Source organism: Heloderma suspectum, chromosome 5 (genome assembly GCF_057233095.1).
Source record: "Heloderma suspectum isolate Gila_16-S chromosome 5, 16-S_ref, whole genome shotgun sequence".
NCBI classification, from domain to species: domain Eukaryota; kingdom Metazoa; phylum Chordata; class Lepidosauria; order Squamata; family Helodermatidae; genus Heloderma; species Heloderma suspectum.
Window position 1 is genome coordinate 68,622,827 of NC_139462.1, and position 72,089 is coordinate 68,694,915.

Genomic DNA, 72,089 nt, shown 5'->3' on the forward strand with positions numbered 1-72,089 from the left:
AGATCATTGTATAAAGCTGAAAAAGAAGCTTTGACTCAAAAAGGTGACAGAAAGGGTGGGAGTTAAAGGGCAACTGTAAGTTTAAAGTAAAGGGAATTCTCTCTTGTTTTAAGTTGTATACTGTAGTTGGCAAAGCATTACAGGATTTGTCTATCAGCCAAAAGCTTGAAGTTCAAGACCTATGAATGAGCTAATTCATTTCACTCAATATACTACTGTATGCATTTTTTTTTCAGCTCTGAGGATTTTTTTTTTTCAGGTTAAGTGGTTCTTTGAATACTTATGGAGACATAATTTACAATGTTTACCAATGAGTCATTTCTTTCTCTGTATGCTCACTGAATTTACATATTCCTATTAAGTTTAAGGTATTAATTTTTAACAATATTGTTCACATTCTATAAATCCCTTTCAGAGCTTTTATTATCTTACTGAAAAAAAGAGGACATTGTGTTTAAGAAGTCAAAAGTATAAGTAGGAAGAACCCTGAGTAATACCAGGGTAAATATAAATATAACAGAAAGTGTTCCATTGCTCTTTCATTCAGGTTTCAGTGAAATGAGTAGAGCTTCCACAGCAGGACAAATGTAACACGAAAGCATGATCCAGTAGTTCCTTGGAGGTGTATGGGTCACATAGTACTCTCTTGATCACATGGTACTGTCTTGATTACAAGGGCTTCTGCTTTCACTTCATCAGAGGGACTAGATCTTTATTATGCTTTTTATAACATCATTATTTTAGGCAGTGGCTATATTTTAATATAACTAAGCAGTGTCGGGGTTTAAAGATAGTTCATGATATTGGGCTGGTTTTCCATTTATTAACACTGATTGCAATGGTAGAGAATAATAAGTGTGCTCTCAGTTAATGGAATAAAATGAAAGTAAAACATGGCTCTTTTAAGAGCATAATTTAACACAACCTTGTTGGGAAAGAATGCTAGCACACCAAAGTGAGGCACTATAGGATTATATATAGTCAAGTTGACCCCAGAACTAATGTAAATAATGTTGTGCTAGCATAAGTGTCCTCTTGCCTAATGCCAATACAGGCGCAACAGGTTTTCCAAGTGTTGGCTAATAGCATGCTAGCTAATACTACTGGTGGTGTTACACTAGAGGTCCCTTCTGCTAGTGCAGTGTAATTTACTTTAACGCCCGTGCTGACTTGGATACTGCCCTTATATTTATGAATGGGTTGCATTCATCAAGAGGATCAATCTAACAATTATTTTCAGGGTTGAAAAAAAAAATAATGAGCAAAAAATGTCAGAATTTTACATTACTTCTGCCACAAAGAAGTTTAGACGCTGAACAGATTGGCCATTTGAAACAGTCATTGTAAAAGCCAATGAAATACGACTGGGACATGACAAATTGTAATAATTTTTTTCGGATACTGTTGCATAGATACAACTCTATCTTCAGCCATATCATGTGAGGTTAATAAGCACACCTCAGAAATATCCTCCATTGTAAGGTATATCCTAAGGTTGTTTTAAAAAATTAAATTTAGATTTCACTTTTTGGCATTCTGTGAACACTGAAGAATCACCCTGGCTCTGGCATATTTACACACTCAAACTACAACCTACACTCCAACAGTGATACTTTGTTCTCCTACCTTCTGCACTGGCAGGATTTCCCCCATCAACCTTTTCAGCCCTGATGACCACATGCAGCGCTGACTCAGAGGTCAGGGGCCACAGGTGCATTGGTGCGCACAGAGAGTAACACACACATACAGATATACACATATACAGATCCTAGAGATCCAGAAACAGATCACTCTTTCCTCAGTGCTAGCAGTAATGGGAAAAGAGCGATCTGTATGAGGATCTTTAGAGAAGGGAGTGGAGACTACAGGCAGTGGGGAAACTGGAGGAATAAATGCAGTAGAGGAGGGGAAAACCAGAACATCTTTTGGAGGCGGGTGCAGAAAAGGCCTTGGAGTGTTGCATATGGCCCTGGACCTCAGGTTCTGCATTCCTAGTGTAGATATACCTGGCTGGGGGCCCAAGGTGGTGGAAGCATGGCAGGCATGGCTAAGAGTAGAGACAAGAACAGCCTACATGCAGATTCAGGGTTGTTCTGGTAGTGGTCTGTGGTAAAATCATTGCATTTCACCAGATATTTGAAGCCCCATCCATATACTAACAATATTCATTATATTATTGTGTGATGTTAATTTTTGTAAGCTGCGTAAGGTGTAATGTAAAAAGGCAGGGTATAATATTTTAAAATAAAATAAGTAAATTATATATGCCTGAAATAGTTTTTTTTAAAAAAAAAATCATAGTTGTTTAGAGTAGCATAGTGATTTCTTCTCTCAGTCTGGTCAAAGAAGCTAGGGAATGGCTGATAAAATCCCCTCAGAGAGTAAAGCTAATATCGAAAAATGGTAACTTAGAATTTATGAAGCTAGCAGTATCGTCTGATCACTGACAGATTTATAGTACTACGGAAATAGAGCAGAAGATTGCCCTGAAAGTGACTCCGCTAAAGCAAACTTACTACCCATTCTTATGCCTGTTTACCCAAAAGAAAGCCTCTGTGAGTTCAATAGTGCTTCCTCTCAATTAAATCTGCATAGGGGTGCAGCTTGAATTATAATTTCTGCCTCATACGTGATAGAATTGCCCATCAAAACATTTTAGGTTATCCACATTCTCCATAGTTGAGTATCTCCAAAGTTAAATAAAATTGCATAGCTATGTTGAGACAAGGGTGCTGTGCCACAAAAATCAGACTCTGTAAATGTTTATTAAATAAAATTTGGCTGAGATTTTGCCTGCTGTGCTGAATTCTAGGAACACCAATCTATGCCAAGACTTGTCACTAACCATACTTCTGAGCCAATCTTTATCAGGAGTAACCCTGTTCAAAATTCTGCAAGTAAGGCCTTGCCTTCTCCCTATTTCTAGAGAGATCAAGTCCTTTTATAAGTCTTTCTCATGGAAATCTGCCTCTACTCACTCAGAGAGAGAGAGAGAGAGAGAGAGGACGGACAGATTCATTACAATCATCATCCTATATTTCAGGATAGTCAAGTTCCAGAGGTGTTGATTTGATATTGGCCATAAAGGGTTACGCTAGCGGAAAACTTACAAGAGTTGGCATTGTTCCACTAGCAATTGTACAACTGTTAGCAGCACTAGCACAATTAGTGCAAGCAACATCTAGCCGAATGAAGTCATAATGAGTTGTGCAATGCCTTGTGGAACAGCTTGCCCAAGTTTGTGAAACACCTTGTGCAATGGCTTGCCCAAGCAAAAGCAAAATATTGGATTTGACACATGCACCAGGGTGAAACAGGGGTTTTCACAAATGGTAGAAGCTTTGTGCGAGCAGAATGACACCTTTGGATGAGCAACCCAGAGACGTGATATTACATAAAAGAGCCAGTGTAGGGTATAGGGCCAGCCTTACAGTGCAGCAGGGTAAAGTGACTTGCTTCAGATGACACCATGAGTGTGGGGATAGATGAAGCCAGGAACTGGTGTCTGTAGTATTGCCCCTAGTGGAGGGGGGTACCATTTGTGGCAAAATGTTTTGGGCCAGCCCTGGTGGAGTAGTAGACAGAAGGACCAGAGGAATTCAGGTTCACATCCCAACTTAGCTGTGAAGCCTACTGGGTGACTTTGGAGCAGGCACACTTTCAGCCTAACTTCTGCAAAGAGTTGTCAGGATAAAATAGTGGTGGAAGTGGAACAATATTTACTGCTCAGAGCATCTCAGAACATGGGCAGGATAAAAAATGTGATCAATCAATATTAAATAATTAATCCAGTGTGTAAACCAACCCAACTAAGAAGGATATGGGAAAAGAGGGTGTGAGATGATGGATTTGATTCTCCTTATCTACATTTAGTACTTTTTAAATTAATCTTGTCATTCAGACTTAACCTTTGGAAATCAACGCAGAGAGAGAAGGGTGGCATCGATTCACTTACAGTGAAATATATCTTCGTTTCCAAGAACAAAGCTGTAATAAAATACAAGATGATTGTGAAGAACTTACATACATTCTCATGGAAGGCTTTTGTTCCCCACCACCTCCTTTTCAGCAATTCTCCTGCAATACATGTTGCACAAAACAGAAATATTTATGACACAACCATGCTGTGATTAAAAATGATTAAAGTTGCAAACCTACGTACAGTTGCTTGCAAGAATATCCTGCACCCTGCAGTCCTAGAGAAGAGAGACATGTAAGAGCCTCATAATCAGGGTGACAGCTAGACAACAAGAACTATAGATTATCAGGCAGGGCAAAGGAACTGGATTTATCAAGCATATTTTTAAAACACATGCTGCTGTGCATTTGCTGCAGGATTCTCCTTTTCTTTGGATAGGTCTGTGCATAGCCATCTTCTCTCCTTCCCTACATGCAGTGCCCCAAACCTCCATGCATTCAGTGGAAGGTGAGAACGGGCCTTATACAGGCCCTGATTGTGCTGGAAGGGTCGGCAGGCAGTAACCAGTGCTGGCTGCACACCAGTGCTCATCCTGTTGAGCTAGCACGGGGGTGGGTAACTTGTGGCCCTGCAGATCTTTTGCTCAATGATTCCCTTCATCATTGGCTATACTACCTGGGGCTGATGGGAGTTGAAGTCCAACATCTGGAGAGCCACAAGTTGCCCAGCCCAGTGCTAGCAGGAATTATCTCTAGCACAATGGGAAGCTAGTACTTGCTTCAACAACCCCCGAAACTAGCTCAGACATTCCAGAATGGGTCAGGTCAGTGGAGCTCCCTTCCACTAGCACAGTGGCACCACTGGATAACCCCCCATGATGGCACAGCTGCATGTGCATAGAAGTCTGATTCTCACCTTCCTCAGAATGCACAGTGAGTCCAGCAGCTCTGATCCCGCTAGACTATGTGTTCACTCAGCACGTAGCAAAAGTAAGAAGAGGGCTATAGAGTAATGAGGCAGAATACTCCTCCCATTGAATATACAGTCACCTAAAACTCCTAGAATAGGATGAGAAAGATTGCAAGGCTATATATGTGTTTATTCTGTATATTAATTGCTTATTCCCTGGAAGTGGGAATAAGTGCTTTGGCTGTTATGGAAGTGCGAAACTGTTCTTAACCTTATTTAATAGTGCATCCACTTGGAGATAATTTTTTATTTTGTCCATGGAAGTTTAGAGCAGGGGTGCACAACCTACAGCCCGGGGTGCACAACCTACAGCCCGGGGTGCACAACCTACAGCCCTCCAAGACCTTTACTGTGCCCCCCCCGAACACGCACCTTGCCTTCCCCCTCCAATTTCCCCACTGCCTATACTATGTACTCCCTCCCCCAGAAATCCTCATACAGGTCACTCTTTTCCTGTCACTACTAGCACGGAGGAAAGAGCAATCTGTATCAGAATTTCTAGTGTGTGTGCGCATGTGCATGTGCGTGCATGCATGTGTTTATGTATGTACGTGCACATGCAGACATGCCTTTATATAATTGTGTCTCTGTGTGTGCATGCATGTGCAACCCCTCCCCTCTCAAGCTAGCATCACATGTAACCCTCAGGGCTGAAAAGGTTGTACACCCCTGCTTTAGAGTGACAGATGTGGGAGAGACAATGCAGCCACTTTACTGCTTTAAGCCATAGAACAGTGTTTGCTTTTAAAGTAAACAATGCTTAGTTTCACTTGTCTGTTGGTGCACATCTATGTGGGTCTCTCACTCCACATAGATTTTTCTTCCTGTGAGATGCTTTTTTGTTGTTGTTGCTTTTCTTTAGTATGGTACTCCACAGCCTTCCCCAACCTGGCCTCCTCTAGATGTTGTTGTTCAGCCGTTCAGTCATGTCCGACTCTTCATGACCCCATGGACCATAGCACGCCAGGCCTTGCTGTCCTGTGCTCTCTCCCAGAGTGTGCTCAAGTTCATATTCATTGCATTGGTGATGCTATCTAGCCATCTCATCCTCTGCCGTCCCCTTCTCCTTTTGCCTTCAGTCTTTCCCAGCATCAGGGTCTTTTCCAGAGAGTTTTCTCTTCGCATTAGGTGGCCAAAATATTTGAGCTTCAGCTTCAGTATCTGTCCTTCCAATGAGCACTCAGGGTTGATTTCCTTTAGGATTGACTGATTGGACCTCCTTGCAGTGCAGGGGACTCGTAAGAGTCTTCTCCAGCACCACAGTTCGAAAGCATCAATTCTTCGGCGCTCAGCCTTCCTTATAGTCCAGCTCTCACAGCCATACATTACTACTGGGAAAACCATAGCTTTGATTAGATGGACCTTTGTCGGCAAGGTGATGTCTCTGCTTCTTACTATGCCGTCTAGGTTTGCCATAGCTTTCCTCCCAAGGAGCAAGCGTCTTTTAATTTCATGGCTACAGTCACCGTCTGCGGTGATCTTGGAGCCCAAGAAAGTAAAATCTGTCACTGCTTCCATTTCTTCCCCTTCTATATGCCAGGAAGTGATGGGGCCAGATGCCATGATCTTCGTTTTTTTAATGTTGAGTTTCAAACCAGCTTTTGCACTCTCCTCTTTCACCCTCAACAAGAGGCTCTTTAGATCCTCTTCGCTTTCTGCCATTAGGGTGGTATCGTCTGCATATCGGAGGTTGTTGATAATTCTCCCAGCAATCTTAATTCTGACCTCTGATTCATCCAACCCGGCATTTCTCATGATATACTCTGCATATAAGTTAAATAAGCAGGGCGACAATATGCAGCCTTGTCGTACTCCTTTCCCAATTTTGAACCATTCGGTTGTTCCATGTCTGGTTCTTACTGTTGCTTCTTGACCCTCGTGCAGGTTTCTCAGGAGACAGGTAAGGTGGTCTGGTACGCCCATCACTTTCAGAATTTGCCACAGTTTGTTGTGATCCACACAATCAAGGGCTTTAGCGTACTCAATGAAGCAGAAATAGACATTTTTCTGGAATTCTCTTGCTTTCTCCATGATGCAGCGAATGTTGGCGATTTGATCTCTAGTTCCTCTGCCTCTTCGAAACCCAGCTTGTACTTCCGGTAGTTCTTGGTTCGCATAGTGCTGAAGCCTAGCTTGTAGGATTTTGAGCATAACCTTGCTGGCATGTGAAATGAGCGCAATTGTATGGTAGTTTGAACACTCTTTGGCGTTGCCCTTCTTTGGAATTGGAATGTAAACTGACCTTTTCCAGTCTTGCGGCCATTGTTGAGTGTTCCAAATTTGTTGGCATATTGAGTGCAGCACTTTAACAGCATCATCTTTTAGGATCTTAAATAGCTCAGCTGGAATACTGTCATCTCCGCTAGCTTTGTTGTTACTAATGCTTCCTAAGGCCCACTTGACTTCACTCTCGAGGATGTCCGGCTCAAGTTCAGTGACCGCACTATCATGGCTATCAGGGACATTCAGATATTTCCTGTATAGTTCTTCTGTGTATTCTTGCCACCTCTTCTTAATCTCATCTGCATCTGTTAGGTCCCTGCCTTCTTTGTCCTTTATCATGCCCGTCTTTGCACAAAACGTTCCCTTGAGATCTCCGATTTTCTTGAAGAGATCTCTAGTCTTTCCCATTCTGTTGTTTTCCTCGATTTCTTTGCATTGTTCATTTAAGAAGGCCTTCTTGTCTCTCCTTGCTATTCTCTGGAACTCTGCATTCAGTTGGATATATCTTCCCCTTTCTCCTATGCTTTTCGCTTCCCTTCTTTCCTCAGCTACTTGTAAAGCCTCATCAGACAGCCACTTGGCTTTCTTGCATTTCTTTCTCGTTGGGATGGATTTCATTGCTGCCTCCTGAACAATGTTACAGACCTCCGTCCATAGTTCCTCAGGCACTCTGTCTATCAGGTCTAATCCCTTCAATCTATTCCTCACCTCCACTGTATATTCATAAGGGATATGATTTAGGTCATACCTGAATGGTTTAGTGGTTTTCCCTACGTTCTTCAATTTAAGCTGAAATTTTGCAACAAGAAGCTCATGATCTGAGCCACAGTCAGCTCCAGGTCTTGTTTTGACTGTCTGTATAGAGCTTCTCCATCTTTGGCTGCAAAGGACATAATCAATCTGATTTCGATATTGACCATCTGGTGATGTCCATGTGTAGAGTCATCTCTTGTGCTGTTGGAAAAGAGAGTTTGCTATGATCAGCGTGTTCTCTTGGCAAAACTCTATTAGCTTTTGTCCTGCTTCATTTTGAACACCAAGGCCATACCTGCCTGTTATCCCGGTGATTTCTTGACTTCCTACTTTAGCATTCCAATCCCCTATGATGAAGAGGACATCTTTTTTTGGTGTTAGTTCTAGAAGGTGTTGTAGGTCTTCATAGAACCCATCAACATCAGCTTCTTCGGCATCAGTGGTTGGAGCAAAAGACTTGAATTACTGTGATGTTGAATGGTTTGCCTTGGATTCGTACTGAGATCATTCTATCATTTTTGAGACTGTACTCCAGTACTGCTTTTCCCACCCTTTTGTTGACTATGAGTGCTACTCCATTTCTTCTAAGGGATTCTTGCCCACAATAGTAGATATGATGGTCACCTGAATTAAATTCGCCCATGCTTGTCCATTTTAGTTCACTGATTCCCAAGATGTCGATGTTCAATCTTGCCATCTCATGTTTGACCACCTCCAGCTTACCTTGATTCATTGATCTGACATTCCAGGTTCCTAAACAATATTGTTCTTTACAGCATCGGATTTTCTTTTCACCACCAGACACATCCACAGCTGAGTGTCCTTTCGGCTTTGGCTCAGCTGCTTCACTCTTTCTGGCGCTACTTGGAAATACCCTCTGCTCTTCCCCAGTAGTATATTGGACACCTTCCGACCTGAGGGGCTCGTCTTCCGGCATCATCTCTTTTAGCCTTGTGATACATTCCATGGGGTTTTCTTGGCAAGAATACTGGAGTAGGTTGCCATTTCCTTCTCCAGTGGACCACATTTTGTCAGAACTCTCTGCCATGACCTGTCCGTCTTGGGTGACCCTTCACGGCATAGCTTATGGCTTCACTGAGTTACGCAAGCCCCTTCGCCACAACAAGGCAGTGATCCATGAAGGGGCCTCTAGATGTATTGGACTACAACTCCCTGAACCCCCCAGCCTGCCATCTGTGCTCGCTGGGGGATTCTGGGAATTGTAGCCCAACACATCTGGAAGGTGCAAGACTGGGGAAAACTGTAGCAGAACAAGCAGAAATGTTTGTTTCCTTTTGGTAAGTATAGTGGTGGGGTGGGGAGATTCCCATGTGATTAAAAAAGGAAAAGATAATCAAGCTGAGTCCATTTTAAAACTATGTGGAGATACTGGACCCTTTGGAATTTTAGAAGACATTTGCAGCTGATTAATAGATAAGAGGAATTTTCTCTGAAATTTCTCAGAACAGTTTCATACATCTCTAAATATGTATTGGGGGTTTGCTTGTTTTTAATTAGTGGCAATAAGAAAAGAAAGAAATATATGGGAGACCAACTAAAGAAACAGTAGTGCTGTTAATTGACCTCGCCACTGGGTGTCATCCTAAGAATACATTTTGGACAGCTGAGGCATTGCTATGGCAACAAAAGTGCTATTTTTGAGAGGGCAAATGAACACAGCCTTGTTTTAACAACTATACGTTTTGCTCCAGGAGCACCTCCAGCATGGTTTCCTTTTATACTTGTTCTATCAGTTTGTGGCATACAATAAACTGAACGATGCAGACTAATTTGATAGAACTCCCTGGCATATGACCAACCCTAGGATTGCACAGAGCTCTAGGAAAGAGGGGGACAGACGAAGGAAAGGAAAAGAAAGGAAGGGAAGGGAAAGGATAGAGGTGAGCTCTTTAAAATAATTCAAAAGTGCATTTAATGAATGGGTGCACCATGAATGGTAACATCGTGGCAGCAGGATCCACCCGCAACCAATGTGCTTCCATTAGAATGCCTGAACAAATCAGAGTCCCCATCTGTATAACTGTACTCTACCCACATGACTGGGAACCCTGCAAAATGCTATCTGTGGGAGTTCTATTTAGGCATTGTTAGGAGTGGGAGGGGCCTGCCACTCACCCCACGCCAGGACTGGCCCTACCTTTAGGCAGACTGAGGTGACTGCCTCAGATGACAGATTCCGGGGGTGGAGAGAGCAATATGTGTACGTCTGGTTGGTTTCTGTACATGGAATGGGGGTGGTGGTGGTCACCATCTGGTCCTTTGCCCCAGTCAGCAAAACATCTTGGGATGGCCCGGCCTCATGCACATTCATTCTGTAAGTAGAATGAATGACTGAAAAGAGTCAGTGACACTCAGGAGCAAAGTAGCACACACAGGTCACCTAGACCAGGGGTGGGCAGAAGGTAGATCAAGATGTTTGAGACTTCATCTCCCAGAAGCCCCTGCCAGCATGGCCAATGGGTCAGGAACGCTGGAAGATGAAGTCCAAAACATCCAAATATCTACTTTTTGCCCACCGTTGACTCAGACTGACGTTTGCCAGCATCTCCACTCCCAGACTGGCAGCTGGCCCAAGTACTAAAAACCTAGATGGGTTGGCAGCAACCCTATCAGACACTTGGGTTGCAAATGTGCTTTCCAGTGCTATTATTTACAAATATTGAGCTGGCAAGGAACTTCAGCTTAAAAATCTAAATACCTATGCCTAGTTGGTTTAGTGATTGATTGCACGATGATAGGAGCATTTCTTTTGCTAAGCAAGTTTATGACCAGCTGTGCATTACATCTTGTATCTGGTAACTGTGATTCTGTATGTCCATTGGATGATGCCTAGAATGGCAGACTGTTACCACATGGCTGGAAATGGTCCATTAATTGCAGTTTGTGCTCAAGGGAACATGGCCAGATAACAAAGATGTTGTCCTCTCTCTTAATCGAGTGATTTTCGACTTCTCTAATATTGTTTTGAATACATTAAGGGTTTGCTGCAGGTATGGGCAACGTGTGGTCCTCCAGATGTGCTGGCCTACAACTCCCATCAGCCCTCACTATTGGCTATACTGGCTATGGCTAATGGAAGCTGTAGGCCAAAACATGTATTATTTATTTTGTTTAAAGCATTTCTATACTCCATTTCTGTAAGAGCCAATCCAGGCGGTAAACAAAAATAAATAAATCAGAGAACAAAAAATTGCAATCAAAGACACAGGAAAACTTTTAAAAGACAAGAACCTTAAAAACCCATAACAATTCTAAAAGCCAAATTTAAAATACGTGTTTTGATCCCCTTCTTGAATGCGGAGAGAGTGGGGATCAGCTGTAATTCCAGTGGGAGTGCTTTCCAGAGTCTGGAAGCAACACCGGGGAAAACCCTTTCCCAAATGCCTGACAAAGACAAACACACAGGGGAAAACATGCCTGACAAGCACACAGGGAAACACACGGGAAAGCTTTTCTCACATGCCTGCCAGACGGGTCTCTCAGTAGGGATGTACGAAAATCACTTACCTGTTCGTGGATAATGCTGATAGTGGGGGGGGAGGCATTCCGTCCCTCCCCCCGGAATCCTGGATGGGGGGGAGGTGCTCCGTTCCTCCCCCCCAAGAATCCTCCATGGCTGGCTGTGCTCCGCGGAGCAGCCAGCCAGGCCCAGCCAGGCCAGAGCTGTCCGCATCCGGATTTCCAGCCACGGAGGGCTCGGGGGGGGGGGAACCACGTACGCAAATGGCTGCGGCTACAGCCGCCGCCATTTGTGTTCGTTATTTTTGACGTCTTAATCTACGTAAATATTTACGTAGACTAAGACGGTGAAAATAAGGGGAAAGCAAATAGCGTAGTGGACGCTATTTGCATTCCCCTTATTTTCGCCGTCTTAGTCTATGTAATTATTTACGTAGACTAAGATGGCCCAAAATAAGGAACGCAAATGGCGGCGGCCGTAGCCGCCGCCATTTGCGTACGCCTTTTGTTTTTTACCCAGTCATTTTAGGCTACATAAGTTTTTACATAGCCTAAAATGTCTGGGTTAAAAAAAAAAAAAAGGTGTACGCAAATGGCGGCGGCTGTAGCCGCCACCATTTGTGTACGCCTTTTTTTTTTTTTACCCAGACGTTTTAGTCTACGTAAAAACTTATGTAGCTTATCACATGGGTGTAAAACAACAACAACAAACTAACCTGTAAATGGCGGCGGCGGCAGCTGGTCGGAAGACCAGCCGCTGCAGCTGCTGCCGCCACAGCCGCTGCCGCCCGGAAGATCCGCCTCAGGTAAGTCTCATCCCGGGGTGATCCGCAGGAGGGGCAGGGGGTGGCAGGCTATTCCGCCACAGATTTCGGGGGGCTGAATGCACTGGCATTCGGCCTCCCCGAGATCCATGGCGGAATTCTCTGCCATCCCTACGTCTCTGTAAGCGGGAGTGAAAGAGCCTCTCCTGCTGACCTTGGTAACTAAGTGAGCAGGTTCACAGTGACTGGGTTGTATTAGGGCTGTGCACAGACCCCCGGCATCACTTCAGATGCTGCTTCAGACCCTCCAAATCAGCCTTGCTTTGACTTGGATCAATACAGACCCCCTCCATTTCAACTCAGTTCCGGATCTAAATGAGATTCGGATATCCGGATCACTCGGTTTGGGTGTTTTCCCATTGACTTACATGGGAAACCACAAATGGCAATAACTTTTTCAGTTTTCAAGATAAATATACGAAACGCGGGGGCCTCTCTGCCAACATGGAGAAGATCCCACCTACCACATTTCACACAGTTTGGCCTGGTATGTTCTGCACTATGTGCAGCTGAAAGTTGATTTTTTTCCACAACAACTCCCAAAGCAAAATGCTTTACCTCTCAACCCCGCACCGCCGCCTCCTTGGCTGTCAAGGACTGCAAACCGTCTCCTGCTCATGAGGAGGAGACAGCTAGCATGCAGTAAGGGCATGTGATGCGCTGCTGGTCTGCTGTCCTTGACAGCTGACCAGGTAGGAGGAGGAGGTGCGGTTCACGCCCCCTCCAGCTAGCCGTCACCTGCTCATGAGGAGGAGACAGCGAGTGAGCAGCGGGGGATGCACCACTCCTCTTCCTCCTCCTGCCTGGGCAATTCACAGTACTTTTGGTGTATAAGTCTATATGCACACATAGACTTAAATGCAAAAAGTGTTGTGAATCACCCATATACTCAAGATTCACAGCACTTTTTGAATGTAAGTCTATGTGCATGTAAACTTCCAATCACCATGTTTTTTTAAAAAAACATGGCGATCACAGTGGAGGCAGAGGGACTGGTGAGTGAAGCAGGGGCTGGGGGTGCATCCGGAGAACCCGGATGGGGGTGGGTTTTCACGTCCCTAAGTAACACCACCAGAATGATCTTTGTCTCTGAAATGCAGCCAGTTATTCAGTCTTCCCCCCTCCTCCACCACTGTTACTGACTGGAGATTGCTGGGTTATATTCAGCCCTGATTTGGCAACTAGGGCTTCCATTCACTAAAGCTCCCTCCTCCTCCTCCTCTCTCCCCTCTCTCCTCCTCAACCCCTCACTGAACTTTGTCAAGTTGATACTTTTGGCGCCAGGCTGTCTGAGTTGCTCAGAACAAATCACCGCGTTGGACAAGGTGCTTTCTATACAGCCTGCTTCACTTTGGGGTGCCTCTTTGCTATTCTGCTGTGCCTTGTTTCATGTAGGGGCACCTCCGAAGCAGCCCACTTTGACTTGTTATTTGGGCTTCAGACCAAAGTGGTGCACAGCCCTAGTTTGTATGACATGAGGGTGGTTAATAAGCCACAGTGGCTTGTTAACCACCCCTGCATGTGCCAGTTGCATGCTGCCCAATTTATCTAATTGCCCTCACCAGGAGCAGCTCATCATGACATCTGAACCTGGTGAGGGTGGGTGGCTGGGGTGGTTAAATCACCCCAAAGCCACAGTTTGTTGTAGGGTTGCTGGATGGTATGTAAACCAGGCTCCACATGCGGGGGCGGTTAACAAGCCACTGTGGCTTGTTAGCCACCCTCATGTCATGCAAACCACCCCAGTGAGAGAGGCATTTCCTCAGGTAGCTAGGCCCTAAGCCCTTCAGAGCTTTAAAGGTTAAAACCAACACCTTGAATTGAGCCCAGAAAAAGAATGGTCAATTAGTGCATGTCCTACCATGGCTGCATCAGACTCAGTTTGGTCAAACCAAGGGGCAAATCCAATGGCAAGTCAGTAAACAGGCAAAAGGTCAAGCACAGTTGTATCAGTCCATCAAGAAGGCAGCTCAAGGCACGAGCAGTGAGTAAACAGGCAAGGGTCAAAGGCTCAGTATTACCAGGCAAGAAGGAGGGTTCCAAGAGAAATGTCTGAGGTGCAGCCAAGGTCCAAATACAGGTAAACAGTCAAACACAAATGCAGTCCAAGAAGCAGACCCAAGCAAGAATCCAAATGTCAGCAGCACAGAGGTTCATTCACAGAGCAAAGGCAGAGAAACAAGGGTTCAAGTCACTGAAGCTTGTAGTAAGGGATTATTCCAGCAATGATCAAGTTCCAGCTAAAAGCTGATATAGCCAAAGCTTCCAGAGCCCCACCCAAGGCTCAGCTGCAAGTCCTCTGCACTTTGGCAGGGGTCTTACTCATGAGTAGACCTTTAATCATGTGGAGTCTGGTTACTATGGCTCTTGAGGCACATGCTTCATCTCTGCATGGCAGCCTGTGCCTCAGCCTCCTGGATCCAGCATGCTCAAGGGCTGAGTGAGCACTCGGTTTCCTCCTCTGCCACGATGAGTGAGGAACAGTCCTCAGGGATCCCATCTGGGGGTTAGTCAGCATCCTCTGTTGTTAAAGGGCCTGGTGTGTCTTCTCCACCGATGCCAGAGGTGCCTGGGGTCTTGCGAAAGTCAAGGGGCTCCACAGGAAGCATATGCTCTGTCAGGTTGGGCTTGTCATCTGATGAATCATCCCAGCTGATGTCAGGGTCAGACATGACAGTGCAGGTCTTTCAGTATTGGGTGATATGATCATGATACCACACACTGGTTAGCAGCCTAGCTGCTGCGATGGAAACTTCCACATGCTCTTCTAGGGTAGCCCACTTAGAGTGCATTGCCATAGTTTAATCATGATGTAACCATGGCATGGATAACTGTTGCCAAATCACATTGACTCTAAATTGGCCACAGCTGGTGCACTAGATGTACTTTTGCAAATGCACTTCCCATCGCCACTGCCACCTGAAGATTCAGGGACAGTGTAGGATCCAGGAGCGCTCCAAGCTATGAACCTGATTGTTCAGGGGGAGTGCAACCCCATCCAGAACAATCTGAATTCCAGTCTCCGAGTCATGCTTTCTATTGACCAAGGGTACCGCTGTCTTTTTTGGATTTAATCTCAGTTTGTTCATTCGATAATCTCAACCTATTATCGAACTCAGGTAACATTCAAGGGTGTTCACTGCTTCCTTCCAATACAGTGACTCCAAGGTCCAGCCCCACCAGATGGTCCAGAAGGATACTATTGTCAGTGGTACTGAAAGTAGGGGTGTATGAAACCCCGCTTACCTGGCTCCGCCGGGTTCTGCTGGGGGGGGGAGGTGCTCCGTCCCTCCCCCCAGGAATCCTCGCCGGCCGGCTCTGCTCCGCGGGGATTCCACAGAGCCGCCGGCTGGCTCTGCCAGCAGCCGGACATCTGGCCGCTGTCTAGCAGGGATGCAAATGGTGGTTGCCGTAGCTGCCACCATTTGCATCCCTGTAGTCAGCCGTGATAGGCTACATAAAGACTTGCGTAGCCTATCACATCTGGCTTAAAAAACAAAACACGCAAATGCAAATGGCGGCAGCCGTAGCCACTGCCATTTGCTTATGCATTGTTTTTTTAAAAATCCCAGATGTGATAGGCTACATAAGTTTTTACATAGCCTAACACATCTATGTTAAAAAAAAAGAAAAGATGAGACTGCAAATGGCGGTGGCAGCAGCCGGTCGGAAGACCAGCCACTGCTGCCGCCACCACCGAAGCCGCCGCTGGAGCCGCTGCCGTCCAGAACATCTGCCCCAGGTAAGTCTCATCCTGGGGAGGATCCGCAGGGGGTGGGGGGGATGGCAGGTCATTCCGCCATGGATTTCAGGGGGCCGAAAGCACTGGCATTCGGCCTCACCGAGATCCATGGCGGAATTCTCTGACATCCCTAACTGAAAGCCACAAAAAGGTCCAGAATGAGTAGGGCCACACTCTGCCCATCCAGTTCCCAGCATAGGACATCCACCAAGGTGACCAAAGCCATCTCAGTTTCATATCCTAGCTGAAAGTCCAATTGAAAAGCTGCCCACCACCCCTGCTTTGCCCTGCTCGAAACATGCCAGGACACATGGGCATGAGGATGTGGAATGGAGGAATGTGTGGTACCATACCTGACCTTCCTGTTCCTCAAGCAATGGAAGTCATTATGAGCCAGACCTAAATGATGGCTTTGCTCATAGCCATCTTCCAGCCTCGTGACTCAGTAGTGGCACTGATTTTAGACCTGAGCTCTGCAGCACAGGAAATTTGGCTTCAGGGTGACTTTGGATCCCTCATTTCTCATGCCAGTGGAAGATGACAACTACCTTTTAACAGAACCACATCCTAGCAGGACAGCTGTTCTTTGTTCTTTGCAAAGACTGCCGATGACTTGCCCCACCCTCTCCCACTCACCACAGCCGCAGCTGTTTGAACAGATGCAAAAGAATGAAAACAATTTTTAAAAAATACAAGCCACTGATTCTCAGCAATGCTCTATAGAGGATTTTCAGAACCTAGTCAAATTTCACACACATTTAGGGAATATTTGCACATACACACAAACATGCACACACAACAGATTTCAGATTAATCAATGAGAGTGCAAATATTACCCAGGATCACCTTTTCTGCTGACAATATTCATTGTCTTTCATTTTGTTTTAAGGTTTTCTACTTTAATAAACCAGGGTCCCTATTTTAGGGATTTCTTAACACATTTTCCCCATTTCTTTAAAATACATTGTCTGTGTGGATGGAAATCTTGGGAAACTGAATTGGAGGTGGGTCTGACCAAACCCACTAGCCCTGCCTACTAGCCCTGATCACTGAACCTTCATTGGACCTGCTGTAAAAAGTCTATGTGCATACAAGCGAATTTGTTTCCATTCTTCCAGAGGATACCATTTTTTAATTTTTTTAATTTCCTTGGTATCCTCCATCCTCTACAGAGCTCAGGGCAACATGCATGGATTATCCAAGGATTGGTTCATCCCATCTTATCTCACAACAACCCTTACCCTACATGGTATTACTGCTTGACTTAGGTATTACTAAGTGAACTTTGAGGCTCAACAAGTATTTTGAACCCAAGTCTACCTGGATTTGGCTTCAACAGGTATTTCAGAGTCCCACACTCTCTAGCCAGTATACCATGCTGGCTCTCAAGGCATGTTAGGTTGGAGCCATTGGTTGTGTTTGGACATCATGCTAAATTATGGCTTAATGGGACGTGAACAAGCCTAGCCTGCTCCAGGAGCAGGCTAGGCTTATTCACTACCACCACCTTCCTTCCTCCTGCTTTTGTTTCTACTTTTGGTTAACCATGGTTTGTTGTGTCATCCTTTTCAATGAAGTGCGGATAACATTAACTGTGGTTAGTTTAAAACAAGCTATTATCAAATTGTGGCTTCTAAAGTTGGCTTGTTTAAATTTAGTGTGACACCTGAATGCAGCTATTGTTTGTTTGTTTATTTAATTTCTATCCTGTCTTTCCACCAAAATGGTGCTGTGACAGAATTGGAGATACAACCCCTCACATCTGGCACGGAGAGAACTGCATTGGCTGCCTCTCTGAGAAAGCTGATTTCAAAGAGGGGGAAACAAAACAGAACAAGTCCTGCAACAGAGGCTATCCAAAGTCCAAATTTTGCTTTTGCTTTTTAAAATTTAAAATTGCCATTCCCTCCTCCCAGTGTGGGCTTGTTGCAATATTTCAAACATCTACAGAGGCAAGACGAGGAGAGACAGTCATTTTGTATGTGCATGAAGTTACATATATTTATTGTTCCTCAAGAGTGTAGCAAACAGTGCTCTATATGTTCAGATTTATTGGAATGCATAGACTCTCTTTCTAGAGATTTTTCAAAGGGAAATAATGATGCAGCTTGACATTATGAAAACAGTGCCAGGAAACAAATTAAGCGATTTACTCTCTGACTGGGAAATACTTATTGGATACATGCACTAAAGTGTTTGTAAAGGCATGCTGGAGTGCACGCCTGTCTCTTAACCCATCTTAAATGGTATCTCAATGTAATCTCATTTAAGGCTTTTCTGAATTCTTTAGAAGTGCTTCTTAGATTAGCTAATGTTCTTCCCAGAACTGAAAATTCTTTGACTTTCCCTCCTACAACTACAAGACCAAGTCTAAAAAGTTAGTATTAAGTAAAATAAAATGAACATTTAAAAAAGTAATATTCCAGGGTAGTCTTCAGAAACATGATAAAATGTCAGGAGGCAAAGGTTAAATAACTGGTTTGAAACACAGCATAGGACTTGCAAAGGTGCCGAGTATCAGGGGCACAAACCTTCTTACCTCCCTTTATTTAGAAAACAACCTGGGGCCTGATGATCAAATCTGGATGGAAGCAAGACAATTTTTTAAAAGTGGATCTGCTTGTAGGATCAGGCAGCTGGGTAGTATGCAACTCAATCCAAAACTAAGTTAAAACATTTAAGGGCGCAGTCATATCTGGATGCCTGTCAGCCTCCAAACTCAGGAACTGACAAGCATCCTATGCAGGCTGCCTCTGTGCTCCTCTCACTCTGCATTTTCGCTAAACATTTTCACTAAACGAACTTGATTTTGCCCATCTAGCTGGGGCTATGCAAAGCAGGAGGGAAGGAGGCTGGGGCGGCTGGAGGATTCTTCATAAGCTGGCTGCTCCAGTCTCCTCTGCTCCCCACTCACAGAACCAGACCCCCCCCCCTTTGACCTCATGGTTGCAAGCTCATAGAAGCAGCTGGCATGGTTCTCTTTGTGCCAGCTTGCGGGGGGGGGGGGTGCTTGGACTCCTGGGACCAAGGTGGGAGCACTGGCCTCAGATCCAGGAATCTGAAATATCCTATCTCCCCTCCCCCCAGATGCTGACTAGTGGCCATAGGATTGCTCCCCCAGGGAATTTAGTTCTATCTCACACAATGCAAAAGCAACTCATATCCTATATAATTAAGATACATTAGGGTTTGGACTGTCAAACAGAAATCATACCCCACTTCATTCTTTACCAAACTACTCAGCCAATAAAGGGGCTGGGGAATACTTGTTTCCCCAGCCTTTTCCCAACTTTGGGTCCCCAAATATTGTTGGACAATACCTCCCATCATCCCTCATTATTGGGCATGTTGGCTGTGAATGCTAGCAGCTGTAATCCTCCAGCATCTGAGGACCCATGGTTGGGAACCACGGGAGACAATACAGAGCTGAGTGGACCATAAGTTCTGATTCCATGCGAAGTACCTTTCCTGTGAAAAGTCCATTCTTTTTACTCAGGCTTATGGCAGCATAGAATTATGAGGCCTAGAGTGCCCACTTTTAGTGGCTCAGTGGATTTTTTTTAGCATAATGCAAGTCAGTATTTGTGTGAGGAATCGCATTTTACTAATTAGAATTGTGAATCAACATTTGAATTGCTCTTGTGTCATTTTTTGGTCATAGTCACCCCTAACTGAAACAGTGGAGTAATTCCCTGCAGCTCAGTAGTAATAACTCTGGGAATGACCTATATCCACACAAAGCAGTGAAGGATAACCTTGGCTTTAAGTATGTGAATTCAAATCAGTGGTGTTGGCATTATTTAAACGCAGTAAACTCTTCCCACATTCAGGCACGTGACGAGAATATAAAATTTATCTGCATTGAACAATGCCCAGAATAGAAATGGACAAAAATAGATTTTCATTAAGGATGCAGACCTATGCATATTTAGATAGGAAAAGAGTCCTACAACTCCCAGCATGCCCCAGCCAGCATGCATTGCACTCTAAAAGGCAAATTGTGTGTGCATGGGAGGGATGTTAGAAATCATGCCCACAATGAAAAATGACCTGCATATAAATACAGCTGGATGTATTGAATTATGTATGTTGGCATTATTATTTGTTGAGTGCATATAAATTAGGTTTTTTTAAACTGTGTTATAAACACATGTAGAAATTTAAGGAGAAGTATCACTATAACAAAATAGAATCCAATAAATTAAATATAGGTTAACATTTTTACTGAAGTGAGGATGTACAACACAGAACCAAAACAGAAGTATTATTAGGGCTGTGGACCACCTTGGTACAACGCCCAAATAATGAGGTGAAACGGGCTGATTCAGAGGTGCCTCATTGTGATACGAAGCAGATCAGACCAGCACCAAAGTGCCCCAAAGTGAAGTGGCTCTTCCACGAAGCACCTTGTCTGCCTTGTCAATTCGGAGCTCTTCTTCTTATGCCTTCTGAGCAGACCAGACAGGCTGTCTCCAAAATGTATCAACTTCTGAAAGATCACAAGGAGGGTGAGGACACAGAGGTGCCAAGTATATCAATTTGAGAGAGATCTGGCCACCAGGAGGGGCAGAAGATGTGGGGGGGGGAGGGAGAAGAAGGGGAGGAGGGAGTGAGCTTTGCTGTGAATCAGCCTCCATTTGCTCATTGTGGGAGAGGTGGTGTTACTAGAGAGGATAGGACTGTCTGAACATTATTTGGTCAGAGCAGTGGTCTCCAAAGTGGGGTGCGTGCATCGGGGGCAGGGCTCAAGACAATCCATTGGAGTGCGTGAGCCATCTAATAATTGAGCAGCCTCCCGCTGCCCTGATGAGCTGCCATTGTGTGCAATGGTGATGGTGGTGGAAGCAGCAGCAGCAGGATGGGACGGGAGCCGAGAGGGAAGCTCCAAGGCACTTCTCTCTCTGCTCCAGTCCTAGCCACTGGGAGCAACTGCCCCAGTCTCTGCCAGGCATGGCAGAGGATGCCTTAACCCTTCCCACTCTCTTTTGGCAGAATGAAGCCGAGAAGAAAGTGCGTGCTATGGGGACTGGGTAAAACAAAGACCCATAAAATCAAAAAGGAATCCTCAGGATTTCATATGATTTTTAAAGGGCAGACCCACAAAACCACCATCCAATCACAGAGCTCCTCTACCTCCTTGGACTGAACCAGAATCATGGATCCACCATTCATAGGCACAGCCAAGGCACAAAAACACAGATCCTTGGCAGGGATCCTCTTGATTTCATATGATTTTTGCAGAGCAAATCCGCTAAACCACCATCCATTCACAGAGCACATCTGCCTCCACAGACTGAACCAGAAATATCACGGATCTGCCACTCATGGGCACGGCCATGGCTCAAAAACACAGGGTTGCCATGGTCTATAGGAATTCAATCTCCCTCTCTAGGCTTCCTGCTCATTCGAGTGCAGATCTTGAGTGCTTGTACCTTGTGTTGGGTACTGAGGACAGATTAGGGATTCTGTTGGTGTACTGCCTGCCCTGCTGCCCATCAGACTCCTGGCCTGAGCTGATGGAGGTGGTCTCAACTTGGTGTTGAGGACCCCTAGGATGATGGTCCTGGGGGATCTCAACTTCCATGCCGAGGCCGCTGTATCTGGGGCGGCTCAGGACTTCATGGCCACCATGACAACCATGGGTCTGTCCCAATATGTCATTGGCCTAACACATGTAGCGGGGCATACTGTAGACTTGGTTTTGTCAACCGGACAAGGAGATGGTGATCTGAAGGTGGGGGACTTTGCTTCTGTCCCTCTGTCATGATCAGATCACTTCCTGTTGAGGTTTAGACTCTTGGCAGCATTCCGAGTGGAGGACCTATTAAAATGGTCTACCCCCAGAGGCTAATCAATTCCGATAGATTCCAGACAGCTCTGGCGGATTTTCCTGCTGGTATGGCTGGTGCTCCTGTCGAAGCCCAGGTCGCTCTGTGGAATGCAGAGATGACTCGGGTGGTTGACACGATCGCGCCCAAGTGCCCTCTCCCTCTGAGCAGAGCCTGGCCAGCTCCTTGGTATACACCTGAGCTGAGGTCAATGAAGCAAGAGGGGAGATGGCTAGAACTCAGGTGGAGGAAAATTTGTGCTGAGTGTGACCGAACACAGGTAAGAGCTCACTATCGAGCCTACTCTGTGGCAGTGAGGGTGGCAAAGAGACAATTATTTTCCACCAGCATTGCATCTTCTCAGTGTCATCCAGCAGAGATTTTCTGAGTGGTTCGTAGCCTGTTACATTCTGAGCCAGGGAGAGAGACAGTGGAACCCTCGGTGGCACACTGTGATGAATTTGCAAGGCAATTTGAAGATAAAGTCGCTCAGATTCATCATGAATTGGACACAATGATTAATGCAGTTCCATTGGTAGAGGTGTTCAGAGCACCATCTGACCCAGTTTTATTGGATGAGTTTCAGTTATTGAGGCCTGAGGATGCGGACAAGGTGCTTGGCCAAGTCCGATCGGCCACTTGTGTGCTTGACCCTTGCCCTTCATGGCTTAATAAACCAAACAAGGAGAGGATGTTCAGCTGGGTACAGGAGGTTGTAAATTCCTCCTTGAGAGAGGGAGTGGTGCTGGCCTCTTTAAAAGAGGTGGTAATCAGACCACTCCTGAAAAAGCCTAACCTGGACCCAGAAGATGTTAACAATTATAGGCCAGTGGCCAACATCCCCTTCCTGGGCAAGGTGCTTGAGTGGGTGGTTGCAGGACAACTCCAGGCACTGTTGAATGAAACAGATTATCTAGATCCATTTCAATCGGGCTTCAGGCCTGGTTTTGGAACAGAAACTGCCTTGGTCGCCCCATGGGATGACCTGTGCTGGGAGAGGGACAGGGGGAGTGCGACCCTGTTGATTCTCCTGGACCTCTCAGCAGCTTTCAATACCATCGACCATGGTATCCTTCTGGATAGGTTTTCTGGAGTTGGAGGCACTGCACTGCAGTGGTTCCGCTCCTACTTGGATGGCCGACTCCAGAAGGTGGTGCTGGGGGATTAATGCTCTGTGCCATGGGAACTATACTATGAGGTTCCACAGGGCTCTATTTTATCCCCCATGCTGTTTAGGATCTACATGAAACCACTGGGGGAGGTTATCTGGAGGTGTGGCAGGGTGGCATATCATCAATATGTGGATGACACCCAGCTCTACCTCTCTTTCTCATCAAACCCAGGTGAGGCAGTGGCTGTTCTGAATCAGGGCCTGGACATGGTAACAGACTGGATGAGGGCCAATAAACTGAAACTTAATCCAGACCAGACAAGACGGAGATACTGTTCGTGGGTGGTTTGTCTGCCTGGCTAGGTGATATTCAGCCTCTTCTGGAGGGAGTTGCACTCCCCCTAAAGGATCACGTTTGTAGTTTGGGAGTGCTCTTGGATCCAGAACTGTCACTTGAGGCACAGGTGAACTCAGTGGCACGGAGCACTTTTTATCAGCTTAGGCTGGTATACCAACTACGCCCTTATCTCGACAGAGATAGCCTAGCTACAGTTATCCATGCTCTGATAACTTCTCATCTGGATTACTGCAATGCGTTCTACATGGGGCTGCCTTTGAAAACGGTCCAGAAACTTCAGCTGGTCCAAAATAGGGCAGCAACATTGTTAACAGGGACTGGCCAGCAAGCTCATATCATGCCAGTACTTTTTCAGCTGCACTGGTAGGGATGTCAGAGAATTCCACCACCCCCCGAAATCCATGGTGAAACGAAGCCCCCCACCACCTCCACAGGCGCAGGAAATGGAGCACTTACCTGGTGCCGTTCGCGCTGCTTTGTGAATGGCATCTGCGTCCACCATTCGCTTCCCATTTAGGCCATGATAGGCTATGTAAATACTTTTGTAGCCTATCACGGCTAATGCAGCTGCCGCCATTTGCATTCCTGTTTTTTTGCCGTGATAGGCTACGCAAATATTTACATAGCCTATCACGCTAAAAAAACAGGGGTGCAAATGGCGTAGCGGCCGCCATTTGCACCCCAGTCTTTCGCAGTGATAGGCTACGTAAATATTTACATAGCCTATCACGGCCAAAAACAGGAACGCAAATGGCGGCCGCCATCACAAAAAACGCAGCCACACAAATGGCGGCCACTACGCCATTTGCATGGCTGCCTTTTTCATGAAAAGCTATGTAAATACTTACATAGCCTATCACAGCAAAGAGCAGGGGCGCAAATGGTGTAGCAGCCACCATTTGCACCCCTGCTCTTTGCCGTGATAGGCTATGCAAGTATTTACGTAGCCTGTCACACTAAAGCAGCCACGCAAATGGCGGCTGCTACGATGGAGCACACATCCGCCACATCCGCCGCTGCTGGAGCTGTACCCACTGCCAGGTAAGCTCTGTCCCAGGGGGATTCCGTGGGGTGGCAGGGGGGAAGCCGCTCCGCCATGGATTCCGGGGGGCTGACATCCCTATGCACTGGCTGCCAGTCCATTTCCAGGCCCAATTCAAAGTGCTGGTATTAACATTTAAAGCCCTTAACAGCTTGAGGCCAGGTTATCTGAAGGATCGCCTCCTCCCATATGTGCCTGCCCAGACACTAAGATCATCTACAGCGGCCCTTCTCCATGAGCCCTGCCAAAGGAAGTGAGGCGGGTGGCTACTAGGAGGAGGGCTGTCTCTGCTGAGGCACCTCAGCTGTGGAACGAGCTCCCTAGTGAGGTTCGCCTGGCAGCTACATTGTATTCCTTTCAGTGCTGACCCTTTTTATTTTCCCAGGTGTTTTAGCATTTTAGACTTTTTTGCTGTTTTAAATCTGTATTTTAAATTCCTGCATTGCTGCTAGGTTTTATTGTGGTTGTATTGTTATATTGTGGTTTTCATGTTCTATATATTTTATATTGTTTTATTGTGTGCTGTTTGGTTTTAATTTTTGTGAACCGCCCAGAAAGCTTCGGCTATTGGGCGGTATAGAAATGAAATGAAATAAATAAATGGGAAAATGGCTCCCCGCATTCCCCGGAACAGGACGGTTGCTGGCGCATATCCAGAGGTCCTAGGAGCTGGCAGTGGAAGCAGCCCACCCTCATTGGCAGGAGTCATCCTCCAACCGGGCGCCCTCCCCTCCTTCCAAGGAAGGGAGAGAGTGCAGTTGGAGGACGACTCCTGCCTCCACCACCTGACTCAAGCCATCCTGGGCTCCTCGCAAGCAAGGAAACCATGAAGGCTTGAGCACAGGCAGGAGTCGTTCTCCAGCTGGGCGCCCTCCCCTCCTTCCAATGAAGGGAGAGAGCACAGTTGGAGGGTGACTCCTGCCTTCATGCCTGTCACCGGTTGGCGGGCTGCAATAGGCAGCGTTTTCCCTGGCAGCGGCTTCCCAGCGGCACCATCAGCAGGAGCAGTGGTGACTCCCCCCACGGTGCCCTCCCCCCATGGAACAAGGTAGGCTCCATTTCGCGGGGCTTTCGCGGGGTGGTGGGGCAGGTTTCTCCATTCCGCCACGGATTCTGGGGGGCTGAATTCACTGGAATTCGCCCCCCCTGGGATCCTTGGCAGAATTCTCTAACATCCCTAGTCCTGTGTGACTAAGATTTTAAAGCAACAGAAGTTGAAGGAGGGGGAGGTTAATGGGAAATGGAGTAGATCTCATTCATTTGCTTGTTTGTTTCTAAAGATCTCAGGGTGACATATGATAAGACAAAGGTAATATCCATGTTAAAGACAGAAACAGTATAATAAACCATCAATTACATTAAAGCCCTACATGGCTTGGGACCATAATAACTGACAGCACACCTCTCCCGAAATGAACCTACCTGTACTCTATGTTCAGCATCTAAGGTCCTCTTCTGGGTGCCTCCTCTGAGGGAAGGCAGCAATGAGAGAGAGAGAGCCTTGTCAGTGGTAGCCCCCCATCTGTGAAACGAGCTCCCCCAAGAGGTCCATCTGTCACCAACATTGTTATCTGTTCGGCACCAGGTTAAGACCTATCTCTTTTCCCAGGCATTTGGCAGCACATTACGAGTATTAATTGGTCCTGGATGTCTCTTTAGTTATGACTCACTGTTCAAAGTTGTTTTTAGTTATGTGCTGTTCTTATATATTGTCTGTGTATTTTATGTGAATGGCTTTTAAACATTGTATGTTGTATTTTAATGTTTTAACTTCTGTAAACCACCCAGACAGCCTCGGCTATGGGATGGTATAGAAATGTAAATAATAGCAATAACAATAATAATAATCAGAGCCAAGAAACAAGATTCAGAAGAGAACTGAAAGTATAAAGACTGACCTACTTAAAACACAGCACACCAGCAGAGATACAGAGGATTAAAAGGCCTGAGAGAATAAAGAATAAAATATTTTCCAAAATACCCCAAACACCAAAAAGATAACAGAGTAGGCACCAGGTAGACTTCTCTGGGAAGTGTATTCCATAACTAGGGGTTACCACTGAAAAGGCCTGCTCCTGAGTGGTGCCCCCCCCCCCAGTGTACCTCAGCATGCAAAAGCACCTGGCCTCTGATGATGATCTCAGGGATTTATTTCTTTATTGCATTTATATCCCACCTTTTTTCCTCTTGCAAGGAACCCAAGGAGGCTTACATTCTCCTCCTCTCCCTTTTATCCTCACAACAACAACCCTGTGAGGTGGGTTGGGCTGAGAGTCTGTGACTGGCCCAAAGTCACCCAGTGAGCTTCCATGGCCGAGTGGGGACTAGAACCCGGATCTCCCAGCTCCCAGTCCAGCACTCTCACCACTACACCATGCTGGCTCTCAACGCTGGATTGGGTAGGAATATATGGGAAGAGGCACTCCTTCCGATACTTTGGCCCCAAGCTGTGAAGGGCTTCATAGGTTAGCACCAGCACTTTGAACTGGGCCCAGAAACAAACTGATGAATGATTGTAGAGAGCCCCCACCCCCTCATTATATGCAACCAGGCTCTTTAGCATATTCTAATGAGTGCAGTATTACTGAGAAGCTTAGCCGTGATGGCTTTTACTTGTATATTTGTTGGCATCACTCTAGCACCTTGTTCCATTTGTAGTTTGCTCTGGAAAAGGCTGCATTGGTAAGAGACTTGTGTCAACTGTGCCCCTAGCACTATCTCTCTTGCTCTGGGGCCAAACCTACCTTTCCAGGACCATGTTTCCAGAAGCCAGGCTTACACCATCTTGCTGCCTTGTCTACCCTGAAAGAGCTTTGCACCCTCTGAAGCATCCATTCTTTCATTTAGGCAGCAGCCATTTCAATGGTGCTGCCCAAATTCTACCAGGAGTGTGGACAACTTCCTGAGACCCCCCCCCCAGCAGACCTCTGCACTGTGCATGTGACCACAACTTTGGGGCCTCAGGCATTTTGTGTGTCTCACTTGGGCCCAGGGACCCCATGCCTTGCAGTAGAAAGTCAGCAGGGTGACTGTTATGGTGCTGTCTTCAAGCTCAAGTGGGTTACCCGCCCCGTGGCCCAACAAAGAGCTGAAGGTATTCTGCTAAGGTTTGGTGGGACCTTGAGCTAGGTGTGTCCAAAACGTAGCTAGCTTTCCTTCCCGGCCTCCTTTGCCTTTGTTTATATGTAGCATTTTTATCCTGCCACTCAGCCAAAAAAGCTCTCACAGTGGCTTACAAAGTCCCTGCTTGCTCGTAGGCTTACAGTCTACAACACAAAAGGAAAGGGGATTGGGAGGGAGGAGGGGAAAAGAAAGCAAATTCAGGCCCTAGATTCTGAGTTTCAAAGTTCAGCAGGTCATTGAGTTGGCTTTAAACACAGTGCAAGTGCTGCTCCTTCATCATCTGAAATTCTAAGCAGTGGCAGTTGGTAGGAGGGAGGAGAGCTCTCAGCTGCAGCTGTATCCAGGCATGATTGAGGATGCCTGTCTGCTGCTTTCTCTCCATGTAATGGTCTTAGCAGTCAAAGACGTACACAGATGAGCACCCGAACAGGACTTAAGCCAAATAATTTCAGTTTAAGTAGGCCGTGGATTAAGCTGGAACTGGATGCAATTTATATTCTTAAGAAATAAATCTTGTTCTCATTGCTACCATTATGAACAAAATTGTCCCCATCCTGCAGTTATGCAAGATTTTTTGTATAACAGAGATTAAGTTAATGATTATTAATAATCAGTATGATTCATGAATTAACCACTTTCCCACTTCTGCCACAAGGATCTGAAAACATCTGTACAATCTCTCTCTCTCTCTCTCTCTCTCTCTCTCCCTCTCTCCCTCCCTCCCTCTCTCTCTCTGTCTGCTGCTGGAATATATTTCCTGTCTGATCCGATGACTGTAGAGCATGTGGAATAACTAGTGAGAAGAAGATAAATAATTTAAAACAACAATGAAGAGGGATAATACAGATAAACTGGAGTTCTCTTTAAGAGCTGGAATAAACAAGAATGAGATTCTGGATTGTGCGTTCTATGGGAGGAACTCCCTTTTGTAGTATTGAGTTTTATAATGGAATAATTGGTTAGTTTATTAAAGTGCACAGTTAATTGACTAGAAAAAAATCTTTAAGCCTTTGAAAGCACCTGTATAAGCACATCAGAGCAGAAAGATATCAAGGGTGAAATCCAAATCAGATAAAGTTCTGGCATAGATTTCAGCTAAGTACTGAAGAAAAGGGAAAGCCAAGTAGATTTCACATATAAAAGTCAAAGCAACAGCAAAATTAAGGTGGGAAAATGAAATATTCTTAAGCAATCAACCAGAAGAAAATACTCACTGGGTTATGAAAACATGGACTACAATAGGGCAGGGCCTCCACAAAACAGGTAGTGGTCCAATAAATGACTGAAGTGAAAGCGACAGGATCTATTTTAACAGGAACATTAAATGGTAGCTGAGGATGTACAAAACAAGTTGAAACATCGGCGGAGCAACAACAGGATTCTCCTGAGCCAAATGCAGGTCCTTGAGAAATGCCATCTGGATACTCAGGTCCCAACCTAAAGAGAAAACTGATGAGGAAAAAATTGTGCCCTCAGAACTTCCAGGCAGATGACCTTTGGTGGTGGAGGCTGAGATACCCCTCACTCACATTATGAACTGGCCTTCCAAGAGCACTAGCTGCTGACTAAGGCATCCAAAGTACATTCAAATAATTGATACAGTTGTCATTTGTTAATTATCATCGGCTGCTGCCCCCGCCCCTGACGAAGACCTGCCGAACCGCTGCCGGGACCCGCCACCGGGAGGGACATTCATGAAAGGAAGTCCCATCGCGGGGGGAGGGGCGGAGAATTTCTCCCCGAACAACCTTCGGAGGACCGAATGCGTTGGCACTCGGCCCCCCGAAGTTTCGGGGAGAAATTCTCCCCCATCCCTACTTTCGAACTGCTAGGTTGGCAGGAGCTGGGACTGAATATGGGAGCTCACTCCGTCACACAGCACTCGGGTCTCAAACCGCTGACCTGCTGACCTTCCAGTCTGCAGTTCAGCGTCTTAACCACTAAGCCAATTGTAATAATGATTTCTAAATTTGCATCTATACATATAAGTTAGCATATGCAGATTTTATGCAAATCAGTGCCCTCTTTTTTGATAACACGTGTCCTCTTTTTATGGAGATTCATGTGAACACCCCAAAGTGATGCTTTTTACCTAGTGGTCCATAGTGCTCTGGCCAGTAGCTGAGGCCAGAGTGTCCGTCTCCTCACTACTGCAGTCACAGGACACCTGATGGTTGGCGATGAGTGTGCTTTCTGTCAGGGAGGAGGGAAGGAAGTTCACTGCTGCTGCTCTTTCTCTGGCCAAAGGCTGGGGCCAGGCTGGTTTTCCTCTTGCCATGGAGTTCTTCCTTGGAGGGAGAAGCTGTGCAATCTCCCGGGAACCTGTATGATGATGTTATTTCAGTTTCCTGAATAGAAATCAGTGCGAGAGTTTCCTGAAAAAAGAATGGGATAGAAGTGTACTAAAAAATAAACAATACATTACTTTTAATTAAGAATAGTGATTATCACAGTTAATCACAGCTTTCAGTGGGTGATGGTATACCCAGCAAGAATAGGTTAAATGCTTTCTTTATCAATGTTTATTTTATACCAAACCCTGCAGTCTCTGTTTGTTACATACCAGCTTGTGTAATAATGATGAAGTGTGCATGATATGTCTTTCATACTGTGACCCTAATCTATGAACAGGCATAGAACGTGCAAAGATATTCACCCTTGTTTGCAAACAGAGCTAGAACAGCCGCTCATTGTTATAGATCCGGTTTTCCCCCAGTGTGCCATGAATGTAAATAGATTTGAAAGAGACACCTCAAGCAACAAACTGCGTTACCACTTCTATGACTCTATAGTTCCTCAGTGGCGAGTCTCACTCTTCACTCCCTCCTCCCCCAGTCTTCAAATTAAAACCCTGAATTAGCCTGCATTTAGAAGTAGACTAATGAACTCATTTCCATCCCCTATAAGTAATCATGAAAATTCTACAGAAGAGCACTTCCAGCATTGTTGTTGTTGTTCAGTCGTGTCCGACTCTTCGTGACTAGGGGTGGACGAAAGTCACTTACCTGTCATCGAAGCTTGTTCGCGGTGGGGGGGAAGCGCTTCGCTGCTCCCCCCGCGAAGTTCAGGCCGGGGGGGGGAGGCTTCCCGCCTCGCCCGGCTGAAATTCAGGCCGGGGAGGAGGCTTCCCGCCTCGCCCGGCCGCGAACTCCAAAGTTTTTTTTTTTTTTTTTAAACGCCCCCGTGATAGGCTACGTGACGATTAACGTAGCCTATCACGGCTAGATCTGCAAAGTCAGCCGTGATAGGCTACGTTAATCGTCACGTAGCCTATCATGGGTGACTTAAAAAAAAAAAGCGCATACGCTAATGGCGGCCCCCATAGGGAGCCGCCATTCGCGTTCCTTATTTGGTCGCTGTAGTCTACATAAATCTTTACGTAGACTACGGCGAAAATAAGGGCAACGCAAATAGCGTTGCCCTTATTTTCGCTGTACGTAAAGATTTATGTAGACTACAGTGACCAAATAAGGAATGGGAATGGCGGCTCCCTATGGGGGCTGCCATTATCCGTACGCGCTTTTTTTTTTTTAAGTCACCCGTGATAGGCTACGTTAATCGTCACGTAGCCTATCACGGCTGACTTTGCAGATCTAGCCGTGATAGGCTACATTAATCGTCACGTAGCCTATCACGGGGCGTTTTTTTTTTCTTTTATTGCAATGGCGGCGGTGGCAGCCGGTCGAAAGACCGGCTGCCGCTCCCGCCCCTCACGAACACCCGCCGAACCGCTGGCCGGACCCGCCGCCGGGAGGGACATTCGGCAAATGTATGCCCCATCCCAGGGGGGGTGCAGGGGGGTGGAGAATTTCTCCCCGAAACTTGTTCGGGGGGCCGAACACATTGGCGCTCGGCCCCCCGAAGTTTCGGGGAGAAATTCTCCGCCATCCCTATTCGTGACCCCATGGACCATAGCATGCCAGGCCTTCCTGTCCTGTGCTCTCTCCCGGAGTGTGCTCAAGTTCATATTCATTGCATCGGTGATGCTATCTAGCCATCTCATCCTCTGTCGTCCCCTTCTCCTTTTGCCTTCAGTCTTTCCCAGCATCAGGGTCTTTTCCAGAGAGTTTTCTCTTTGAATTAGGTGGCCAAAATATTTGAGCTTCAGCTTCAGTATCTGTCCTTCCAAGGAGCACTCAGGGTTGATTTCCTTTAGGATGGACTGATTTGACCTCCTTGGGGACTCATAAGAGTCTTCTCCAGCACCACAGTTCGAAAGCATCAATTCTTCGGCGCTCAGCCTTCCTTATAGTCCAGCTCTCACAGCCATACATTACTACTGGGAAAACCATAGCTTTGATTAGACGGACCTTTGTCGGCAAGGTGATGTCTCTGCTTCTTACTATGCTGTCTAGGTTTGCCATAGCTTTCCTCCCAAGGAGCAAGCGTCTTTTAATTTCATGGCTACAGTCACCGTCTGCGGTGATCTTGGAGCCCAAGAAAGTAAAATCTGTCACTGCTTCCATTTCTTCCCCTTCTATATGCCAGGAAGTGATGGGGCCAGATGCCATGATCTTCGTTTTTTTAATGTTGAGTTTCAAACCAGCTTTTGCACTCTCCTCTTTCACCCTCAACAAGAGGCTCTTTAGATCCTCTTCGCTTTCTGCCATTAGGGTGGTATCATCTACATATCGGAGGTTGTTGATAATTCTCCCGGCAATCTTAATTCCGACCTGTGATTCATCCAACCCGGCATTTCTCATGATGTACTCTGCATATAAGTTAAATAAGCAGGGTGACAATATGCAGCCTTGTCGTACTCCTTTCCCAATTTTGAACCAATCGGTTGTTCCATGTCTGGTTCTTACTGTTGCTTCTTGACCCTCGTACAGGTTTCTCAGGAGACAGGTAAGGTGGTCTGGTACTCCCATCACTTTAAGAATTTGCCACAGTTTGTTGTGATCCACACAATCAAAGGCTTTAGCGTACTCAATGAAGCAGAAATAGATGTTTTTCTGGAATTCTCTTGCTTTCTCCATGATCCAGCGAACGTTGGCGATTTGATCTCTAGTTCCTCTGCCTCTTCGAAAGCCCGCTTGTACTTCTGGTAGTTCTCGGTTCACACACTGCTGAAGCCTAGCTTGTAAGATTTTGAGCATCACCTTGCTGGCATGTGAAATGAGTGCAATTGTGCGGTAGTTTGAACACTCTTTGGCGTTGCCCTTCTTTGGAATTGGAATGTAAACTGACCTTTTCCAGTCTTGTGGCCACTGTTGAGTGTTCCAGATTTGTTGGCATATTGAGTGCAGCACTTTAACAGCATCATCTTTTAGGATTTTAAATAGCTCAGCTGGAATGCTGTCATCTCCGCTAGCTTTGTTGTTACTAATGCTTCCTAAGGCCCACTTGACTTCACTCTCGAGGATGTCCGGCTCAAGTTCAGTGAGCGCACTATCATGGCTATCAGGGACATTCAGATCTTTCCTGTATAGTTCTTCTGTGTATTCTTGCCACCTCTTCTAATCTCATCTGCTTCTGTTAGGTCCCTGCCTTCTTTGTCCTTTATCATGCCCGTCTTTGCACAAAACGTTCCCTTGAGTTCTCCAATTTTCTTGAAGAGATCTCTAGTCTTTCCCATTCTGTTGTTTTCCTCGATTTCTTTACATTGTTCATTTAAGAAGGCCTTCTTGTCTCTCCTTGCTATTCTCTGGAACTCTGCATTCAGTTGGATATATCTTCCCCTTTCTCCCTTGCTTTTCGCTTCCCTTCTTTCTTCAGCTACTTGTAAAGCCTCATCAGACAGCCACTTGGCTTTCTTGCATTTCTTCTTTGGGATGGATTGAGTTGCTGCTTCCTGAACAATGTTACAGACCTCTGTCCATAGTTCCTCAGGCACTCTGTCTATCAGGTCTAATCCCTGAAATCTATTCCTCACCTCCACTGTATATTCATAAGGGATGTGATTTAGGTCATACCTGAATGGTTTAGTGGTTTTCCCTACGTTCTTCAATTTAAGCTGAAATTTTGCAACAAGAAGCTCATGATCTGAGCCACAGTCAGCTCCAGGTCTTGTTTTTACTGACTGTATGGAGCTTCTCCATCTTTGGCTGCAAAGGACATAATCAATCTGATTTCGATATTGACCATCTGGTGATGTCCATGTGTAGAGTCGTCTCTTGTGCTGTTGGAAAAGAGTGTTTGCTATGATCAGCGTGTTCTCTTGGCAAAACTCTATTAGCTTTTGTCCTGCTTCATTTTGTACACCCAGGCCATGCCTGCCTGTTATCCCGGTGATTTCTTGACTTCCTACTTTAGCATTCCAGTCCCCTATGATGAAGAGGACATCTTTTTTGGGTGTTAGTTCTAGAAGGTGTTGTAGGTCTTCATAGAACCCATCAACATCAGCTTTGGCATCAGTGGTTGGGGCATAGACTTGAATTACTGTGATGTTGAATGGTTTGCCTTGGATTCGTACTGAAATCTTTCTATGGTTTTTGAGATTGTACCCCAGTACTGCTTTTCCCACCCTTTTGTTGACTATGAGTGCTACTCCATTTCTTCTAAGGGATTCTTGCCCACAGTAGTAGATATGATGGTCACCTGAATTAAATTCGCCCATGCCTGTCCATTTTAGTTCGCTGATTCCCAAGATGTCGATGTTCAATCTTGCCATCTCATGTTTGACCACCTCTAGCTTACCTTGATTCATTGATCTGACATTCCAGGTTCCTAAACAATATTGTTCTTTACAGCATCGGATTTTCTTTTCACCACCAGACACATCCACAGATGAGTGTCCTTTCAGCTTTGGCCCAGCCGCTTCACTCTTTCTGGTGCTACTTGGAAATTCCCTCTGCTCTTCCCCAGTAGTATATTGGACACCTTCCGACCTGAGGGGCTCATCTTCCGGCGTCATATCTTTTAGCCTTGTGATACGTTCTATGGGGTTTTCTTGGCAAGAATACTGGAGTGAGTTGCCATTTCCTTCTCCAGTGGACCACACTTTGTCAGAACTCTCTGCCATGAGAGGTAGCCACATACAAAGAGGCAGGGTGGATTCTAGGCAACATCATAACATTCATTTCACACACTGGAGCTGCTGCTTGACCATCATACCAATAATGGCCCATTGATTATAATTCCCAGAGAAGGCAATTGTTATGTTTCCCGAGCCTCTGTATATAACAATTCCCCCTTCCAGTTTTCATGCCATGGCAGCTTATCCTTTCTTCAGCATCTGCTTTTGGTGGGGGATATGGGCCAGGAATAGCAAACACCCTGATCCCATTAGCCACCATGATAGCAAAAGAAAAAGCTTTGGATGTTACAGAAAGGTGTCCTCTCCAAAGCATAACACATCATGGTCCATGATGATGCATTCATTTCATGACCCCAAAAACGGGGCAGCGCTGCAACATCAACAGTAGTTCCAAATTCAACAGAAGTGCACTACCCAAAACTGGGACATAGCACACAGATGGATGGAAAGCTGGCACTCTGGGAAATGAATCATGTAGCCGTCTGGAGACAGATAATCTGTGCAGCCTTTTTAAAATATTTAATCCACCCTGGAGAATCAGTTGCATCCACATGATGTTATGCACCTGAGACAGAGTAGAAAAGTATTTCATTAAGATTATGTCTGCCTGCTAAAGTATGGAATGGATCTCCCCTATTTTCCTTTCATAGGATTCCATCATGGCTACATCAATGTAAACCACATTGCATATTAACTATCAAACGCTACCCACTGTTATAGGATTGGGATGAAAGGTATTATAAATGTACATGAGTTTGATGACTCCCTTATACCAGCCTTCTACAACTTGGTGTCCTTCAGATGTATTCGATGGCAATTTCCATCATCCTCAGCCAGCAATGGCCAATGTTGGGCTACAACTCCCATCACCCCAGCCACCATGTCAAATATGACTGGGGTGATGGGAGTTGTAATCCAATAAATCTGGAGGGCTATACTATACTATTGTGCCATCTACATTATTTTTATTGTTTTGTGCATGTGGCTAGTCAATCTTGCAGCAAGTAGATGAAGGGTGGGAAACATGTGGCCTTCCGGAAGTTGTTGGACTACAACTCCCATCAGTTTTAGCTAGCATAACCAATAGTGAGGGATGATGGGAGTTCAACAATCTCTGGAGGACCAAACATTCCCCACCCCTGAAGTAGACCAAGGTATGATGATAGATCCATCACCCTCTGTGAGGTGCACAATCATTTTTATTGTCCCACATTTTGTCTCTGGTCAATCAGGGGTTGCAGGTAAGTATAATGGAGGAATCCATTTGGAGGGTGGAGTTTGATGGGGTTTTCTAGGCGTGGCCCCCCAGACTTTGTTCTGGTTCCCACTGCAGTGCCTGACTCAATCTGCAGCAAGTTGGGCCAGTTTGTGGATTTTCCAGGAATTCTGTGCATTTGGGGGGGGGGAGGTTCTGCAATTTCTGAGCAATTTTGCACATCGTGGCAAAATTTGCGCAAAATATGGATGCATTTGCCTAATTTGTGCAAATTCAGCTGTAATTTGCACAAATTTAGACAGAATTTTTGCAAATTGCTCAGAACTTTGCATAAATTGAAGAACCCCCCCCCACAAAAAAAAATTGTGCAAAAAAGTTCTTAGAGTTCAGGGAACAGCTTCAGCTCAGTTGCAGATGTAAAATGAGTCATGCAGGCTGACCAACAAAGAACCGGATTCTCCAGCAATGGTCATCCCTAGTTGCAGGCTTATCAAGTGCTAAAAAAATCTATAAAGTCTACAAATAGAGGTGGAAGTGACATCACAAACAATGCTATTTCTACCACATCTTCAGCTCATTACTGTCTTCCCTTTTTCCCATGGGACACTTCTGGAGTATCATTTTGTCCATGTTTCTCTTTGCAGTTAGAGCTATATATAGTACTGAGGAATGCTAGTCACTTTCCTTCAGTATGAATAAAGAGATGTAGCTTGGTGGCAGAGCACGTGATGTGCATGCAGAGGGTCCTAGGTTCAATCCCCGTATCGCCAGGTAGGGCTGGGGAAGGCTTTTATCCGAAATCCTAGAGAGCTGCTGCCAGTAAGTGTATACAATACTGAGCTAGATGGACAGATGGTCTGACAGCTTCCTATGTTCCTAGATGATCAAACATGTGAGTGCCCAAATAAATCCATGCAATTGCAAACATAGTCACATTTTAGCAGAACAAAGTGGCCTGAGATGTTCAAGTACTTACTGTATAAGCAAGTTCTTCCAGTGGGCCTGGAATCATTTTAGGTCAATGACATTCTTAGCATAACAGTATATTAACATGAGATGAATTTGTGCCTCTAGAACGTGTGTCAGTAATAGGAAGTTATTCGTGAATGTATTCTTCCGAGAGCATTAACGTTGCTATAGAAACAAACAAACAGAAATCCACCAAGATCATAAATTAAGCTTAGAATTTTACTAACTGAACCTCCTCCTGAGCCTTGGCATAAAAAGTACCTTTCAAACAAAAAAGAAGATGCTTTGGTCATCAGAAGTAAACACAAAATGCAAAGGATTTTTTTTTTAAATAACAAAGACAGACCCACAAACAGCTAAGCAAGTCATTTTTTCAATATAGCTATTCCAGACTACCCTAGGAAATGATTTTTAATTAGCCAGGTGTCCAACTCCTGTTTTTTTCAGCTTCTGAATGAAAAAAAAAAACCCGTTCACTGGAATTTGAGTTCTCAGAATCAGACTTTCCAGTCAAGCTGATTAATATTTGGCATAAAACCTGTGGTGGGAGTGTGCAAAGATGACTTTAAGCTAAATTTGCAGTCCTCTGGCTCTGTACTAGGTCAGACTCTCAGGTAAAAACTTTTTCGCACACTTTTTTCAGGCCAGCATGGACTGTTCTATGGAGTGGACACAAACAAACCAGAAGAGAATGGCCCCCACCCCCAAATCACTGAATAATTCCTTATGATTTGTGTCTCTGTAATAAGATGCCTACCAGAACAGAGAGGTATTGAATCCATGGAAACATTTGTCCATGTTAATTTCCACAAATCCCTGCGGTGTCTCTCCATCTACATTCATGTCTTCTCCAGTGGGACCCAGTGTCACATGTCACCAAAGTCAAGAAATACATGTCTATTTGTTTTTTGTGATGTCTCCATTTATTTATTAAAGTTATACAAAGTGAATTTTCTGTGGCAATGTGCAAAGCATTTTACACACACACACACACACACACACACAGCTAATTCAAACAACCAAGTTATTAAAGTCTACATGAAAACTCCCTTTAAATACTAAGGGCGCAATCCTATGCATGTTTAGACAGAGAAAGAGTCTACAACTCCCAGCATTCCCCAGCCAGCCATGCTGTGCTGGGAGTTGTAGGCCTTTCTCTGTCCATACATAGGACTGTGACCTAAATGTTTTCAAAGGCCTGGTGGGACAGATGCTTCCATTTCCTAATACTCACTAAAATGAAGCAAGGCCACCTGGGAACATGGGGGATGCCATCTGGACACACTCCTACTGTTTTGGCCTCTTTCATAAACACATCTCAAAGCTGTGTTGACAAAACAGAGAATATGCTATTCTCCACCCTAACGGGACAACCCCCCTAAGATGTGAAATGCAGATCACCATGTCCCCAGAAGCTCTCAGGTGTTAAAAGTGTTAATATTTGAGAAGGCACTCACTGGTTTCATGCAGCCCTAGGTCTAATTTCATGCGGCCCATGGAGATGGGGTGACACAGAGGAATAGAGAGACTGGGAGGGGGGGGGAGAGGGCTGTATAATCACTCAGTGTTCCATGGACACACTTCAATCAAAGCACCAGATGCATTACTTACCTCTGGAAATGGGTAGGATAGGAAAAGTTCCGCACCCACGAGTGACTCCCATGATGGCCATCTCTCCCTGCAGGCACTGTTGCATCACTGCCCTCAGTCAAACATGCAGAGGACAGCAGGGAATGGCAGCAACAAGGATCAACAGAGAGGGAGGAGCTAGGCCTGGAAACGTCCAGCTCAAAATGTCCTTTTCCATGAAGAGCAAGTGAGGGAAACCTGGTGACCAGCCAGCTTTCCCAAGGCAGGTACTTCAAAAACTAGGTCAGCCACATGGAGGAATAAAAGAAGGATCTGCACCAACCTGCCAGAGTTGAACTTACTTTCATGGTGGCTCTGTGCATCCCTCTCCCATAAGCTTCCCAATGCTTGAAGCTGGCAGAGGTACTGATGTATGAGGAACAGCCTCGAAGAAGGAAGACTGGGTAGGTGAAATTAATGCAGCCTTACGTTCCCAAACTATTTATTTTGTTAACTAAAGTAGATGCCAATAATTATCCCATTCTAGGGTGTCTTTCTGTTGATTCAGCTCTGACTTCTGTGAAGTAACAGATTCCAGGTCTTCTTTTGTTCAGACTGTACTTTTTTTGTCTTTTTTCTTCTCTCAGCCCCTGCTAGACTGTAGGTTTAAGTAAGGTCTGGCAAAGGGACTTCCTCCACAAGCTATCTCCAGGCACTTCCCCAGACACTTTTGTTGAGGTGAGACAGTTGGCTTGCAGATGGGAATGCTAACAGCTGCAAAACCCGCCCACTTCTGTCTCTGGCTTCGCCCATGGCAATCTCTGACCCTGCCCACTGCCAACATCTAGGCCTCAAAAGATTGCTCCCAAAGGAATGTGGCCCTTGACAGAAAAATTTCCCCTTGCCCTTAAGCACCTCAGTCCATTCAACAATTAAGACAGCTTCCATGTTACATATATATATCCCAGTCCGATCCTTCTAGCAATGCTCCTGTGAATACCTTCTCCCCATTTTTTTTAAAACTGCTTAATAGTATGAAGCAATTTTAAATATGAATTCTGAGTATCAAAGTCAGCAGCAGGAATGTAGCACCGACGCCAGTCAGTGTGAACAGACACATACGCACCTGCACTGTGGCCACAACCTAGCACAGAATTAGGTGTGCTTAAGCCCATTGATTTCAATCCATACCTAACTGTGTATAGGATTAGTAACTTAATTCAAAGAGATCTTTGACACAGGAAAACACTGAGGTGCTAAGTGTAGCTAGTAGAAACAAATATAGTAATATACAGCATTAAAGTTACAATTGTATGCAGACACTTATCAGGGAATAAGTCTCAAAGAACCTAATGGAACGTACTTCTGAGTGGGAATGTATAGGATTGCACTGCAAGAGTGCATCCAGACGTCATCCTCCCATGCACCTACAGAGGGTGGCCATGTGTCCTCTTTTACAGAGGACAGTCGGCTATCTGAAGGGCTGCCAGAAGATTGTCCTCTATTTTTAAGGTATCCTCTATTTAAAGTCCAAGTCCTCTGTCCAGTTCAAGTCAGGTTTAAAGATAAAAGGCAGTATCCAGTGGTAGTCCTACATAACTTAGGCCCAATCACTTCAGTGGGTCTACTCTGTGTAGGAGTACCAGTGGATATTGCCCAAAGAACCATCAGAAGGAAGAGTTAGGCCTCGAATCTGTCCATCAGCAGCACTGTAACAGCAAAATGAGCGAGGCACACAGTCTTCCACACAATGGTGAGATGAGATGTACTGTATTTTGATTCGAAGTACAATAATAATGTCTACATTTGTGCATATACATATAAATCAGCATATGCAAATGTTATGCAAATCACTGTCCCCTTTTGGGTGGGTGAAACATTTCCTCTTTTTTGGCAATTCATAGGTGGCTGCCCTAGGGCCTAGTTGGGCCTCGTAACACAAGCAGAGCACCAAAGGTGTGCCAGAATAGGCAGGTATTTCACATTCCACATGTATCCTGCGCTAGTCTCCGTCAGCCGTGTGGATCAGGATTCTGGACTGCAGAAAGAGGAAGCACCAAAACTGCCTGCAGTATCTGTAGTTAGAGCTGCCTGTAAATGCCCGAAGAGGCTGCAGTAATGAAGGCAGGCAATCCTCGAAGGGAATGCAAAATAGAAAGGCAGTGGACTAGAAGTAGAGATGACAGACACATAGGCAGGCTCTCATTAGCAGTAGGAAAGGGTCCAAAAACAAAAAAGTTCAGAATGAAAAGCATTGCTAGGAAATCTAAGGGCATGGGAGGTGATAACAGTAGGACGTTTACTTCCAAGTTTGTATTTTTCCCTTACAAGTTGCAGACTCATCTGATTAACTCAGAAAATACTGCAGCCTCTGCCCAACTTTCTGTGGAAAAGAAACATTGCTTTTCACACTTTTAAGGAAAGCTATAAAATGTTGTGAAACTGCCCCATCTCTTGTTTCAAAAAAAAGTCCAATGTGTTTTCCCAAAACGTCTTGCTTTTCCCACCCAGAACACCATTACCTCAAAGCAGCCGCCTTTGCTTTTTAAATACCAGTCACTCTAAACATCTCAACTGATCTTCAATTAAGTTGAAAGGTTTCCTCCACCTTTGTGCTTTAAATGAAAAATGGCATGTGTTCTTCCAGTTTCTGTACAAGGCACATCATATTTATGTGGGCTGCTTTCATTCTCTTGTAGATTGGATCAGAATATGGGAAGATTACCAAACACTACGTGGGAAACTGTAAGGCTGATTTGCCAGTGTATTATAGTGTTTCCCCAAATTATAACCCAGAATTATAGTGTTTCCCCAAATGCAGTGCCTGACTAGAAGAGGACGTGGCATGAGAAGCCAAGAGGGAGGATGCAAAAGGGGGTAAACAGAATGGAAGAAATTGTAGCTGTCCAGAGGGAAGTACCCATGAGGCATCTATCAGCCCCTGCTCTTGATTCTGGGCCTGTGCTGATATGTACTATATATGGAAATACTGGATGTTTTAGATTATATATTTATTTACAAGGTGGCTTTCTCTTAAAACAGATCCAAGTGAACTTACTACAATATTATTTAAAACATACAAATTATAAAACTGCTAAAAACAATTTTCATTAAAATAGCAAATCATGATAAAGACAATGAAAACATCAGTAAGAACCATAATCAAAGCAACTGATTCATAGCAAGCCCATCATATGCCTTCAAATGCCTAGAAGAAGAGGAAGCCAACAAGATGACAATTTTGGCACTAGGTGAGCCTCACTGGGAAGGACATTCCACATCAAGGTGGGGGGCACCACTGAAAAGGCCCTCTCCCCTGTTGCTGTCCTCAAACAAACTTCCCTTGGGGGAGGCACTCTGAGGAGGGCCTCAGATGTTGATCACAATGTATGGATAGGTTCATACCCATATCTATGTACATAGCAATAGACATACAGAAACTCAGAATAATATACAGAAAGGGAGATTGTTGTTGTTGAGTCGTTAAGTCATGTCCGACTCTTCGTGACACCATGGACCATAGCACGCCAGGCCTTCCTGTCCTCCACTCTCTCCTGGAGTGTGCTAAAGTTCATATTCATTGCATCGGTGATGCTATCTAGCCATCTCATTCTCTGCCGTCTCCTTATCCTTTTGCCTTCAATCTTCCCCAGCATCAGGGTCTTTTCCAGGGAGTTTTCTCTTCGCATGAGGTGGCCAAAATATTTGCTCTTCAGCTTCAGTATCTGTCCTTCCAATGAGCTGTCAGGGTTGATTTCCTTTAGGATTGACTGATTTGACCTCCTTGCAGTCCAGGGGACTCATAAGAGTCTTCTCCAGCACCACAATTCCAAAGCATCAATTCTTCGGCGCTCGGCCTTCCTTATAGTCCAGCTCTCACAGCCATACATTACTACTGGGAAAACCATAGCTTTGATTATACGAACCTTTGTCGGCAAGGTGATGTCTCTGCTTCTTACTATGCTGTCTAGGTTTGCCATAGCTTTCCTCCCAAGGAGGAAGTGTCATGGCTACAGTCACCGTCTGCGGTGATCTTGGAGCCCAAGAAAGTAAAATCTGTCACTGCTTCCATTTCTTCCCCTTCTATATGCCAGGAAGTGATGGGGCCAGATGCCATGATCTTCATTTTTTTAATGTTGAGTTTCAGACCAGCTTTTGCACTCTCCACTTTCACCCTCAACAAGAGGCTCTTTAGATCCTCTTCGCTTTCTGCCATTAGGGTGGTATCATCTGCATATCGGAGGTTGTTGATAATTCTTCCGGCAATCTTAATTCCGACCTGTGATTCATCCAACCCAGCGTTTCTCATGATGTACTCTGCGTATAATAAGCAGGGCAACAATATACAGCCTTGTCGTACTCCTTTCCCAGTTTGGAACCAGTTGGTTGTTCCATGTCCGGTTCTTACTGTTGCTTCTTGGCACTTGTACAGGTTTCTCAGGAGACAGGTAAGGTGGTCTGGTACTCCCATCTCTTTAAGAATTTGCCACAGTTTGTTGTGATTCACACCATCAAAGGCTTTAGCGTACTCAATGAAGCAGAAATAGACATTTTTCTGGAATTCTCTTGCTTTCTCCATGATCCAGCGAATGTTGGCGATTTGATCTCTAGTTCTTCTGCCTCTTCGAAACCCAGCTTGTACTTCTGGTAGTTCTCAGTTCACATACTGCTGAAGCCTAGCTTGTAGGATTTTGAGCATAACCTTGTTAGCATGTGAAATGAGTGCAGTTGTACGGTAGTCTGAACGCTCTTTGGCATTGCCCTTCTTTGGAACTGGAATGTAAACTGACCTTTTCCAGTCTTGTGGCCACTGTTGAGTGTTCCAAATTGGTTGGCATATTGAGTGCAGTACTTTAACAGCATCATCTTTTAGGATTTTAAATAGCTTCGCTGGAATACTGTCATAGAATCATAGAATCATAGAATAGTAGGGTTGGAAGGGGCCTACAAGGCCATCGAGTCCAACCCCCTGCTCAATGCAGGAATCCAAGTCAGAGCATCCCTGACAAATGGCTGTCCAGCCTCGTCTTAAAGGCCTCCAGTGTGGGAGAGCCCACCACCTCCCCAGGTAATTGGTTCCATTGCCGTATTGCTCTGACACTCAGGAAGTTTTTCCTGATGTTCAGCCGGAATCTGGCTTCCTGTAACTTGAGCCCATTATTCCGTGTCCTGCACTCTGGGGTGATCAAGAAGAGATCCTGGCCTTCTTCTCTGTGACAACCTTTCAAGTACTTGAAGAGTGCTATCATATCTCCCCTCAGTCTTCTCTTCTCAAGGCTAAACATGCCCAGTTCTTTCAGTCTCTCTTCATAGGGCTTTGTTTCCAGTCCCCTGATCATCTTTGTTGCCCTCCTTTGAACCCTCTCCAGCTTGTCTGCATCCTTCTTAAAGTGTGGTGCCCAGAACTGGACACAGTACTCCAGATGAGGCCTAACCAGTGCTGAGTAGAGGGGAACTAGTACTTCCCGGGATTTGGAAGCGATGCTTCTATTAATGCAGCCCAAAATAGCATTTGCCTTTTTTGCAGCCACATCACATTTTTGGCTCATATTCAGCTTGTGATCGACGACAATTCCAAGATCCTTCTCGCTCGTAGTGTGGTTGAGCCACGTATCCCCCATCTTGTAACTGTGCATTTGGTTTCTTTTTCCTAGGTGCAGAACTTGGCATTTGTCCCTATTAAATGCCATTCTGTTGTTTTCTGCCCAGCACTCCAGTCTATCCAGATCACTTTGAATTTTGTTTCTGTCTTCCAAAGTATTAGCTATCCCTCCCAATTTTGTGTCATCTGCAAATTTGATCAGCATTCCCTGCACCTCCTCCTCCAAGTCATTAATAAAAATGTTGAAGAGCACTGGGCCCAGGACTGAGCCCTGCGGTACCCCACTCGTTACCTCTCCCCAGCTTGAGAAGGTCCCATTGATAAGCACTCTTTGAGTCCGATTCTGTAGCCAACTGTGGATCCACATGATCGTTGTTTCATCTAGCCCACTTCGAGCAAGTTTGCTCATCAGGATATCATGGGGCACTTTGTCGAAAGCTTTGCTGAAGTCGAGGTATATGATGTCTACAGCATTCCCACGGTCTACAAGGGAGGTGACTTGATCAAAAAATGAGATCAGATTTGTCTGGCAGGACTGTCATCTCCGCTAGCTTTGTTGTTAGTAATGCTTCCTAAGGCCCACTTGACTTCACTCTCTAAGATGTCTGGCTCAAGTTCAGTTACCGCACTATCATGGCTATCAGGGACATTCAGATCTTTCCTGTATAGTTCTTCTGTGTATTCTTTCCACCTCTTCTTCATCTCATCTGCTTCTGTTAGGTCCCTGCCTTCTTTGTCCTTTATCATGCCCGTCTTTGCACAAAACGTTCCATTTATATCTCTGATTTTCTTGAAGAGATCTCTAGTCTTTCCCATTCTATTGTTTTCCTCGATTTCTTTGCATTGTTCATTTAAGAAGGCCTTCTTGTCTCTCCTTGCTGTTCTCTGGAACTCTGCATTCAGTTGGGTATATCTTCCCCTTTCTCCCTTGCTTTTCGCTTCCCTTCTTTCCTCAGCTACTTGTAAAGCCTCCTCAGACAGCAACTTTGCTTTCTTGCATTTCTTTCTCGTTGGGATGGATTTAGTTGCTGCCTCCTGACCTGAACAATGTTACGGACCTCTGTCCATAGTTCCTCAGGCACTCTGTCTACCAGGTCTAATCCCTTAAATCTATTCCTCACCTCCACTGTATATTCATAAGGGATATGATTTAGGTCATACCTGAATGGTTTAGTGGTTTTCCCTATGTTCTTCAATTTAAGCCGAAATTTTGCGATAAGCAGCTCATGATCTGAGCCACAGTCAGCTCCAGGTCTTGTTTTTACTGACTGTATAGAGCTTCTCCATCTTTGGCTGCAAAGGACATAATCAATCTGATTTCGATATTGACCATCTGGTGATGTCCATGTGTAGAGTCGCCTCCTGTGCTGTTGGAAAAGAGTGTTTGCTATGATCGGTGTGTTCTCTTGGCAAAACTAGGGATGGCGGAGAATTCAGCCACGGATTTCAGTGAGGCCGAATGCACTGGCATTCGGCCCTCCAAAATCAGTGGCAGAACGGCTTGCCACCCCCTACCCCCCTGCGGATTCTCCCCTGGACGAAACATACCTGGGGCGGATGTTCCGGACGGTGGCAGCTCCGGCGCCGGCTGGTCTTTCGACCGGCTGCCACAGCCGCCATTTGCATCCTGGTCTTTGCCGTGATAGGCTACGTTAGTATTTATGTAGCCTATCACGGCAAGCCAAGCAAAAACAAAACAAAACCCGGCATACGCAAATGGTGGCGGCTCCGGCGGCTGCCATTTGCGTTCCCTATTTTTCGCTGTTTTATCCTACATAAATATTTACATAGGCTATTACGGCGGGAAAAAAAGGAACACAAATAGCACCCACTATGCTATTTGCATTCCCCTTTTTTTCCAGCGTAATAGCCTACGTAAATATTTACGTAGGATAAAACAGCAAAAAATAGGGAATGCAAATGGCGGCCGCTGTAGCCGCTGCCATTTGCATACGCTGGTTTTGGTTTTTTTTGCCAAGCCGTGATAGGCTATGTAAATACTTACGTAGCCTATCACGGCAGCCTGGCTGGACGCAAATGGTGGCTGCTACGGCAGCTGCCATTTGTGTCCGCAGCAGCCCATCTGCAGCCGAAGTCTGGCTGCGGACGGCCCTGGCCGGCTGCCCCGCAGAGCTGCCGCGGAGCAGAGCCGGCTGGGCAGGATTCCGGGGGGGAGGACAAGATTGCCTCCCGCCCCCATCGAGGATTCTGGGGGGAGGGATGGAGTGCCTCCCACCCCCAGGAATCAATTCTGCGAAAAGGTAAGTGACTTTCATACATCCCTAGGCAAAACTCTATTAGCCTTTGTCCTGCTTCATTTTGTACACCAAGGCCATGCTTTCCTGTTATCCCAGTTATTTCTTGACTTCCTACTTTAGCATTCCAATCCCCTATGATGAAGAGGACATCTTTTTTTGGTGTTGGTTCGAGAAGGTGTTGTAGGTCTTCATAGAACCAATCAACCTCAGCTTCTTCGGCCTCAGTGGTTGGGGCATAGACTTGAATTACTGTGATGTTGAATGGTTTGTCTTGGATTCATACTGAGATCATTCTATCGTTTTTGAGATTGTACCCCAGTATTGCTTTTCCCACCCTTTTGTTGACTATGAGTGCTACTTCTAAGGGATTCTTTCCCACAGTAGTAGATATGATGGTCACCTGAATTAAATTCGCCCATGCTTGTCCATTTTAGTTCGCTGATTCCCAAGGTGTCGATGTTCAATCTTGCCATCTCATGTTTGACCACCTCCAGCTTACCTTGATTCATTGATCTTCCATTCCAGGATCCAAAACAATATTGTTCTTTATAGCATCGGATTTTCTTTTCACCACCAGACACATCCACAGCTGAGTGTCCTTTTGGCTTTGGCCCAGCCGCTTCACTCTTTCTGGTGCTACTTGGAAATTCCCTCTGTTCTTCCCCAGTAGTATATTGGACACCTTCCGACCTGAGGGGCTCATCTTCCGGCGTCATCTCTTTTAGCCTTGTGATACATTCCATGGTGTTTTCTTGGCAAGAATACTGGAGTAGGTTGCCATTTCCTTCTCCAGTGGACCACATTTTGTCAGAACTCTCCACCATGACCTATCCGTCTTGGGTGGGCCTTCATGGCATAGCTTATGGCTTCACTGAGTTACGCAAGCCCCTTCGCCACAACAAGGCAGTGATCCATGAAGGGGAGAAAGGGAGCTACATTTCATTTATTAGCTCAAGAAGTCTCAAGACCCCTTTTTATTTTTGGTTAAGACTTCCATGACCAAAGAGAGGTTTCTGTATGTATATTTGCTATATACATCTAAAATTTCTGGTGTAGAAATGTCATGTAGAAATAATGACTAGGATTTGTTTAAAATTCACAGGAGACAAAGCCAGCCAATTAATTTCTCATCCAATTAGTCTCAAATAAAATAAATTCTTCAGTTAATTTGCACCTTGCCTCGGATAATCCCAAACCAATAGAAACAGGTTCCCCCCCCCAAACTTAGGGTGCAATCCTATGCATGTTTTGACATTAAAAAGTCCTACAACTCCCAGCATGCCCCAGCTAGCCATGGTGGCCTTTTTCATGTCTAAACAATGGAAGCGAAAAAAGGCAGTAGCCTTTTTTCGCTTCCATTGTTTAGACATGAAAAAGGCCACCATGTGTAGATGGTAGATCTGTAAGTGTAGATCCAGCCTTTGAGTGCATGGACAACCACCAGAAAACTATAAGGAGGCAGCAGCATTGGTAGGTCTGAGTACGGATGCAGTTTTTGTTAAATCCGTTCCATCTGTGTTTCGTGGATTGTCAGGAGTCTTTCATTCCATTGTCTGCTCATTCACAGAATTTGAGTTCTTGTACGAAAATTTCATTTGCTCGCAAATGTGCAATTGCATTACTGTGATATTCAAGGGGGATTGCAGCTGAGGAAGGGAGGGTTAACTGTCCCCTTCCCCTATGCTGCAACACCCCTCCATCTCTCCCTGCATGGCATTTAAAGGTGCAATCCTATAGGGATGTCAGAGAATTTCTCCACGAATCTTGAGGAGGCCAAATGCCAGTGCATTCGGCCCCCCGAAATTGGTGGAGAAACGGTCTGCCCCCCCCCTGCCCCCCCCGGGATGGGACTTACTTTGGTCGAATGTCCCTGGTGGCGGTGGCTCCGGCGGCAGTTCGGCGGCAGCGGCAGCCGGCCTTCCAACCGGATACCGCCGCTGCCATTTCCAAGTAAAAAAAACAACAACAACAAGCAAACGTGATAGGCTACATAAAGATTTACGTAGCCTATCATGGCTAGATTTTTAAAAAGCACCGTGATAGGCTACATAAATGTTTACGTAGCCTATCACGGCTGACTTTAAAAAAAAAAAAAGCGCGTACGCAAATGGCGGTGCCCATTTGCGTTCCTTATTTTGGCACGTGTAGTCTACATAAACATTTACGTAGACTACGGCGAAAATAAGGGCAACGCTATTTGCGCTGTCGTTATTTTGGCACGTGTAGCATACACGCTTTTTTTTTTTTTTAAAGTCAGCCATGATAGGCTACATAAACATTTACGTAGCCTATCACGGCTGACTTCAGGGACGCAAACAGCAGCAGCTATGGCCGCCGCCATATGTGTCCTGGCAGGAGACGATGTTTCGCGGCCAGAGGGACGGGGCACCTCCCCCCCAGCCAGAATTTCGGCGGGGAGGGACGGGGCGCCTCCCCCCGTGGCCAGAATTTTGGGGGGAGGGACGGAGCGCCTCCCCCCCACTGCGAAGCAAGCTTCGGGATCAGGTAAGTGACTTTCGTCCATTCCTAGCTTCCAATGAGGTTTCACTGCCCGCCTTTCACACTACGCAGTACCCACCGCGAATTGGATTTGGAACCGGAATTTCCCACTTCCGTGCTCCTGCTTTTAATATCCCAATATCCCAGTATTTCCCCTTAATGTGCTCTGATTTTCTGCCTTTGCCACCGTATCCAGTCTAGGGGTATACGAAACCCCGCTTACCTGAGTCCGCTGGGGTCTGCAGGTGGGGGGAGGCTATCCATTCCTCCCCCCGGAATCCTCGACGGGGGGGAGGTGATCCGTTCCTACCCCCCCCGGAATCCTGCCCAGCCAGGTCCACTCCGCAGACAGTCTGCGGAGCCACCGGCCGGGCCAACCTGCAGCAGGGCCTCCAGCCGCTGCCAGGCTGCTGCAGACGCAAATGGCATCCTGCGTAGGGGACGCCATTTGCGTCCCTACGCCGGCCCGTGATAGGCTACATATATATTTACATAGCCTATCACAGCTAAAGCAGGGATGCAAATGGCATCCCCTACGCCATTTTCATTCCCACTTTAGCTGTGATAGGCTACGTAAATATTTACATAGCCTATCACACCTAAAGCGGGAACGCAAATGAAGCTTCACAACTTTGAATCTTCGAAGATCATGCCTGAATTAGAAAAAAAAAACATTGCAGAGAAGCCCCGATTCTGCGAGGATAACGCCTTAATTTTTTAAAAAACATCTGGAGCGGGGGATAGGAGGGGGTAAAACTTAGTCTCATTTGAAGGGATAGAACAACCCCCTGCTCAATGCAGGGAGCCTGATTCCCAGGCGGTCACCCATCCAACTACTGACCGGGGCTGACCCCGCTTAGCATCTGAGATCAGACAAGCGTGCGCAGGAAAACAGCAGGAAAACAGCACAGCCCTCGAGTGTGAACCGAACGCGCACATTCGATGAAGCACTGCAATGGGGAAAATGGGTGAGTGTGAATAATCACGTGTTAATGCGAGAGTGTTTAACCCGACGGGACACCGAATTCATTGCCATGGTGGGCGCAATGGAGATCGGCCCAAAGTCTACACAGATGAAGTGTGCAAAGCAATCATTTGGTCCATCTCCTCATCTTAACAGTAATAAGTGTCAGGCCCAGAAGAGAAGGTGAGACAGAAAGGACAACAACTGTGAGGTGGAAGCTGTGTGTAGGGAGGCCAACTGCTCTGTTATCGATCACTGTGGCCTGGTAGTATCACCCCATAGTTCTTGGAAAGGTTCATAATTTGAGGAGGGGGCTGCAGGCAGATTACTCAGACATGCAATTGTTCTTGGAGGACAAAACAAAAAGCACAAGCAATAGGAAAGTAGTCTGCATTTAACTAACAAACTAAACCAAACAGCTTGAAGTTATGCCAATTTAGTCCTACCAACGTTAATTCCTTGCATTCCAAATCGCAGTAGCTGCGGATGTGCTTGTGGGGGAAAACTGGTGTGCACTTAATGGCCCTTTAAAACATGCTTCAATTGCTTGAATGATGTATCTGTGACCAGTCAGAAGAAGAAGAGTGTCCCCCCCCCCCAATTTAAAAGAATCAATTCGGCAGTGAGTCTGGAAAAGAAAGCAGATGACTGAGATACAAGCTGAATGCTTCATACAGCAGATCTAGCTTTGTTGCAATAATTTGTTCTTAAGGACTCCAAGTAGATCTTCAAGTTTTGGAATACTGAAAATTATACTTTGGCTTCTGTGCGGAGCTGCTGTTTGCTAAGGAGTTCCCAAATAATTCTTGGAAAGTTAAGAAATGTCTATGCTTTAAAAAAAAGAAAAAAAATGTGTTTATGTTGCTAACTTGATGACTGGCCCAGACAGTTTTCAGAAACCCATTTGGCTCTCTTGGATTATACCTTATCCAAGAGATTTAAATGTATTGCATTGGTACAGGAGATAAATACAAGAGGGTTTGGATCTGATCGAGCTAGTCACAGACAACTAGTCATGTGTAGCGACTAGTGACCCTAGATCAGAAGGTGCAGAACTGAGGGCCAAATCCCATTTTGGAGAAGCTCTCAGTGGCTGCATTACAGTGGTGGGTGGGGCCAAAGGCAAAAGGGGCAGAACCAAAAGTGAAAGAGCTGGGACAAAAATTCCCAAAATACCAGCATATCTCAGCTTAAAGCTCCTGCTGCCAGCAACAAAGCCTTAGGAGGGGCATTTTTCAACTTTTTAGAATATGGAAAGAACTGCACAGTGGCCCCCAAACTACCCAATGGTGGTTGGAGGAAAGGAGCATTGCCTTCTGGGGAACCAGAAAGGCCAGACTGGGACACCCAGAGGGCCAGATTTAGGCCCCAGGCCTGAGGTTTTGCACCCCTTCCCTGAATGCCGATGGGCATCTCTATGTGCATCAAAATATGCATCTAGTGTCCATTACACATCCGTTCCAGATGTGCATCTGTATCCACATCAGCTATGTGCCTGGAAGGCTGCTTACATGTGCATATCAACCTGGCTGGATCGGGGAATTTAATTCTTGTTGGATTTATATACATTAGTGCACAGCTAAATGCCACAATGATTACAACATCTGCTTGCCAATTGACTCTGATAATGCTTTCGATTTTATATTTTCAAATACTGAATGTTATTTCTTTTGCCAGCCATGCACTCTGCCATTGATGCATTCAGCAGGTGTATGAAATGGCCCTACATGTGTCCCAACATTCATGTTTAGAGTGCCTCCAGGCAAGAGGAAATCCTAATTGACCCAGGTTTTCCCCTTGCATGAAAATGCTCTCTGAGTGTATATTAGCACACACGTAGGGCAGCTTCATACACTCACCAGCCACACAGCTGCCATGGGCATGGCTAAGAATGTGCTTACAAGCAAACCTTGAGCTCAATGAAGTTATCCAAATCCCACCTCAAAGCTCATTCCGACTCATGTCTGTTTCAGGTTGTGAGCTTCAGGTTGTGTTTTTTGCACAAAAATCTGTGCATATTTACATGTGCATTTTCCCAAATGTACGCATCAGTTGTGCACATCTTTGAAGGGCATATATCTGTATCCCATTGATTAAAGTACGTTTTCCAAAGGGGGCATTCTTATGCACATTTTTCAAATGTATGTAGGCTGTCGACCACATTGTTTTGGGACCGCAAATCAGATTGTACAGACTTCTAGTGGAAATTGTGTTGGAGTACGTGTTCGGTCTGGGAGGTGCAAACTGGGTAGATCCTGATTAAAAAAATGCACTGAAATGAATTTCTCATACATTTCTAGGCATGGCCAGCAGGGCGGAGCTAGCAGGCATGACGCTGCAACCCTGTCATGTGGGGTGAATAGGCACATAGGAAGTGGCCTTATGCTGAGTCAGACCCTTGGTCCATCTAGCCCAGCAGTGTTGACACTGACTGGCAGCAACTCTCCAGGATTTCAAGCAGGAGTTTTCCAAGCCCTACCTGGAGATGCCGGGAATTGAACCTGGGACCTTCTGCATGCAAGGCAGGTGCTCTGCCACTGAAATGAATGGAACAATTCTGAGTACACATCAGAACTTCTGTGCCCTCATGCAGTCTCTGGATTAGGTAACCGATCTTCAAATGTCCCACAGCTAAGGCCTCACATTGAAACATTCCAGGCCTCAGGCTGAGTTTGTTTCAAATATGTGAGACTGACCTTAATCTTCTAACCTTGAGGGAGATGGGGGAATGGAGAAAAGTGTCAGACTACAGCCTTATGGCACAACAACAGGTACCTACAGTTTATAGCTGACACCTCATTCATTTTCTACCATCTTATTGAAAGAAGGCAACTGTCACCAACTGGAGAAACCTGTCTGCCAGTATTGAACATCTTGTGAACATAGGAAGGTGCTTCTGAGAGAGAGAGAGAGAGAGCGAGCGAGCAGGAAGGAAGAGGCAGGGCAGGCCTTGAATTGTGATGCTAAACTTTGTGTATCTCTTCTGGCCCATAGCTTGTGCCTGTACACACTATCCTCAGCAGGGAAGAGGCAGGACTAACGGCCAGTGGCTTCTCACCTTGGAGGTGAAAAATTCAGTCCTGAAACGATCAGCACGGAGACAGGATGAAAGTATTTGCCATTCTACCAGGCCAAACCACTCATCTACAGTTGTATCATCAGCAAGAGAACCTCCTTGGGGATAGAGAGTTCCAAGGCACTGATGAGGATAGCACCCAAACTATTTTTCTTCAACAGCACCTCTAAAAAGATTACTTTTTTTTTTTGGCACAACAGATACATGAAACTGGATTATCAATTTAAACTCCAGTCCTTCTGCACTCGAATGCAGCTGTCTTGGAAATGCAGAGTGAAGCAGGTCAGCTGAATCAAAGTAGCAGAAGAAGTTACTTTATCATTTTGCTACTCTTTGCTGTATTTTATTTTATTTATTTTTGCTGTGGTCCAAAGAACATTATGGACTACAGTTCACTGAATCCCTACTATCAGGGAATCTTTTGTTGCAGATAGTCTCCCTGCTTGCATTTGCCCTGCTCAGTCTCCCAATAATGTTCCATGCTTTCCCTCTTTAGGATATTAAAACTAAGTGATCATCTGAATTCCCACCACCATCACCACTCTGTGAAGTCAGTTAGACCTCTGCCACAGACTTCAGCAAAAGCAGGGTCAGGCTCTGAATCATCCCTCAGCCAAGGACAACTTTCTTTGAAGGGCTGTTTTCATGAGGCAAGTGAAAACTGACTGCCAGCTTCCATATGACCAAGGGAGTGATTAAATGTTAAAAATATGCAGAAGTCAACTGCAGGGTTTTTCCCTGTTAAATTTTTTATTTTTATAGGCTATGGATGATACTCAGTTTAAAGACCTGTGTGTTTTTCCCGTTTCTTTCAAAAACATCCAGAAATTTATTTAGAGTCTTCATACCTTTCAAGTCCTATTGGATGTGTACTCAAGATATTGTGAGAAATACTGGCTACTTTGAGAGGTTAACGATGAAATATATTCCATGATTCACAGTTCTCACATATGTTTACAAGTCCACTTCTGAGTTCTGAGGTAACCAAATAAGGAATGAGAGGTTCCCAAATGAAGGCGAGTGTCACTGTGAGTCTGTTGCAGCCAACCCAGCTTCTTGGCAGCTGCTGTGTGACCAGTAGCACTGCAAGGCTGGCCCAAAGATAATTGTGTATGTTACAAAACCGCTGAATATTATGGTTGCTCAAGAAAGGCTTGGCACTGGGACAGCAGGAATGTTGCATGTCAGGATTGATGTGATTTGGCAGGGACGTATGGAGAATCTTACACAATGCTTGCCCACCCTCTACTCTGCTCACGCCAAACAGCTTTTAGTCTCCACACCCCCCCATCTGTCATGAGGGCTGAAATCACTCTTAAAAACATCCAATATGTACCTAAAAATAGATGGAACCCTACCTCATTTTTCCTTCAGTCTGAAACCAAAGAGTTTATGCTGCACATGCGAACAGCAGGTCCAAACTCACAAAGGAACCACAATGTTTACCTCTCAAATATCAGTCGCATGCATGTGGTAGAGGTTGTGTGGTAAGTGGAGGTTGCCTCCCCCACCTAAGCTGGAGGGAGGAATGGGTGTGAGTCCGTTCAGCTAGCAGCTGTACAGGTGAGGTGGGAGGAGCTGCCCCAGACAGCAGAGAACAGAGCACGGGACCAATTACCGAGGTGACTGGGACACACTCTTGTGTCATTCATAGGTCTAGCTGCATGGGAAATGTTGACCTGGTTGCCTTCGTGACTGGAATGCTCTGCTGTGCTATTGCAAGACCTGACGGTTTTGAGAGATCAGAGAGAACTGTCTGCACAACCAAGGCAGCAGCACTTATAAAGTGTGGGATATGGCAAGCTGAGGAGGATTCCTCCAATGGCTTGGCAGAGAGCTGACCAATGAGCTCAGAGAGAAGGAGAAAGGAGAAGCACTGGAGGTGGCTAAAAACAACAACAACCCTTCCCTCAATCTGACACCACCCAGGGAAAGGCTCTACCCCAACACAGGCATCATAGGTACATGGACCAAGAAAAACGAGCAGTACCATGATTTCCTTTACTATTCACAAATGCAGTTTATCCTGGATGCCAAATACTTTTGGATGCCTCCTCACCTGCACCTTATTTGTAGCTCATTCTAGGCATCAGAATATAGAAGCAGTGTAACATCAGCTATAACAGCCTTCCCCAACCTGGTTCCCTCCAGATGTTTCAAACTGCAACTCCCAGCATTCCTGACCATTGGCCATGCTGGTTGGGGATGATGGAACTTCATGTCACAAACATCTGGAGGGAAGCAGATTGGGGATTATTGGACTATGAGCAGGGAAAAGCAGAACTGGATGTCAAGTGGGCCTTAGGAAGCATTAGTAACAACAAAGCTAGCGGAGATGACAGTATTCCAGCCGAACTATTTAAAATCCTAAAAGATGATGCTGTTAAAGTGCTGCATTCAATATGTCAACAAATCTGGAACACTCAACAGTGGCCACAAGACTGGAAAAGGTCAGTTTACATTCCAATTCCAAAGAAGGGCAACGCCAAAGAGTGTTCAAACTACCGCACAATTGCGCTCATTTCACATGCCAGCAAGGTGATGCTCAAAATCCTACAAGCTAGGCTTCAGCAGTATGCGAACCAAGAACTACCGGAAGTACAAGCTGGGTTTCGAAGAGGCAGAGGAACTAGAGATCAAATCACCAACATTCGCTGCATCATGGAGAAAGCAAGAGAATTCCAGAAAAACGTCTATTTCTGCTTCATTGACTACGCTAAAGCCTTTGATTGTGTGGATCACAACAAACTGTGGCAAATTCTTAAAGTGATGGGAGTACCAGACCACCTTACCTGTCTCCTGAGAAACCTGTACGAGGGTCAAGAAGCAACAGTAAGAACCAGACATGGAACAACCGATTGGTTCAAAATTGGGAAAGGAGTACGACAAGGCTGCATATTGTCACCCTGCTTATTTAACTTATATGCAGAGTACATCATGAGAAATGCCGGGTTGGATGAATCAGAGGTCGGAATTAAGATTGCTGGGAGAATTATCAACAACCTCCGATATGCAGACGATACCACCCTAATGGCAGAAAGCAAAGAGGATCTAAAGAGCCTCTTGTTGAGGGTGAAAGAGGAGAGTGCAAAAGCTGGTTTGAAACTCAACATTAAAAAAACGAAGATCATGGCATCTGGCCCCATCACTTCCTGGCATATAGAAGGGGAAGAAATCGAAGCAGTGACAGATTTTACTTTCTTGGGCTCCAAGATCACCGCAGACGGTGACTGTAGCCATGAAATTAAAAGACGCTTGCTCCTGGGGAGGAAAGCTATGGCCAACCTAGACAGCATAGTAAGAAGCAGAGACATCACCTTGCCAACAAAGGTCCGTCTAATCAAAGCTATGGTTTTCCCAGTAGTAATGTATGGCTGTGAGAGCTGGACTATAAGGAAGGCTGAGCGCCGAAGAATTGATGCTTTCGAACTGTGGTGCTGGAGAAGACTCTTACGAGTCCCCTGGACTGCAAGGAGGTCAAATCAGTCCATCCTAAAGGAAATCAACCCTGAGTGCTCATTGGAAGGACAGATAATGAAGCTGAAGCTCCAATATTTTGGCCACCTAATGCGAAGAGAAAACTCCCTGGAAAAGACCCTGATGCTGGGAAAGACTGAAGGCAAAAGGAGAAGGGGACGGCAGAGGATGAGATGGCTAGATAGCATCACGGATGCAATGAATATGAACTTGAGCACGCTCCGGGAGAGAGCGCAGGACAGGAAGGCCTGGTGTGCTATGGTCCATGGGGTCATGAAGAGTCGGACACGACTGAACGACTGAACAACAACAACAAGCATGCAGATTACAAATGCCATCTGCCCCAAATGGCAGACACACACACACAGGGCAGTCCCAATTTGTCTATAGTAAACTGAGAACTATAGCATAAAGACTGGGCTTATGATCCATGAGCAAGGAAATTCCTGGTTCATGTCTCACCTTCACTATTATTCATTAGGTTGGTTTAGCAAGCCAGTGGTTAACTGCTGGCTGGCTTTTGGTGCTGGGATTCTTGCTGGACTAGGGGTGACCTTGGTCTGAACCAGGGAGGCGTATGGCCTTAAACAAAAGTGCATACTTAGTAAAACCTAAAGCAGATTAGTTATGCTTTAACTGCTTAGAGATCCTGAGTATGAACTTCTACTTTGTAAATGTAAAATACATCAGTGTGGCATGGATGTACAAGTAAGTGTAAGAAAAAGCAGATGTTGTAAGCCTGTCCACACTCCACAGACAGAAAGATATAATCTTCAACTCCATGCTGATCGTAAGTAGCAAAACACAACCAGCCAACAATATTTCATGCCTCTTCTTCCAGAATGTCTTTGTCTGTACTTCAGCCCTCAGCAGGTGCTCCAGTAACAACTGCATTAAAACTTAATATTTGCTGCTTCTCATTCTGAATAGTAAGCAAGGTTGCCATTTTTCTTCCAAATTACTGCAGTGAGTTAATGCACATTTTAACCTTTAGTAACATTGGCCAAATTAGATTGTTGACAACTACTACAGTCAAAAGAAGAAAAAAAAGTTAAAAGAAGAAAAAAGCTGATTAGAATTCAGCTTCCCGCTACTCAAAGTCCCACCTGCAGTTTCGGCTTTCTATCCTGCTTGTTTTCCTGGCAAATTGTAGTTTGACATCCTGTGATGGGACCAAGTAATGATTAGGAACATGGGAAGCTACCTTATACCAAGTCAGGCCATTGGTCCATCTAGCCCAGTACCGTTGACACTGACTGGCAACGGCTCTCCAGGGATTCAGGAAGGGGTTTTTCAGGCCCTAACCGGCAATGCCAGGGATTGAAACTGGGACCTTCTGCATGGAAAGCAGGGGCTCGACCACAGAGTTCCAGCTCCACCTGAATGCTGTCTTCAAGCCATTTTGCTAATGGCTTTACCCATCATTCTCTGTTAACTCTTTAAGAAAATATCCATAGATGTTTGCAGTTAGAGTTCTCAAAATGAACTGGGACAGGGTATACAAACCCAGCCATTCAGACTAGGGCTGTGCACCACATTGGCCTGAGGCCCGAACCCTGACTCGAAGCGGGCTGCTTCGGGTCACTTCGAGCCCCTTCCGAAGCAAAGTGGAGGGAGCACGAAATGACCTGGAGTGGGTCGGGGGCTCTCCGAAGCACTTGGTGCACTTTGGAGCTTCGGCACCCCTGGCCCAGCCGCACCGGTGCCTCCAGGTCCTTACCTGAGCCGCCCACCTCCAGTGCCGCCTTCTCCGCCACCTCCACTGCCACTACCTCCTCCACTGCTGCCTCCACCGCTGCCTCCACCTTCTCCACCGCCATCACCACCACCTCCTCATCCTCTGCCTCCACCACTGCCATCACCACTGCCGCTTTCTCCTCCTCTGCCGCTACTGTTATCGCCACCACCACTGCTGCTGCCAGGTCCTGAGGCCTGGATGTGCTGGCTCTTCTTGCAGGGAGTCACCATTTCAAAAATAGCAACTTCCAGGAACTTCCAGGAGGTTGCTATTGTAAAAATGGTGACTCCCTGCAAGGAGAGTGGGCTTGCGTCCAGGCCTCAGGACCTGGTAGCAGCGGCGGCAGCAGCAGCGGCGGCGGCAGTGGTGTGGCGGCGGAGAAGGCAGTGGCGGTGGCTACAGAGAAGGTGGCGGCAAGGAGAAGCCAGCAGCAGAGGTGGCAGTGGCGGCAGAGGAGAAGGCGACAGCGGAGGCATCAGCGGTGGAGGAGGCGGCGGTGGAGGAGGCGGCAGCAGCAAGGTAAGGAGCTGGGGGTTGCGTGGGGGCGTTGGGGGGCCCCTGAAGTGGGGTCTGGCATCCGAATCCTGCTTCGGGTTCAGAGCCGAGTCTGGTTGGGGGGCCCCAAATCAGCCCAAGCCGAATTGGGCCTGCCTCGGAAGCCACGAAGCAGCTTCCGAGTCAGATCGGGGGGTCCGTGCACAGCCCTAATTCAGACCCAATAAGCAGAACTTGATGGGCAGGAACTTTGCTTGGAATGTTACTTGCCTTCTGCATCATCAGTGAATTGGTCTCATGTCTGTGGCTGAACTCTATGAAGGCTCAAACTCTTTGAGGTTTTAATCTTTTTCAGTGGAAAAAGAAGCGCGCTCAGAGCTTTGGCTATTTGTCACATTCTGATAACAAAAAACAACCAAAACCCCAGATTATTGTTTGCTCATAGTCATTGGCCACCAGGTTTATATGCTATGAAATAAAATCCTGGTACAAAAATAACCACTGTTTGAAATTCCTGCCCCTCTACAAATATTAACTGGATGTATTTCAAATATACGTATCTTATATTCAAACATCTATGCTTCATGGTTGTCATGCTTTGATGCACTGATTCCTATTACTATCTTAGAATTAGATTGCAATGCAGTATTAAGGTTACTATGCTGGCTGAGGGATAATATTTTCATTTTGCATGTCCTCGATTTTTAGCCTTTAAACTATCTAAAATGGAGCTTTTGCGACTGAATTTCTCATGTTTTGAAGTTCCAGCAACTAATAATAAATGCATAATGCATACAAGTGTTTACTTGTATGCAGACTACTAAATGAGAGTAAATGGCTGCTAGTTCTTACCCCCTTCCACAATGTTGCTCTTTCCCCAAACTGATTTCTTCGTTCCACATTCTAAATCCCTCCTCACCCCATTTCCCTACCAGGACATTCTACGTTTAGAATAGTTTTTCAAGGCTAATTGAAAACTGCGGAAATAGCAGGTGCTACAGTTTTTCCTGGACTGTTCCACTTCAGAATACAGATGATTACTTATACATTTGATGCTTCACCATGTTTTTTTTTTTTAAAGTCTCCCTGCACACAGAAAATTAGCAAATTAGGAAGGATATGCTTTCAGTCCTGCTAGCTTTCCATATGCAGTGAGTTTTTAGTACCGGCCCTCATTCAAAGTTAGGCCACCACCAGCCATCTGAAATGGTACAGTTCAGGAAGGACCATACCTTGTGCTATTTCTTCACATTGATTCATTACATGTATAAATACCTTCAAGACACTGTATGTATCCATTTCAACCTCATGATGACAGCATGTATAGCCCCTTTGCTATCTCAAGAGAATGTTGATTCTGTAAAAAACACTGGCTTTGAAAAAAGGAAGAAAGAATTGTATACTTAGTGATGCTGGTCTCTAGCTTAGATGACTAATATGTTTAAAGTACAATTAATGCTGCAGCTCCTATTTTTCCTGAACCCAAAATCTCATCGTCATCACTCTCTCCCAACTGCCTAAAACCTTAACTGACATAACTCCTTCCTCCCCTTCTGTTCTGTCTCCCTGGTAACCAACCACACTCAATGGCATTATACCCCCTCCCTCATGCAGGATGATTCTGAGCATGCCCAGGGACAGACCTTATGGAATCCCATAGGATAAAATGGGCTGAAAAACTGCATTTTAAAGAAAAACTAAAAACCTGTTACACTACAACTAGGGCATGAAACATACTAGACTTTCCTCCTAATCTTGCACAACAAATGGTTTCCTGGGCAGTGTATCTATGACAATGGAAAGAGAAGCTAATGGAGGACTACTGGATTTTTTAAAAGGAATCAGTGAAAAGGTAATGGGGAAAGGCACACCCCTGGGCAGGGCTAGCATACCTGAGCTAAATGCGGGGATTGGAGCATACAACAACTATACTGGGGAGAACCCTACTTAAGGAAAAGAATTGGACTTTAAGCAGTCTCAGGAAATCCTCTTTTTCCCTGATAAGCTCCGGGGTGGCTGCTGGATGGCTGCGATGTCATATATCCCTAACGACCTCAACACGCAGCTGTCTCAGAGTAAATCGCTGGTGGAAACACCCCCTGAAAGATCCTGTACAAGCAGAGAAATCAGCCCATAAAGTTTAACCCCAACAAAGTCTATGAGAAAGAATACAGACAATACCTGTAAAACTGATGTTAGTCACTCATCACATTTTAAGCTCCTATAAATAAGCCCTTTCTTACTCTTTCTTCCTCAAAATTGCCATAGGCCAACTACCAACTGGTCCTAGACTGCTAAGTTTCTGATCAATCTGTTGAGCTGTTGTTGTGTTTAGTATAAGCTCTAGAACCTACTCTCCCTGTGATTTTTAAATTATTATACTGGTGGAATGTGATTCATCTGCTCACCATTAATGTAGGTCCATATATTGCTGCAGATATATCTTGGTTAAAGCAAGAGATACAAATGCAGTTTTGGTATTTATAAAGAGACCATCCAAGATTCCAGGACCAGACTAAAAAAGAGGAGCAGCAGGGATCCGAGCAGGACACCTGCAGCATAAAAGATCCCACAAAGCATCTGAGCCCCAGCCGATGATGAAAGGAGAGAGGGAAGCAACAGCCCATTGGTCTCCCAGCAAGCAACACACCTGTTCTCAAGGGAACAGTAGGATGGATGAAGCCAATCTATTCCATTGTCAAGGTCCATCAAGGCTCATTTCTGAGTGGGGTAACTCTCATTTTGTATGTTTCACCAGCTAAGCAGTCCCTAGCTGAATATGCTTAAACGGCTGCAAGAGGATATACACTGGAGAACAGGAAAGCTCTCAGCTTGCTGGGGCATGCTGGGAGTTGTAGGGGGGGGTTGGTCTAAACCTGCATAGGATTGTGCCCTAAACTGGGTAGGGGGGAAAGGGCTAACACTCTCCTTCTTGTGTGCTGTAGTCCTATCCAGATCAGAGTCCTCCATGACAGATTTTTTTTTGTGGGAAGCTGGGGAACACAGTGGCCAGTGTTAAGCACATCTTTAACAAAAATGTAGTTTGTCCCTAAACTGAATTGAAGGAGATAAAAGGAGCTGTTAGGAATCCAAGGTAAGCAGTCCTACAGGCAAAAAAAGAAAAGAAAAAAGGTTAGTGTTTATACACCAAAGATGTACTTTGATTGTTCAAGAATTTTACAGATAATGGTCAACAATCCAGATAAGGATTCAATGCAACTATCTAGGCCTACAGTGAAACCACATTAGTTTAAATCCATATAATTCCATTTAGTGGGATATGAACTGAGCTTGTATAACTATAAAAGGGTCAATCTATAAATTATTTTCAAAAAGTACAAGAGATTACTGATTTTGACACCCTCCCTTAGGAAAGGCACCATGCTTATATTTTGCTCCACATATAAAATATATTCTAGAGTTGAGCCTCAGAAATTACTTAGTTGTGTAATCTCCTTTTCTAGGGACCTTTAAAAAGAAATGGAATAAACATTTCTTGGAGGAGTCCTAACAAACAGTTATAACACTAAAGGAAAACCAATGGCTTTATATGTCCTCATTACTATGTGTTGGAACCATAGTGTTTCAGTTGCAGACTACCTTCGCATTAAAAATATCCTACTAATCTTAGATCCCTGATTTCAGGTCTCCCTTTCCAGGGAAGCAGAGCTGGTCCTACCGATACAGTGAGTGAAGTAGCAGTTGATAGTAAGTATTATGAAAGGACAGCAAGTTGTTATTTTATTTATTATTGCATTATTACTGCTAGGGAGTTGGAGAGGCAGATATGACATATGAGGTTTTCTGAATGAGGTGCACTTTGAGTCCATGCACTTTGACTTGGGAAGGGCAGCAAAATGTCTTGGGTCCTGCAGGGAAGGGGCGTGTGCGTGCGTGTGAGTGATTGTATTTTGTTTTGTAGGCTTGACCTCTTCCCCACTGTTTCTTGCTGAATGATCTTGAGTTTTCAGAAAGATAAGCAGTATTGACAATTAATCCTGCTTGATTATAGTTGATACAGTTGTTATATCATCAGTCATACAGATCCAAATGTGCTCAGATGCATGTATGGATCTATTGAAATGCAAGACCCACCATTGATTTCAATGGAGGAAACCAATGCAAACAAATGCACACTTGTATCAGTTCTTTCAGAGGAGATGCTCTTCCAGATATGGGAGCTCAGTGTAAGCAATTGGAGCCCCAACACCTTGGTTTGAGCAAACGTCTTCATGGCTGTGTCACACCGCTTTTGGAGAGTGTGTTACCCAACTGGGTATTTACTGTGATGTGTCTTAAGCTACTGCTGAGGTATATGTGCCAAACTCTTCTCCATCCATGAATTCCATCTGTGTAATTGAAATGTCAGCATTATTCTGGTACAACAGTAAAACGAACTCTCCATTTCACAGCCCACATGCAGGCTATAAATCCACCTCTTTCTTATCTTCATTTATTGTGAGTGAAGGTTGTTAAATATTGCATGTATACATTTCATACTTGAGTGGCTTCTTTCTTTGGGAGAATTGTGCTCATTCACATCTTGTAGTTCTTTTTATTAAGCTGTTGAGTATTAGGGCCTGGGCAGGCAGGCAGGCAGGCAGGCGGGGAGAGAGAATTTACAAGGACTTTTGGCCTGGACAGAAAGATTTCTGTAAATCTCCACTACACATTTAAAAACAGAAAACTGCTATAAAATGCAGATTAGCAGAATGATGAAAAACAGTCAACAACTGACTTATGTTTAAGGCAATTACTGTGGAAACGATCCGCAGGATGTAAGTTAAATAATTCAAATAACACATATAGCAGGATACATCAGTATTAAAGCTTTCTACTGAATAAGTCATACCTCTGTATTAAATACACCAGTGGCAATCCCACACTTGAACAGAGTCTTCTCATTTTACCCAATGAGAAGGGAAATGCTGCATAACTATATGGGCCATCAAGCTTAGCAAACACAGATAATTTCCCTCCTTCCATACAAGAATAATAGATATGGGTCTCCACATGTGCAATCAGAGACTGCAAATCATGTATTTATTGCATTGAGGGAGCAATCCTATGGCCGCTAGACAGCGGCTAGATGGCCATAGGATATCTTGTTTTCTGGGAACCAACCTCGGAGTCCTGGAGAACTGACTTCCCCCCACTTCCACACTGCTTCGGAGGAAGCGTGGAACAGCCCCGTCCTCCGCATTTGCAAGAGGAGCGCAGAGCAGCCAAAAAGGGGTGTTCCAGGTAGGGGTGGTGGAGAATTCCACCACAGACACCAATGAGGCCCCCCAGAGTCGGTGGCAGAATGGACCATTCCCCCCCGCCACCCCGCAAACTTCGTCCCAGATGGACCCTACCTGGCGCCATCCGGGTCCCTCTGCTGAGTCCTTGCGTCCGCTGCTGGTGTGCAGATGCAAATGGCATCTGGCGTAGCGGACACCATTTGCATCCCTGGTCCTTTCGTGATAGGCTATGTAAATATTTACGTAGCCTATCACGGCAAAGAGCAGGGATGCAAATAGCATCTGCTACGCCAGATGCCATTTGCATCTGCACACCAGCAGCATAAATACGTAAATATTTATGTAGACTATCATGAAAGGACCAGGGACGCAAATGGCATCCACTACGCCAGATGCCATTTGCGTCCACACACCAGCAGGGCAGCGGATGGAAGTCTGGCTGTGGATGGGCCCGGCCAGTGGCTCCGTGGAGTCACCGCGGAGCTGGCCAGGGAGGATTCCAGTGGGAGGAACGGATCCGCCCCCTGCGGATCTGTCAGGCAGATCGGTGAGTGGGGTTTGTACATCCCTAGTTCCAGACGGCGTTCTGGGGCAGGGAGGGAGGACATGCCCATATGACGCATCCAATGTGTCATTCCAGCAGCCTCCTCTGCCATCCCGCAGCTTAGGGATGTACGAATCCCTTACCTTGCTCTGCTGAGGGGCATCTGCGGTGGGGGGAGGTGCTCTGTTCCTCCCCCCGGAATCCTTGATGGGGGGGGAGGCGCTCCATCCCTCCCCCCGGAATCCTGCCCGGCTGGCTCCACTCCGCGGCCAAGCTGCGGAGCCACCGGCTGGCTCCGGCCGCCTGCAGCCAGTCATCCAGCCACTGGCCAGCCCTGCAGGGATGCAAATGGCGGCTGTCATAGCCGCCGCCATTTGCATCCCTGTATTGAGCCGTGATAGACTATGTAAGTATTTACGTAGCCTATCACGGCAGGGGGAAAAACCCCAGCGTACGCAAATGGCGGCGGCTACCGCCATTTGCGTATGCTGGTTTTTTTTCCCCCCTGCCGTGATAGGCTACGTAAATACTTACGTAGCCTATCACGGGCTCTGCAGGGACGCAAATGGCATCCCTGCATTAGCCGTGATAGGCTACGTAAGTATTTATGTAGCCTATCATGGCTTGAAGAGGACGAAGCGAATGGCGGCCGCAGGACAGCCGCCGTTCGCAAAGCAGCGTGGACGAGAGCAGGTAAGTGCTCCGTTTTGCGCGCCTTTCGTGGGGTGGGGGCAGCGGGGACTTTGTCCTGCGCGCCTTTCGTGGGGGGGGCGGAGTCTTCGTTCAGCGATGGATTTCGGGGGGCCGAATGCACTGGCATTCGGCCTCACCGAGATCCATCACGGAATTCTCTGACATCCCTGTACGCAGCTAGACAGCCGAAAGTGGCTGTCTACCACAAATACAAGGCAGGAGGATCACAGAGGGAATGATCCCCTCCATGCTTCTGCTGCCCTGCATTGGATAGGCAGCCGCCTCCGAGTTTGGAGGAGGCAGCCTATGAGCACAGGATTGCATCCTTAGTTACTGTTTCTATTGATTTATTTAGTTAAGATATTTATATCCCACTGCTCAATTCAAAACTAAATTCAGAAGACAGCTTTGAGAAAATAAATCATAAATACAAATAAAACATCATAAAACCAGCAGAAGCGGCATTAAATCAAGACAAAATAAGACTTGGAGCGTAAAACTACAGTAGCAGCAATAAGCACCATTAGTAAAAGCTCAAAGAATTGTTTTGACCCAGGGCCTACAACTAAGCTGAGTTGGTGTCAGGCAAATATCTTTCTGCAGAGCTATTTCACAAAGACAACTCTGTCTCTGCCATGGAAAAGGCCCTATCCACTGGTTGCTTCCCACCTCACCCCTGAAGGGATGGCCACCCAGATAACAGCCTGCACAGATGATCTCAACACCAGGGACAGTCCAAGACATTTTGCTGCTGGAGGCAAAGCAGTAAGTGGCACTCCCAAATGTCAAGGTGTAAAGCCAGCGAAGTTATTTTGGCATGTTATGAGGCAGAAGTCTCACAAGCACTTCTCCCCATCCCAGGCAGTAAAAAATACAATCACAAAATGAATAAAAATTTTCTGCACTTTCACGACACCTAAAATCTGCTGCCTGAGGGAGCCACCTCACTCTGCCTAATGGTAGGGCTGGCCCTGCTCCACCCTTGCACAGGTTGATAATGAGAGCAGGTTCTCTTTTAGACCCCAACATCCCAAGTCAGACAGGGCTGTAAAGATGCTTTACACAGAAGTATACCTATAGGATTCCACTTCATGTAAGCCATTACATCTCATGGCAATACAGAGGTACCATATCAGATGTCTGTGGGTAAGTGATTTGAAGGGGTGGGGCGAGAGATTGCCTGCATGTGTGAAGATAATGGGTCCCCAGCCTTTTTGGGTCGGTGGGCACATTTAGAATTCTGAGAGTGTCACGGGGGCACACATAAAATGGCCACCATGGTGGGCACGGCCAGTCACAAAATGCTCATTTCCCAGAAGGCAATCTGCTGAAACGAAACAAAAATTAACTTGCTCAAGAATAAGTACAAGGCAGCAGTGGGATGGGATCTGAGGTCTAAAATAGCAAATGACTCTTTTGAAAACAAAGGAAGATGGCACAGGAGGACAGCACCTTGCTTTGAAGCATGCCAACCTCCCAGTTAAAATAAATAAATCTTAAGAAATAAAATAAAAAGATGTTATTTTCATTACAGGTGACTGGAATGCTAAGGTGGGTAGTCAAATCACACCTGGAATTACAGGCAAGCATGGTCTGGGAGAACAAAATGAAGCGGGACATAGGCTGATAGAATTTTGCCAAGACAATTCACTGTGCATAACAAACACTCTCTTCCAACAACCTGAAAGACGACTTTATACATGGACTTCACCAAATGGTCGACACCGAAATCAGATTGACTACATCCTTTGTAGCCAAAGGTGGCGGACATCTATGCAGTCGGTAAAAACAAGACCTGGAGCTGATTGTAGTTCAGATCACGAACTTCTTATTGCACAATTTAGAATCAGACTCAAGAGAATAGGGAAGACCCACAGAGCAGTTAGATATGAACTCACTAATATTCCTCATGAATATGCAGTGGAGGTGAAGAATAGATTTAGGGGACTAGGTTTAGTAGATAGGGTCCCGGAAGAACTATGGACAGAAATTCGCAACATTGTTCAGGAGGCAGCAACAAAAAACGTCCCAAAGAAAAAGAAAACCAAGAAGGCAAGATGGCTGTCTGCTGAGACACTGGAAGCAGCCCAAGAAAGAAGGAAAGCAAAAGGCAACAGTGATAGGGGGATATATGCCCAATTAAATGCAAAATTCCAGAGGTTAGCCAGAAGAGATAAGGAATTATTTTTAAACAAGCAATGCACGGAAGCGGAAGAAGATAATAGAATAGGAAGGACAAGAGACCTCTTCCAGAAAATTAGAAACATCGGAGGTAAATTCCAGGCAAAAATGGGTATGATCAAAAACCAAGATGGCAAGGACCTAACAGAAGCAGAAGAGATCAAGAAAAGGTGGCAAGAATATATGGAAGATCTGTATAGGAAGGATAATGATATCGGGGATAGATCTGACGGTGTGGTCAGTGAGTTAGAGCCAGACATCCTGAAGAGTGAGGTTGAATGGGCCTTAAGAAGCATTGCTAATAACAAGGCAGCAGGAGATGGCAGTATCCCAGCTGAACTGTCTAAAATCTTGCAAGATGATGCTGTCAAGGTGATGCATGCCATATGCCAGCAAATTTGGAAAACACAAGAATGGCCAACAGATTGGAAAAAAATCAATTTATATCCCCATACCAAAAAAGGGAAACACTAAAGAATGTTCAAACTATCGAACAGTGGCACTTATTTCGCATGCCAGTAAGGTAATGCTCAAGATCTTGCAAGGTAGACTCCAGCAATTCATGGAACGAGAATTGCCAGATGTACAAGCTGGGTTTCAAAAAGGCAGAGGAACTAGAGACCAAATTGCCAATATCCGCTGGATAATGGAGAAAGCCAGGGAGTTTCAGAAAAACATCTATTTCTGTTTTATTGACTGTTCTAAAGCCTTTGACTGTGTGGATCATAACAAATTGTGGCAAGTTCTTGGTGGTACGGGGATACCAAGTCATCTTGTCTGCCTCCTGAGGAATCTGTATAACGACCAAGTAGCAACGGTAAGAACAGACCACGGAACAATTGTTTAAATGGACTGGTTTAAGATTGGGAAAAGAGTATGGCAGGGTTGTATACTCTCACCCTACCTAGTCAACCTGTATGCAGAACACATCATGCGACGTGCTGGGCTTGATGAAGCCAAGGCTGGAGTTAAAATCGCTGGAAGAAACATTAACCATCTCCGATATGCAGATGATACCACTTTGATGGCTGAAAGCAAGGAGGAGCTGAGGAAACTCATGACGAAGGTGAAAGAAGAAAGTGTAAAAGCTGAGTTGAAGTTAAAACTAAAAAAAAACCAAGATTATGGCAATCAGCTGGATTGATAACTGGCAAATAGAGGGAGAAAACGTGCGGGCAGTGACAGACTTTGTATTTCTTTTCTAGGTGCAAAGATTACTGCAGACGCTGACTGCAACCAGGCAATCAGAAGACATCTACTTCTTGGGAGGAGAGCAATGACAAATCTTGATAAAATAGTGAAGAGCAGAGACATCACACTGACAACAAAGGTCCCCATAGTTCAAGCAATGGTATTCCCCGCAGTAACCTATGGCTGCGAGAGCTGGACCATAAGGAAGGCTGAGCAAAGGAAGATAGATGCTTTTGAACTGTGGTGCTGGAGGAAAATTCTGAGAGTGCCTTGGACTGCAAGAAGATCAAACCAGTCCATACTCCAGGAAATAAAGCCAGACTGCTCACTTGAGAGAATGATATTAAAGGCAAAACTGAAGTACTTTGACCACATAATGAGAAGACAGGATACCCTGGAGAAGATGCTGATGCTAGGGAGAATGGAAGGCAAAAGGAAGAGGGGCCGACCAAGGGTAAGAAGGATGGATGATATTCTGGAGGTGACGAACTCGACCTTGGGGGAGCTGGGGGTGGTGACGGCCGACAGGAAGCTCTGGTGTGGGCTGGTCCATGAAGTCACGAAGAGTCGGAAGCTGAACGAATAAATAACAAAGAAATAAAATAAAAATCAGACAGGGTAGGAAGCCTGGCAGGCATCGAGAGAGATGGCCATGGACACCATGGTGGAGACCCCAGATTTAAGCCATCATTGGAGTACCTTTTTATGTTGAGGGACACATTTTGTTGGGGAAAAATCTGTTGGGGGCTGCAGACTGGCATGGGCAAAGCCAGAGACAGTGGTGGGTGAAGTCTGTGCCAAAGTGAGCAAGGCACCCCTTTCCTCTCACTCACCTTTCTTACGCTCCTTTTTCTTTCTCTCTCTGTTCCTCTCCCCAGTCTTCCATGTTGAGAGTCCACTGTAGTCGCACAAGGAAATCCCCCACATCCTAAAACGTATTTAAGGATCATACCATGAATAACTTAAGTCTGACTTTTAACTAGGGGTGTATGAGAAATTTGTTTCAGATTGTTTTTGATCAGGATTTGCCCACTTCACACCTTCCAGTTCAATCATGAACTCGGAAGCAATCTGCGGACGAAGTTCGTACATTTCCAAGCATGCAATGTGATTCACAAACCAAAAAGATTGTATTCGACAGCACACGTACATTTGAAAAATGTGCATGGAGAAATGTTTACTTTTGATAAATGCACACAAATACACTTTAATCAATGGGAGAAGAATGTGTACATTTCAAAGATGTGCACAATTGATGTGTACATTTTGGAAAATATCCATGGATTTTCTTGCAAAAAGCAAAAAAGCTCACAAGTTGATACGGACTCAAATTGGAATGAGCTTTGAGATAGAATTGGGAGAACTTCGGTAAGGTCAGGTTTTACCGATTTGCACATCTTTACTTTTAACTGGTTAACTGGTCAGTTCCAAGAAAAGTTGAAGATGGGGGTCATTATACAGTGAAGATAACCATTTCCTCTTGCAAGAATTATTCATTCATTTGGACTGTCGAAAAATAACTAAAATATCAGTTGTACATGGAGGCTCCAGTCCAAAGAACACCTTTCAGTGCATGGACAGGTGTGTCCTTTGTATACCAGGGCTTTTTCCCTGTCTGACTTGGATGTGCATAAGATTCACATGCACACCTGATTACACTGTATGTACGGTGGGGAGGCAGATATATATCAAGTACCCTGCCAAGAAAACAGGATCTCTGGCCCACAATTGTGTGTGAAATGGTCCCCAGCAAATCTTGTGAACAAACTGTGAGCATCTTCCCTTCTTCCAAAAGCCACCACAAGGGGAATTCCAAGAGCTCTCTTTGCTTAGACAGCAGCCAGCCAGCAAAAATACAAAGAAAGAAAGAGCAAACAACAATTGCAGTTTGTACCATTAGCTCTAAGTTCACAGGCTAAGTAAGCACCCCCAGACCAGGACACCCATAACTACAGAGAATTTAATTATTCACTTATATTACAGATGAATTACTCCCACTGGGACTGTGCCAATGAAGAAAGAATGTTTGAGCACCATCTGAGAAATCAATGTACGTGATGAAGCTAGCAATACGTTACTTTTTAATTTCCTCTGTTAATAACTTCAAAAGGTCACATTTTTAACAAGCCTAGTACAAAATAATAAGAGCAGAATTATAGAAAGCCAAAAAATTGGCACCTTGAATATTATACATCCAATTACATTACCAAATAAAGCTGACTTTTGAGCCAAGTCAGGTGAATCATGTACCTTTCTGTCAGACTTTTCTTATTTTTATTCAAGTTGGATAGAAGTGAAAAAGGCCTTTCTACCAGGCAGGGGGATTGGATCCATGATGACTATCAGCAACCTCCTTGGGGTGATCTGAATATCTGTGTAGCCCCCACCCAATTTCTCCACATTTGTCATTTGGTGAGGGATAAAAACCCTCCACTATGATGGCTGTTTTAATTTTTTCCCTCCCATTTTACTCCCATGGGGACAGCCCTGTTTTTCAAGGGGTGGGCCAGCTGGGCTGAAGCTATGGTTTCTTTTTATTAAATATGAAAGAGGAAAAATTCAAAACAGCCCTCAGATCACCTTGCCTATTGTAAATAAACATCCCACACACACACCCACACACACCATACACACACCTGAAAGTTATTTGACTTCCATTCCTCCCACTTAGTGGAAACAGAGGCTCCAGAGAAGCTGTGAGAAATATTCAGATCAGCCCTAGGGCCTCCATCTTGAGCTATTGCTTCCATGCCCAGTTTGTGGTTGCCCAAAAAGAGGAAATGCATAATCAAAATAAGATGACAAAAGAGGGTTCCAATTTGAATAAAATTTGCATGTAGAGATGTATATGTATAGATGCAAATTTAGAAATAATTACTATAATTCAAACAGAAATACAGTACATCTCATCATAATGTGGGAGACCTGTGACCTGTGCCTTGCTCAGTCTGCTGTCCAGGTGTTGTTGATGGGCAACTCCAAGGCCCAGCTCTTCCTTTGGATGGTTCTTTCTCTATAAATTGGATCTGGGCTGGAGAGCCCTTCAAATAGAGGTCACCTTCAAAACAGACAGTTCTCTGGCCACCCTTCAAATTAGTGCTGTGCCGAAAATTTCTCCCACATTTTTTTCAACCATTCTGATTCAATTTGATAGATGAGAAATTGCTTTCAAAGAGAAATGCAACGGTGAAGAAATTTCAGAGAAATTCTCATGGGTTGGGTTTGGGTTTCTTGGGCTTACCTGACTTAGGAGGTGGCCGAGGAGTGAGTGCAAATGTCCTGTTTTTCATTGTACCATCATCGCTCCAGCAGCCTGTACCTGCCTCAGCTTCCTACATGTCAATGAAAGCCCACCGTAAGGCACCATGAGGTAATTCCTCCATTAGGGCTTTTTCAGATCAGGATGTGCAGGCAGCCTGGGAGGCTACCTGTGATTAGGTAAGCTCAAAAACACCACATAAATACATTATAAAGCATCCTGAATGGGGCAGAACAATGGAAGCCTCTTTCATAGGGGGGCGGGAGAAAAATTCGGGAAATTGGAGGACAGATTTTGTCAGAGCACTAACTCCACTTCATCCCTGGAGCTGGACACAACACTGCCCACACTGTCCCTATGTGTCCCTCAACATAAAAAGGTACTCCCCCTAAAGCAATCAAAACAGTCAATGTAGGATATCAGGGATCTTCACAATAAACTTGTAAAGCAAGGCACTATTAATAGTGGTATATTGCAAATTGGGGGACTGGCCGGCTAAGCAACAGTGGCTTCCTTAAGGCCACCTGGGGGCTGTCTTCACGAGCGATTTAATGCGAAGTTAGAGCAGTCTGAATTCCTTTGCCACAGATGACGTTGTCACCAATCCTTTGCCAACTAGTTGCTTCCCTCTTGAAAAGCTGCATTTTCTGAAACTCCTTTTACTCCAACTTAAAAAACAAAACAAAAACTGAAATTGGCTCCCTGGAGGTTTTACCACAGTGTGCCATGTCCCCCCAACCCCACATTAAATCCTGGGTGTGCCT

The 72,089-nt window shown here is 45.4% G+C and overlaps 1 long non-coding RNA gene across 1 annotated transcript; it reads right to left on the minus strand.

Moving 5' to 3' along the window:
• Positions 1 to 28,202: 28,202 nt before the first annotated feature.
• On the minus strand, positions 28,203 to 38,242 carry LOC146343989 (uncharacterized). The gene is made up of 3 exons (XR_014792575.1): positions 38,148 to 38,242; positions 29,465 to 29,747; positions 28,203 to 28,809 (listed from the first exon to the last, which is right to left on the minus strand). It is a non-coding gene; the product is annotated as an uncharacterized LOC146343989 (long non-coding RNA).
• Positions 38,243 to 72,089: the final 33,847 nt, after the last annotated feature.